A 71897-nucleotide genomic window follows, 5' to 3' on the forward strand; every position below is an offset into this window, starting at 1 on the left:
CAGCCAAACAAATAAATAAATAAAAATAAATATGAAGGAAAGAATGCTGTTGGGATTGTCTGTACAAAAGATAGTGGTGACTGGGACCAAGCATTCCTTAGGAGGGAGGGTGGATAGTCAGAGACAGAAAAAGAGATGTGATGGTGGAAGCAGCGGTCAGAGTGATGTGGGGCCAACAGCCTAGGAAAGCAAGCAGCCTCTAGAAACTGGAAAAGGCAAAGACATGGATTCTCCCTGAGAACCTTCAGAAGGAACCAGTGCTGGCAACCCATTCTAGACTTCTGACCTACAGAACTGCAAAATGAGAAATTTGTGTTGCTTTTCACCTCTAGGATTGTGGTCCCTAATTACAGCAGGGAGGTGCTGGCAGGAATAAGTAATCTGCCTTCCACCCTCCCTCACCCTCCAGAGCTCTTTGTCTTCCTTCCATTGGCTGGATCTAACCAGAAGCCACAGGTGAGAAACCCACAGATGCAGTTCACACAGGCCAGCCTTTTAGGTGACAAAGAGGATGGAGGGGAGAGGAGAGTGAAACTGGAGCAGCAGAGAGAAAATGTCCAGCGCAGCACAGGCTGCCAAGCTGAGCGGTTTGCTCTTCATCTGGAGCCTATAATAAAGCAGGACGTTTGGCGTGCTGCCTTGGCTTATCTCGGCCCTTTCTTTAGTGAGTTCTCTCTAGCACAGCCTTCGAAAACATCTTTGGTTTTGCCTCACACCTTTATAGTACAGATAAAGGATGTCAATGCACCTGTTTCTAATATCTAATTCACCCGTGAGAGGGATGCAGCAAGTTTCCAAAGCAAATGAGATGAATTAAAGTTAATCCGCCGTTTACTGTAAATATAAGAAGAAACAGCTGCTTGACATCGCAGTGTTGTGAGTGACTTTACCCCAGTCTTTTTCCTGTTTTCCCCTAAAATGGAAGTCTCAAAGCACCTATCCTCGGACCAACTTCATCAGCATTTCCAGGGTGTTTTAAGCTTTTACAGACTTGGGGATTCTCATTTAGTTGGTCAGAGTGAGGACTGAAAATCTGTTTTCTTTTAAAAATAAGCTCCCAGAAGGAGAAGGGATGCATGTATATGTATGGCTGAGTCCCTTTGCTATCCACCTGAAACTATCACAACATTGTTAATTGGCTATGCTTCAGTATAAAATAAAATGTTAAAAAAATAAAAATATGTCCCAAGAGATTATAAGGAACAAGTGCCTTAGAAATTTTTTTCTTTTTTGGACAAACTGACTATAGATTCACTAGCTCCATATGATGTGAAAGCAGACTTTTTGTTAGTCTTAAAACTGCCTCCTCCAGAAGTTTACCCACTTCCACTTCAGGTCAGCTGGATTGTGCTCAGAATTAAATTTACCAAACACAGTTGGGTATGAACAGAAAAATCTATTTCGTTAGTTAATTATACTGCATACATGTAATAAACTACTATGATTTGGCAGCCACTGAACTATGCATGGTGGATACAGAAATGAATGAATAATAATACAGATTTTCAAAGATTTAGCTTATTGGGAGGGACAGCTCTGCCAACAGATAATTACAATACAGTGAGATCAGGGCGGTGATGGGACCATGGACATAGTGCCTTAGGAATTGGGAGGAGATGCTCAAAGAAGTCTTTATAGAAGAGGTCATATTGGCGCTGGGTCTTGTAGGGAGAGTTGGAGTTTACGGAACAGGGAAGGGCATTCCAGACAGTGGGAAGAATTCACAACAGAGGCATGAAAGAGATGGCTAGTTTAGGGAGCTGCCTGTAATTTTGAGGACCTGGGGCAACCAGTCCATTCTGAAGGAGATCAGCCCTGGGATTTCTTTGGAAGGAATGATGCTGAAGCTGAAACTCCAGTACTTTGACCACCTGACGTGAAGAGTTGACTCATTGGAAAAGACTCTGATGCTGGGAGGGATTGGGAGCAGGAGGAGAAGGGGACAACAGAGAATGAGATGGCTGGATGGCATCACTGACTCGATGGACGTGAGTCTGAGTGAACTCCTGGAGTTGGTGATGGACAGGGAGGCCTGGCGTGCTGTGATTCATGGGGTCGCAAAGAGTCAGACACGACTGAGCGACTGAACTGAACTGAACTGGGGCAGAAGGTATGTATGTCTCTGAATGTGGCTTTTGGGGATGCATGGATTACACCATCACCAGCCCTGCTGCCATGACACTGAGCTTGAGTGTTAGATTAGTGTTAATGGGAAGCTTCAGAATAATTTGAAAAATTATTATAAAAATGACAAAAGTAACTCTTGCCATACTTTGGAACAAGCAAGAATAATTTTACAGTTAAAGAGTGAAAGTTCTCTTTCACTACTCTCTTCTGGGTCCATCCAATTCAGTCCCCACTCCCCCCCGCCCACCCTGAGGTAGCCATTGTAATAGCTTGTGGCATCCTCATTGATGTATTATACATTTTATTATGTATGCTTTCAAATATACTCCTATGGACTGAATTGTGTTCCCTCCTAAAATTCACATGTTGAAGCTGTAACTCCCAACGTGACTGTATTTGGAGATAGGGTCTTTAGAAGGAAATTAAGATTAAATGAGGTCAGCTGTCCATCATGTGAGGCAACAGCAAGAAAATGGATGTCTGCAGTTCTAAGAGAGTTCTTATCAGAAACTGGACCCTGCTCGACCTTGATCTGGGACCCTCCAGCCTCTGGAACTGTGAAAAAATAAATTTTTGTTGTTAAAGGCCCCAGTCTGTTTTATTTTTTTGTGGCAGCCTGAGACTAAGACACCTTCCCAAAATTAGAAAAAATAGCAAAAAGAATCTTCATTGACATATTATCCAGATTCAATGATTATCTATTGAATGATCATAAACAGGGAAGTGGTGGGAGTAAATAATGTGTTCTAGAAAGACCTCTCAGGCAGCAAAGTGGGTATGTTGGAGGGGTTCAGGCTAGAGATGGGGAGACAGGTTAAGCATCTCTTGTAAACTTCCAGGCAAGCGATGCTGAGGGCTCTAGTTGGGGGAAGGCACTAGAAGAGGAGAGGAGGGGCTGACCAGGGAGGAATTTAACAGTGGAATTGATGGGCTACATGTGTTTCAATCATGTCTGTGTTTCATTATATCTAAGATGCCATGGATTGTTAAGATGCAGCCTGAATTCAAAGACATAAAAAATGGAAAGAATGTTAATTTTAGGATTGATGAAAGGCCCTAGAATTGATAGCTGGGACCACCAAACCCCCCATGGGAACAGCAGACATGAGCCCATCATTTAGAGTGTAAAAGAGAAGCAAGGTTTTGGTATCTGGAATCCTGATGCATAGCATGGGTTAATGAACTTCTTTTAAAAAATTACTTCTTAAGTTGAACTCTTCTTTTTTACTGTTCTTGATTAAAGAACATGTTGGAGGGGTGGGTTTTGTGGCTGGGAACTTTATAGGAGCCTCTCCATTTTAATAAAATGCTATCCAGATGAGATGATGTCATTTACAACTTCATAATCATGCTCAGTTTGGGGGAGGCCAAATTCTGTCTATTTAATAAAAAAAGGATGTTTTGAATGGGGGTGCTAGGGGATTTGGCCTGTTGATTCCTTTTCATGGTGCTTTCTTGGGCTTTCAGACAAGTTTGGACTCCACAGGCAGATGGAGCTCTTATCCATGTTTTCTCTCCCCAGTGACAGGCCTACAAGCCTGTCATTACCCAGTACTGGCATCTCTTGTCTTGGAGCTGGGATGGTTACATAAACACTGGGAGCAACATAGCTCGTCCAGGCTACACTTCAAGGACCTGAATTCCCCTTTGGATGGAACGGCACTCAAGTCGAAGCAGGCCGAGGGGCAGGACGCCGCTTCGCCAAGCAGAGCCAGAGGTGGGATTGATGGCAGGGGCACCAGGAGGGACCCCGGCCACACCACCCAGTGAATTCATGTCTGCACATCCAGGACTCCACCATGATGTCTGCCTTTTCACATTTAAAATTGGATCGAAAAATGTGTGCGAGTGTTTTCAAAGAGTCCAGAGCCAGACTTCTTTTTTTGTTGCAAGTTATTTTAGGACTTATATTTTATCGGTTGCTGTTTTGGAAAAAAAGGGCTTTCGCCTCTGCGTTCCCGGAAGTGCCCAGCGAAGTGAGTGTGCGCTCTGGATTTAGACAACCCAGGTTTGAATGCCAGTTCCACTGTGTGTCCCTGGCCAAGCTGCTCATCCTCCTGTACTTCAGTTCTGTCTATAAAGGGGGGCTAATAAGTAGTGCCTATTCCATAGAATTGTTGAGATAATCAACCATTTCATATGCTTAGAACAGTGCCTTGCTAATTCAATATACAAGTAGCAAAAATAACCACGGCTAGAAATATTGAATACTAGCAAAAGTGTTCAGCTTACTCCGTGCCAGGTACTTTTCTACATAAAACAGCTCTCTTTATCCAACCAGCAATCCTATAAGTAGATGCTGTTATTATTCCTGTTTTATAGATGAGGAAACTGAAACATAGAAAAGTCTATTGGGTATAAATATTCTTGTGTCTCTGCTGAACCTCATATAAACCTGGTTGTAGAGTATTAAAATTATCGGTTTATATACCTGGCTCTCTTCCATAAATATGTGAGCTCCTCAAATATGATAACTCTAGCTGTCTTTATTTTCCCCCTCGGGCGAGGGTCTCATTAGTTATCCACTTTATACATAGTAAGTGTGTATATGTCAATCCCAATCTCCCAATTTATCATAGATCTAGTACCAGACACACAGTAATAATGTTAAATAAATTGGAAGGAGCTTAGTGGGAAGTGTCAGTTTGGGGCATCAAAATGAAAATACATATTGTTTCAGTATTGGCTCCCAACCGTTGTTATATGGGTCTTTCCGAAGCTCCATGGGAACAGCTTCCTTGATGACCTTCGGGCCAAATTATGCAGTTTTTCATTTCCCGCTGGTTATTGGCAGTTTCACTCCAGAACTGGGCTTCAGCCTGGTTTATTTTATAACGTCTCTCTCCGATTCCGGCTGTAGCTCTCCTCCCCTCCTGGCCAGTGCAGTGGTGACTGCAGTCCCTGCTGGTTTCCCTGTGGCTGTCTCTCCTCCCGGAGCTTAGGTGTGGGTGGGCTGTAGGAGGGTGGCATCAGGGTGACATTTGCCTTACTTGGCAGTCCAGCGTGAGGTTTCTGTCCTCTCTACACAGGCTTTTGCTGTCTCTCCAGCTGCTTGGTAGTCGGTTCTCTCTCGGGGCGGGGGGCGGGGGCGGGTGCTCAAGGCTGGGTCTTCCATGTTGTGTGAGGGCCGGTCCTTTGCAGGCCCTTTGGGAATCTCTCCCTCCCCAACACACTCCCCAGCTCGGAGACCTGCCTCCAGTTGCAACCTCTTCCCCTGACCCTACTTTAGTTCCTGCCTCTTCCATGGCTGCTGGGGTCACTGACCTGGGGGACACCCCTTTTAAAATGTGTTTTTTTTTTATTGTGGTAGAAGTCGCATAATATAAAACATACTATTTTGACCATGTTTAACTGTACAGTTCAGTGGCACTCAGGACATTCACATTGTGCGACTCTCACCATTATACATCTCTGGAGTTTTTCACCTTCCTAAACTGAAACTCTGTCCCCATTCAACTCTAAGTCCCCATTCCTCTTTCCCACCCTCCACCCCTCAGCCCCTGGCATCTACCAATGTGTTTTCTGACTGTGAATTTTTTTTTGGCAAAGAGGATGGGATCTGACTCTATGAATTTGACTATTCTTTGTCATTGTTGTTCCATCGCTAAGATGTGTCTGACTCTTTGGGACCCCATGGACTGCAGAATGCCAGGCCTCCCTGTCCCTCATTATTCTAGGTCCCTCATATAAATGGAATCAAACACTGTGTGTTTGTACCTACTATATACTGGAATGCTTTTTTAAGGTTAACTTAAAACCTAGACAGCATATTAAAAAGCAGAGACATTACTTTGCCAACAAAGGTCCGTCTAGTCAAGGCTATGGTTTTTCCAGTGGTCGTGTATGGATGTGAGAGTTGGACTGTGAAGAAAGCTGAGCGCCATAGAATTGATGCTTTTGAACTGTGGTATTGGAGAAGACTCCTAAGAGCCCCTTGGACTGCAAGGAGATCCAACCAGTCCATTCTACAGGAGATCAGTCCTGGGTGTTCTTTGGAAGGAATGATGCTAAAGCTGAAACTCCAGTACTTTGGCCTCATGCGAAGAGTTGACTCTTTGGAAAAGACTCTGATGCTGGGAGGCATTGGGGGCAGGAGGAGAAGGGGAAGACAGAGGATGAGATGGCTGGATGGCATCTTTGACTCGATGGATATGAGTTTGAGTGAACTCCGGGAGTTGGTGATGGACAGGGAGGCCTGGCGTGCTGCGATTCTTGGGGTTGCAAAGAGTTGGACACGACTGAGTGACTGAACTGAACTGAACTGAATATATAGGGGAATCCTCTTTTAATGAGGTGCAGAGAAGATGGCTCAAGCCCAGTCACCTTCTTAGTGTCCACTCCACCCTGGGGAAATGTGCACGCCTGTGTGTGCCTCTAGGGGCGTAGCCAGATGCCTTGCTACCCCTCTCTCTCCCAAGCCAGTGTCCTCTCCAAGTCTCTCCTCCCCTACCCCAGTTAACAGTTACAAGTAGGGAATGAAATGCTGGTCTTCTAGATCATTGGAACTCCTGGACTTTATGAATGAATTCTCCTGGAGTCCCGGTGGGGGAGTCGGGGAGGATATAGGCTCTTCCTGTGAACACTGTTCTCCAAGTCTCTTCACTCTTCCTGTTACACTGACTCAGAGGGTGGAGGGAATTCAGTTGATTCTGACCTCTCCATAAGCCCTTCGGGGTGGTGGCTGGCTCCAGCTGTTGAATTTACAAGGTCAGAATACTCAGTGCCATTTGTCCTTTGCACTGAGTTTTATCTCAAGTCCTGGGACGTCATTGCAGCTTTGTTGTTCACAATAGGCAAGACAGGGAAGCAAACTAAGTGTCCATTGGCAGATGAATGGATAAAGAATATGTGATATATAAATATTTGCATATATATGTTATATTATATATAATATATAAGCTGAAGCTCCAATACTTTGGCCACCTGATGCAAAGAGCTGACTCATGGGAAAATACCCTGATGGCGGGGAAGACTGAAGGCAGGAGGAGAAGGGGATGACAGAGGATGAGATGGTTGGATGGCATCACCAATTCAATGGACACAAGTTTGAGCAAGCTCTGGGAGATGGTGAAGGATAGGGAAGCCTGGCGTGCTGCAGTCCATGGGGTCACAAAGTTGGATACAACACAGAGACTCAAAAACAAAATAATATAGATAAATATATACATTATATAAAAATACATTTTAATATCCCATATTAAAAATATGTAATGGAATATTATTCAGCCATGAAAGCAAAAATAAAATCTTGCCATCGGTGACAACATGCATGGACCCTGAGCACATTAACATTATGCTAAGTAAAATAAGTAGACAGAGAAAGACAAATGCTACATAATCTCACTGATATTGGAATCTAAAACAGCCAAACTCACAGAAATAGACAGGAGCTGGGAGCTGGAAGAAATGGAGAACTCTTGGGTAAATGATACAGACCTTCAGTTGTAAGATGAATAAATTTTGGGGTATAGCCTGAATTAACAATGTATTAGATACTTGAAAGTTGCTCAGAGAGTAAATCTTAAATGTTTTTACCACAGACATCTAAAATGGTAATCACATCAGGTGATGAAGGTGTTCAGTTCAGTCACTCAGTTGTGTCCGACTCTTTGCGACCCCGTGGACCACAGCATGCCAGGCTTCCCTGTCCATCACCAGCTCCCAGAACTTACTCAAACTCATGCCCATTGAGAGACTGATGCCATCCAACCATCTCATCCTCTGTCATCCCCTTCTCCTCCTGCCTTCAATCTTTCCCAGCTCCAGGGTCTTTTCTAATGAGTCAGTTCTTCGCATCAGGTGGCCAAAGTATTGGAGCTTCAGTTTCAGCATCAGTCCTTTCAATATATATTCAGGACTGATTTCCTTTAGGACTGACTGGTTGGATCTCCTTGCAGTCTAAGGGACTCTCAAAAGTTTTCTCCAGTGCCACAGTTCAAAAGCATCAATTCTTCAGCACTCGGCTTTATTTATAGTCCAACTCTCACATCCATATGTGACTACTGGAAAAACCATAGCTTTGACTAGACAGAACTTTGTTGATGGAGTAATGTTTCTGCTTTTTGATATGCTGTCTAGGTCATAGCTTTTCTTCCAAAGAGCAAGCATCTTTTAATTTCATGGCTGCAGTCACCATCTGCAGTAATTTTGGAGCCCCCAAAATAAAGTCTGTCACTGTTTCCATTGTTTCCCCATCTATTTGCCATGAAATGATGGGACCGGATGCCATGATCTTAGTTTTCTGAATGTTGAGATTTAACTTTTTCATGATGATGTTTAAGCCAACTTTTTTTGATGAGGGTATTAACTAACCTAATTGTGGTATCATGTAACAATATATTGGGTTGGCCAAAAAATTTGTTAATATTTTTCCATAAGGTGTTACAAAAAATCATAACATCCCATGTACCAAATCATTATGTTGTATACTTTAACCTTATGTGACACTGTTTTGCTGTTTAGTCACTAAGTTGTGTCTGACTCTTTGTGACCTGTCAGCATAGATTGTAGCCTGTCAGCCTCCTTGGTCCATGGGATTTCCCAGGCAAGAATACTGGAGTTGGACACGACTAAACAACAACAAAAACCACACAAAGGAATGAAATATTGCCATTTGCAACAACATGAGTGGGCCTAGAGATGATCACGCTAAGTGATGTATGTCAGACAGAGAATGACAAATATCATATGATATCACTTACTAACAATACAACTGAATTTACTTGTAAAACAGAAACACAGACATAGAAAATAAGCTTATGGTTATCAAAGGGGAAGCAAGGGGGAAGGATAAATTAGGAGCATGTGATTAACAGATACACATCCCTATATATAAAATAGATAACAATAAAGATTTACTGTATAGCACAGGGAACTATATATTCAATATGTTTTAATTATCTATAATGGAAAAGAATCTGAAAAATAACACATAAATATTTATATATAACTGAATCCCTTTGCTGTACACCAGAAACTAGCGTAATATCGTAATCAGTTATAGTTTGAAAATCACTTTCATGTCAAAGCACTTCAGAGCTGTGAAATGCCTGACTAGAAAGAGGGGCAGATGCTGACCGGGAGAGGGGCGGAGGGAGCTGTGTTCACACATAGGAGGGGGACGGACACAGGGCTGTACTCTCTGTATAATCTTTTCTCGTCTACTGGGGCAAGGCTGTGAGCACAAGCCAAGAAGTTTTTCAGTTACTTGTTGGCAAGTCTCCCTCTGAAAGACCATTTGGATGTCAAAGCTAATGAAAGTTTAGCCGAGGGACCCTGGGCACCTGGTGCAGGAAATATTTCACAAAGACTCTTCACATGGTATAGTACTAGGCACTATGTGGCAAAAGGAGCTGCAGAGTCATAAAAGGACAGCAGGTTTAGGGTCAGATTTGAGCTTAGAACCTATCTCTGTGGTTTAGGAACTGTGTGACCAAAGTGTGTGATAGTAAATGTTTAAAAGAATCAGCTCTCCAAATAAGAAAAAAAAGTTCTGATTTGTAGTTCTTGCTGATTTCTGAGATGGAAATATTCCCACTATGGTTGATGGTAAGTTACTAACATGTACTGAATGTGGAGTTGAAAAAAGGTGGATGCATCCAGCTCAGCTCTCATGAGCCGTTTCCAGCCTATGTGATTTTGGACACATCATCTAGTTTCTATGAGCCTCCCCGGTTTCCACACTTGTGAAGTGAGGATAATATTCAATACTAGTATCTCCCTAACAGGGCTGCTATGACAGTTCAAAAGAATAATACATTTGAAAGCATTTGGCCAAGAGTAGGATTCAGTTTATTACTGATGCTGCATCTTGGCTTTCTCATTTCTTATTACCTAGGAGTTTATAAAATTTGAAAGGATTTTCATCCAAGAAAAATTCTAACTGGTGGAGGGTGTGTAAATGTCTGTTGTGGAAGCTGGAGAGGGGATGGAGAGACCATTGAAGAAGCAAGAAATAAAAAGACAAAATAAACTAGTTTCATCTGAACTAATAAATGATTTCCTAAAATCACAAAAGGTTATATGAAATAGAAGGGACCTAGAAACAGCTAAACCAACCCACCTTCCTTCCTATTACAGATGAGGAAACTGAGTCAGAGAGAGAAAGCCACTTCTCTGGTTTAGCTTTCTAGGTTTAGCCCAGCTGTGATGGAGCCCTGAATAGAAGCCGGCTCTGCTGACTGGCTATTCGGGACTCATTTGTGAGTCCACCTCTTCTCAGCTTGTGCTTGTTGGCATGAGCAAAGAGTGATGGAAATCTCAGGCTTCCTTTCATACTATTCAGGAAAAGTGATTTGACTCAATTATCAGAACAGTTCTTTAAACCAGTAGTCTCCAAAGTGAGATGCTGGAAGAAAAAAAGCCAACAACTACTATTGATTTTTCTATTAAAGAGACGTCAAGCAATTATCTTCTGCCAGGGAATAATCTTGTGTTGTTTCATCAAAGGAATTACTCAGACAGGTGTGGGCAGGATTAAGGGAACACAGAAGATGCTGAGGCCCCCAGAGATGAGCAACAATGACAATTACTTCTCCCAGGTTTGGAGAGAAGCCTAGGGATGGCTGGAACTGTGAGGAGGAGGGATACAGTTTCCGCCAGGGACCAGCCAGGAGAGAGCAGGCAGGAAGGACACTGAACTCTTTCTCTGCTCTGGTCTCTGCCAGCACCTCCTATTGGGCAAACCCAACCAGATGCCAACTGGCAAGAGAGTCTGGGGGATGTAGGGCCCTTTGTGGTCAGTCTCCTAGGGCACTGAGCTGGGCAGAGAAGCGGAGAATGTATCTTCAGGGTCAAGCAGAGAACAACTAGCACAGAAGCCTTAAAGATGTTTAATGCCTGGGTTGACAGTGGTCTTTCCATCCGTATCAGACAGCATTCAGCACCCAAGGCACTTTGGTCCCAATGAGGAGTGGAGGCCCCTGGAACCCAAAGTTGATCAGTGTACTGCCCGACTAAATGGATTTGTGGATTACAGTATCTACTTTGAAATAAGAAAAATCTCACAAAATGGACAAATGCTTTAAGAAGTTTCCTAGTTTCTTGCAAAGAAACATCAGAGTGAAGATACTGTTGCAGATGCCAAGGAACAAGAGAGTGTGAGCACTGACATTGCTCTTCACTGGCTACATTAGCTCAATGATAAGCTAATGAAATTGAATTGAATATTGGCCCAAAAGTTCATAATGGTCACAGCTATTTGAAATATGGATTTATGTCCATTATTACTAATAATGAATCTCCTTCTGTGTGTGCACTATGCTTTGAAATATTAATTAAAGATAATAGTGCCTGCCAATACTTCATAAATATATAAATACACGTATTTTGGTTTATGCTTAAAAAATATTTACTGATGGGATGGTTGGAGACCACTGGTTTTAAATAATAAACAAAGGCTAGAATTGAGGGGGTCATTGATTTAGTCATTGTGCTTCTCTTTAGAGACAGTGACGGCGACATGGTTTTCCTGCCTAGAAGACATAATGCAAAAAAACAAAATAAAAGGGAGAGTGGGCTTGTGAATAATAATAACAAATGTTTATAAGTAAGCCTCTGTGTTAAGCTCTGCTCTAACCACACAAAATCCATGTAAAATGCATCAACTCAATTACTCCTCACAGCAACTCCATGATGTGGGTACTGTCATCATTCCCATTTTACAGATAAGGGGACTAGGCAGGTCAAGGTTTTAGTACAGTGTTCGGTACAGCCAGGAAGAGGTAGCGTGGGGTTCGAACCCGGGAAGTTGACTTCACATTCTTTGCTCTTGATCTCTAGGACTTGCTGCCTCTTTGAAGGAAGTAGGGGCTCCATGGAGTAATTTTGAAATTAAGGAAAAAAATTGCAAAGTAAAATCAAAACAGTTGAATACAAGTTTTAAAAGTACAGAGACAGGAGAGTCACTCAAATGCTCTTTTGTGGGTTAAGAACGACTATTTCCTTGTGCTCTTTGGCATCTGCCAAATATGATTTTCAGGATGTGGTAGCTGGCTAACTGCCTCTGGTACCCACTAGATTCCGCTCTCCTCTGGGTTTTCCCTCTTGCCCTCTGAAGCCTTCCTCTAGACTTGCCTTGCCCTTGTTCTCTTTCTAGGAGCTTGTATTTTTTAGGGTTCTTGAGAGGAATAGAACCAATAGGAGGTATTGGTCTCTCTCTCTCCATCTCTCTCTATAGATAGTAACCCCTCTCCCAGATATATTAATAGATACGTAAAATATTTTGTTCTTTAAAATCTATCTATACAGATTTACTTATTCATTTAAAACTTATGTGACCATTGTTTTTTGGTTTTCTTCAAATCAGTCAATCCTAAAGGAAATCAGTCCTGAATAATCATTCAGTTCAGTTCAGTCGCTCAGTCGTATCTGACTCTTTGCAACCCCACGGACCACAGCACGCCAGGCCTCCCTGTCCATTGCCAACTTCCAGAGTTTACTCAAACTCGTGTCCATTGAGTCGGTGATGCCATCCAACCATCTCATCCCCTGTCATCCCCTTCTCCTCCTGCCTTCAATCTTTCCCAGCATTAGGGTCTTTTCAAATAAGTCAGTTCTTCACATCAGGTGGCCAAAGTATTAGAGTTTCAGCTTCAGCATCAGACCTTACAATGAATATTCAGGACTGGTTTGCTTTAGGATGGACTGGTTGGATCTCCTTGTAGTCCAAGGGACTCTCAAGAGTCTTCTCCAACACCACAGTTCAAAAGCATCAATTCTTTGGTGCTCAGCTTTCTTTACAGTCCAATTCTCACATCCATACATGACTACTGGAAAAACCGTAGCTTTGACTAGATGGACCTTTGTTGACAAAGTAATGTCTCTGCTTTTTAATATGCTGTCTAGGTTGGTCATAGCTTTTCTTCTAAGGAGCAAGTGTCTTTTTAATTTCATGGCTGCAGTCACCATCTGCAGTGATTTTGGAGCCCAAAAAATAAAGTCTGTCACTGTTTCCACTGTTTCCCCATCTATTTGCCATGAAGTGATGGAACCAGATACCATGATCTTAGTTTTCTGAATGTTGAGTTTTAAGCTAACTTTTTCACTCATTGGAAGGACTGATGCTGAAACTGAAGCTCATTGGAAAAGACCCTGATGCTGGGAAAGACTGAAGGCAGGAGGAGAAGGGAATGACAGAGGATGAGATGGTCGGATGGCATCTCTGACTCAATGGACATGAGGAGCAAGCTCTGGCAGTGGGCGATGGACAGGGAAGCCTGGTGTGCTGCAGTCCATGGGTCACCAAGAGTCAGACACGACTGAATGACTGAACTGAATATTTATTTAAAATTTTATTTATTTATTTGGCTGCACCAGGCCTCAGTTGTGATACATGGGCTCTTCAGTTGTGGTGTACAGACTCTTAGTTGTAGCATCTAGTTCCCTGACCACGGATGGAACCGTGGTCACCAGGGAAGTCCCTGAGCTCACAGTTCTGATGGGCTGCTCCAGTGCCCAGGACGCTGTTGCTTCATAAACATGGCTTATTGGAGAGAAGTTGAAATGCTGGGTCTCTGTGATGCTTCTTGGGCAGAAGCATGATTGGCGTCAGCCTCAATGAAGCCCATGTAGAGCGGGAAGGAAGCAGCTTCACACCTGCCCCCAACAGGTGGAGCCATCCGGTCCAGCTTTGCAGGTTCATGTATCAGGGCGGCCAGAGTGACTGGGTGCTGACTTAGGCTGTGCCTTTCATGGCAGACAGCTTCCCCACTCAGCGGGGGACAGGGGACATGGAGCAGAAGGATGAGTGGGAATTTATCTGAAGGGGCAGAGCTGGAGTGTCGGCTAGGTTCTCTGTCTTAGCTTCCTGTGTGGCTGTAACAAGTTACCACAAACTCAGTGGCTTAAGACAACACAAATTCATTAGAAGGCCAGAAGGCTGACACAGGTCTCTCTGGGCCAAGGTCAAGGTGTCAGCAGGGCGAGGTTCCCTTCTATAGGCTCCAGGAAGTGAAGTCGCTCAGTTGTGTCCAACTCTTTGCGAGTCCATGGACTGTAGCCCAGCAGGCTTCTCTGTCCATGGGATTTTCCAGGCAAGAGTACTGGACTGGGTTGCCATTTCCTTCTCCAGGAGATCTTCCCGACCCAAGGATTGAACTCAGGTCTCCCATATTGTAGGCAGACGCTTTACCAACTGAGCCACTAGGGAGGTCCGTAGGCTCCAGGGGTGGATGTTTAATCCTTGCCTTTTCCAGTAAACTTTAATCTCGTTCCTTGGCTCTGGGGGACCATTATTCCGCCCACCATAGTAGCCTTATGCTTTCCATTTTAAAATAAGCTATTAGTGTAAGATATGATTTTTAATGGAAAGGTATGATAATTTCACTAATTTTAAGAATGCTGAAGTTTTTCTTTGAGAGAATTCGAGATATATTTATGTTTAACTTACTAAATTTATAAGTTATTAATTAACTTGGGAATGTTTTGCTTATTAGGATTGAACCTTCTGTGAGCAGGTATTTGAAGTGCTTACTTTTTAAAAAAAGCAAATGCATTAGAGTTTTATTTACTCTAGTTTATTTACTAGAGCAAATGCAGTTTTAAAACATTTAAAAGAATTTTTATTGTCAAAGGGACTTGTTTAGTCTGTTCAATGTTTGAGTTTCTCAAAGAATAATAAAAGGCCCTCTTATTTCATATGAAAATTTACTGGACTTATATTTACTTGAATTTAAACTTTAATGAACACTAGGTCTCCACATTTGTTACTTTTTCAACTACCATTAATTTGTAACCAAGATGCTATAAATAGGTCTATGCACATAAACTCAGGCTGATACTTATTCTAGTCCAGGGTAAGTCTGCGGTCCTAAGTGAGACTTTCAGAAACATTTTGTGAATGTATGTGTGGATTTATTCATTCATTTGGCCCAGGCACTGTCCTAGGTACAAGTAAGATTACAGTATAACAGAAAATATAGTATTAGTCACTGAGTCCTGTCAGACTCTTTGTGACTCCATGGACTGTGGCCCTCCAGGCTCCTCTGTCCATGGACTTCTCCAGGCAAGAATACTGAAGTGGATTGCCATTCCCTTCTCCAGGGGATCTTTCTGACCCAGAGGTCAAACCCGTGTCTCCTGCACTGCAGGAAGATTCTTTACCATCTGAACCACCAGGAAAGCCAAAAAAGTGATACCAGAAGATGAGATTTACTCAGTTGGAGAAAGCTGCAGCTAGGAAATGGCCCTAAGGAGCAATGGATAATTATCAGACAGAGGGGCTGGGAAGAGCACTGTAGGAAGGTAGAATGGCCTGAAAGAAGACTGCATGGCATGCGTAGGGAATGGTGAGATTTTGTGATCCTGTTGGGAGTTTTTAAAAAATTCTAATTATTCTCAGGTGCCTTTTATGTCAATTTCTGATGGAGAGTCAGTGTCAAGATCAGGGCATGCTCTAGAGTAAATGTGTCGAGTAAATCAGTCACCCCCGAGTTAGTCGCCAGAGCAATCACACATAAGTAACGGGGAACACAGTGCAATTCCTAACCTGATTCTCTCGTTGCTCAGGAAATCATAACTGCTAACATTTATTGAGCTCATATTATGTGCTCAGCTCCAGGCACTTTATAAGTATTAGCTCACTTAACCCTCATAGCCATAAGAAATAGGTTTATTATCAACACAGTTGAGGAAATTGACACAGAGAAGGGTTACGTGACAAAAGCCACACTGCATGTGAGTGCCAGGTCCATGATATAAACCTTGCAGAGGCTGTTTCCCCTTTCTGGGATGCTCGTGCCACCATCTTCTGAAGCCAGCTCTCCTCATCTTTCAACATCACTTCCTCAGATGGCCCATTTCCGCCCCGCACCTTGTTATTCTGCACCTTAGTCCCTTCCTTTTTTCCCTTCATAGCACTTATTACAAATTAAATTTGTCCCCTACTTATTTTTTTGTCCCCTACTTGGACAGCAAGGAGATCAAACCAGTCAATCCTAAAGGAAATCAACCCTGAATATTCATTGGAAGGACTGATGCTGAAGCTGAAGCGCCAATACTTTGGCCACCTGATGTGAAGAACTGACTCACTAGAAAAGACCCTGACGCTGGGAAAGATTGAGGGCAGGAGGAGAAGGGGATGACAGAAGATGAGATGGTTGGATGGCATCACCAACTCAATGGACATGAGTTTGAGCAAACTCAAGGAGATGGTGAGGGACAGGGTAGCCTGGTGCACTATGGTCCATGGGGTTACATGGAGTTGGATGTGACTGAGTGACTGAACAACAACTTGTTTTTTTCTTTCCCACTAGAATCTAAATTCCATTAAGATATAGACTCCATCTGTCTTGTTCACCATCTTATGCCCAGTACCTTGCACAGAGTCTATCATGCTCAATAGATGTCTGTTGATGAGTAAATTAATACTGACTTTAAAGTTCATTATTCCCTAAGCATTCTATTTTATGAATAGTAAGTAGGAATATCCCATTTAAGCATAATACTGTATTTATGATTCAGGTTGGTACTCAGCAGCAAGCTTAGTTTTCTGTGTATTCCTAGAAAATTTTACAACAATGTTAAGTTTCTGAGAGAAGGAATATAAGCCTCACTTAGCAAAAGGTAAACATACTCAGTTTGATAAAAAACCAACTTGAATTGACATGCACCAAAAATGCACCAGTGTGTGTTGTTGGAAAAACATTTATTGCAATTCAGTGTCAAAAAAATTTTACAAAAATATGCCACCGTCTGGTACAAACAACTATAAAAAAATCAGTTCGTCATGCAAGAAGAGAGTGCAAATAATTTATACAGAAGGACTCAGTTCACACAATATTAAATAAACATCTCTGCATGTAATTGGTCTAACCTTATACTTTTAGTTAAAATGTTCAATCCCCTATAGCATTTTTCATTAAAAAAGTACTTGAAAGCTTCTAAGCTTAGGATATGGACTTTCACATACACCTCCTCTAGCCAGGATGATTGGCAGTATCGGCAGAATAAAGATGGTGCCAAGTGTTCTCAAGTGCAGAGCACAGCTTGGCGCCTTCTGTTTAACAGCCTTGTATATCATTAATTAAATAAACATTTCTATACTCAAAGACAGAAAAAGTCATGTTCAAACTCCGGAAGTAATGTTGCAGCAGATGGAGTTTCAAGCCGTTCAGAGTTTTGAAGCAGCCATCCATTTTTGGCCAAATGGAGCAGGGCCTGAATTTTGAGAGATCTCTCAGAAAACTTTGTTTGCTGAGTTCAAGGATACTTTGAAAAACGTCTAGCAACAAAGTCATGAATATCCTGGTCCCTTGCTCCTTGCCGCCTCATGGACTACTCCCCCTTTGCTTGTGAGGTTTAGCAGAAAGTGACCTTCCATCGGTAGAAACTCATTGGGTCTCACAGCAGGTACCAGAGGACCAGGAGATGGAAGGGATGGGGCAAATGTACCTCTTAGTCTAAGGAGAGAGGAAACACCTGCTTGGTTACCATCAGAATCTCAGTTTCTAGAAAGCAATCCAAGTGCTCAGCGGTCATCTGTCTCAGGCGCCACCTTTACAATTAAAACCTGAGTACCTAGAGAAAAATGAATTTGTCAACACAGGCTGCTAACTTTACGGCAAGCAGGTTGTACTCACTAGTATGCCGTACCCACAGCAGAGTCAGAGTTCTATAAAAACGTTAAGAGGTTCCTTAACTTCTCCAGGAAGAATCAGGGGCTTCAAATGTTTTTTTAAAAGTTAGCAGCCAGACGCCTAGCCCTGGACCACCAACGTGAAAGTCTTGAGCGGAATCAGCTCTGGTGTCACGTGTGTCCAGCCACAACAAAAGGTGCTGGGGTAGGGGGCACAAAGTCCAGGCTCACAAAGTCCCAAGTTTACACTCAGGACCACTGCTGAGTACCAGCGGGGTTGAGGCATGCCTCCCAAATATTCTGGACCCACTCCCTCATCTGGAAAGGCAGAAGGAATGCCAGACTCCATCATCACTAACCTTCCTCCCAGCACTCAAGTCTAGGAGAGGAGTTTCCTTCCTCTGGAAAACCACGAGACGACTCCTTAACAAAACAGAGAAGAAAGCGTCTACAGAAAACGTGGAGTTGAAAGGAATTACGATCTTGTTTGTTGAAGACATCAAGGGCCCAAGCTATATCAAAGAGCCCCATCTCTGCATTTGCCTAGAGGTTCGGGTGTTTCTGAGGTCTGTTTAAACACTAATAGGATTTTAGGCCAGCATCCAGTCAGAGGGATGGTTCACAGACTCTGAGAGTTGGAAACAGATTAAAACAAAAAAACACAAAAAACAACAGATGTCAACATGGAAAATGATGATAGAGTTTAGTTTAAAAAATTCACACATAAAATTACAGTTAAAAAAATTCACACATAAAATAGTGTTTGCATAGCAAGATGTAATTGCCCTACAGCCTGGCAGAAATATATAAACTCAGGTGCATATTTTATGATAAACATTGTATTGAACACTAAGCATGATATACTGTTGAAATGACTGAACTTCTTGCAAATCACACACTTGTTTAGACAAATCAGATTCCAAGCCCCTTCTCTTCTCCCACATAAAAACAATGGAAACAAGGAGCCTCTGTTAATTGCAAGCTCCCAAACAGTTTTTGAAGAGAGAACTGCAATAAGGTAATCACACTTGTCACATTCTTTCATCGTTGCCAAGTAAAGCCCGTTTTTGCATTGACAGTTCTGCAGTGTAAATCCAGCCCATCTAAAATATCTCCTCTGATCTACTTCAACATAAAATGGATCATGGCTAAACAGAGCTCATCTCACAACTGACCCTTTTCATCTCAAAAGTGGAGATGTTTTCACAGTAGTTTCTGCCGCCATCCTCCCACGTGACTGGTCCATCTGCTCAAAGTAACAGTGTTGAGTCATAATGTGATCTACTTTAAAATGTCTGGATCTTGCTATAAATTGAGTCCTACGTAAGCGTCACATATTCTCCTTTCCTCAAACGCTGTGCCTTCTCAAGAAACTCTAGGATTGTTGATCAGAAATGTTTGCATTGAAACAAATCATTACACTCGCATGCATCAACTTCTACTATCCTGGACAAAAACTCTTTCCTTATCTGGAGGTCCAGATTACTCTCATATGTGACATCAGTTTTGAATCCTCTTTTCCAGAGTTGCGGTGGGATAGGTAGGTACAGCAAAGACAGTAGAGCATTCTATCTTTTCTAGCACTTTCCACTGTCATGTCCCTTCTGGCTTTTTAGGCCAGCAGTTCTGAGACAGAGATTCTTTGTTTTTTGTTTTTTAGGTCAGGTTGTCCTGGGAGGGTTTGCCAAAAGAAATTCTATAGACAATCAGTGCCCAGGGAACAAGCATCTTCTTTTAAATGTTTTGGTTTTACTTATATGAGCGGCTCTGGCCACACTTCAGAGGTACTCTGTGTCACCAGCAGAGATGCTCATACCGCTGTGCTCTTTGTCCACCCACCGCCCCCACCCTTGCACAAACCACAGCATCAAAGACACCCCACTTCTGTTCCTTCCCCTCTCCCTCGCCACCTGCCATTTCCTTCCTTATAATCCTCTTCCAAAGAAAGGGAATCACAAGTATTGGTTTCTTTTTTCTTTTTCCTTAAAAATTTTCCTTGACTCTGTCCACACCACCTCCAGTGATGTCAAAGGAGATGGGGAGAGTTGGGAGTCATGATCTGGGTAAACATTTCAGAAAACTGTAAGCCTGTCCCTTGTGGTAGGGTCGTTTTGCATAGGTGTTCTTGCTGCCTGGGGCCTGCGGTGTGGTCTTGAGCACCTCGGACAGTCCAAGCGACACTGGTTCCCCAGTTTTGTGCTGACAGTCAAAGCAGGCGACATTTCTGGAACTGTCAACCTGAAGGTGCTGAGGAGTCTCGGTTTACTCCATCAGCACGAAGGCGCTGAGAACAAGTTGGGGGGAAGATGTGAAAGGCCATGAACGCCCCAAATTGCCAGAGTCAAAGGTTCCAGAGCCCTCACCGCAACAACAATCTCAGCTCCACTCACATCTTTAAGGAGGCTGAGACCTTGGAGAGAACCTGCCTGAATTAGGGCAGAATGAGCCTTTGACTCCATAGTCTGGACCTGCATTCTCCATGTGATCTTGACTGGGGTGGGCGGGATCCTGTGAGGTGTCACAATGGTTTGTGACCCTCCAAAGCTCAACCTTAAACTAACATGATCTTATTCTTTAATATTTACTTTCCCTCAAAATTAAAATACAATTTACCTTTTTCCTCTTGGGGGGGATGATGATGAAAAAAAGATATTGGGAAACCTATAGGCACAGACCTTGTACAGTGAGAAACATCAACTAGTGGTCAAGCTCTTCTCCAGATACTGGTACTTGGGTTGTGCTTTGAGAGAAGGGCACGAAGGGGCCCCTCATCAGTAGCTGGTCCCTTGGCTTGTTTCTGTACGTTCTTAACCATCTATCCCCATTTCAGGTCACCCCCAATTCAATCCCTAAAAATACACTGTTGCTCAACATACATGTGGACCAAGTTCCTATTTCTGCTTCACTCATTGGCCAAGATCATGGAGGGTGCCCACTTTACATACAAAAAAAAAAGGAAAGTAAATACAATTGCAAAAATATATACTGTTGTAGAAAAGCAAAGTTCTATAAAAGGTAAAAAACAAAAACATTCCCCACTACCCCCCAGGAATATTGACTCCTTAAGTCCTGAGATTTCCTTCTTCCACATATAACTACCTGTTGGTATTTGTCTAGCAGGTTCCCCTGGGGTTGAACTCAAAGTACCTCCATCCACTCCCTGTCTGGCTAGAACACCAGGCTTTATCAACCTCGTAAGAAGCCCTAGCTCAGGTTGACTAAATTTCGGTGCTGGATGTAAAGAAAACTCATCACCCATCAAGAAGAACAGCAGCTGATATGTAAAACCTGTTCTACAAGTCTTTATCAGGCCTCTGGCTCCAAACAGTCCCCAGAGACAGGCTTATCCATCAAGATACCCTAGGAAGCCCAGACAAGCCAAGAGGTTAAACAGGAATAAGAAAATCTTCATGGCTATTGGGTGACTCGTTCCATTTTTCCTGCAGCAGGATTTCCTCTGGGACTGCTTTTAATTGGCCTTATGTTGCACGAAATAAGCTACAACGTGAAAGGGAAAAAGGCATACGTGCTTTGGGGTTTGTTCTCAAAGAGAAGAAACCCCAAAGAGTGTCCCATTCGTCTAAAAGGGAAGCCTGAAGCATGAGGAAGGATGCCTCCAATCTCTCTTCCTGTTTCACTTTTGATGAAGACACAAAACAGACAGAGGCCGTCTACTGGACCATGCGGTTTGTCAGAGCGAGCGTTGCAGCTTTCCGAGGTAGACTATTGTGCGGTGTCTTCGGAAGATAAGGCCCTATCTACACCCATGTGGGTTTAAGATGAGTGGTGCTTCCATTGCCTTTGCCAAACAAACCCCAAATCAAAACCCAAAGCCCAGGGGTTTCTCACATGTAGTTTTTCTTCTTAATTTTTTTTCTCCCCAACAAATTTTCACATTGTAAACAAAGAGCGTTCTATTTTGTATTCGAGTTTTGCCCTCTCTTCCACAACTCTAGGGAACTATCAAGGAGTTGCAGTGAACTTCAAGAGAATTCCATTTTCACCGATGAAATAGAATTCCTGCCTTATAGTCTTGCTGGCAAATTGTTAGGAAAAAAAGTTTATTTACAGGATTTCTGTTTTCCATACCAATTCTAATGAGAAGTCCATATGCTTAAACTTCCAGCCAGCAGCTGTATGTCTCCCCTCCAGTGTCCCTTATCTCAGAAGTTTTGAGCCAATGTTTAACATGTACACTATTTACAAATGAAGTGTCCAAACTCTGGATTCCCAACCATCCAATCATCAGGGGAACCCTTCTGAAGTGCTGTCATGTGCTGGGATTCAGAACTTGAACAAGTTGATAAAGTCCTGGGGTGAAAGTGAAATGGAACAGCTCTCTGGGTTATTGGCTGTGCACGGGTGATCGGTGCCCTGGAAAGGAACATCATGGTTAGGTGGGCATTCTCCCCAGCATCCCATTGGCTTGTGGTACCCTGAGGAATTGCTGCTGCCACTGTTCAGTCACTCAGTCGTGTCTGACTCTTTCGCAACCCCATGGACTATAGCCCATCAGGCTCCTTTGTCCATGGGATCCTCCAGGCAAGAATACAGGAGTGGGTTGCCATTTCCTTCTCCAGGGGATCTTTCTGACCCAGGGATCGAACTCATGTCTCCTGCATTGGCAGGTGGGTTCTCTACCACTGAGCCCCCAGGGAAGTCCTATCCTAAGGCATTGCCCAACCCCAAAACAACATTCCTCTGTCAAGAACACCCTATGTTATGCAAAACTAAAGAGTGCTGTGTGTGTGTGTGTGTGTGTATGTGTGTGTACCTGTGCACAGAGAGATGGGGGAGTCTGGGGGTACTGCAGGGAAAGTTGGCACAATGGGGTAAAGGAAGTGAAAGTCTTTGCAAGTTTCTCTCCCCAGGGCCTGCGTCAGTCTCGCCTTCACCTTCACCTGGGGGCTACAATAGTGGAAGGGCAGGGAAGCATTTGGCAACATGGTGCGGGTGTCACTGGCTCTTAGGGGCTGGGCTTGGGGGTGTGGCCACCCTCTGAGACACATACCTTCCAGGAAAGAATGTGGCAGTGTCTGCAGAGCTGAAGGGTGTCTCCATACTGCTCTTTGCGTGGGTAGCATCGTGCAAGTTTAAAATACATCTTCTTCCAATCCAGCTGTCCTTTGTCGGACAAGATTAATCGCTTGCGGATCTAAGTATCAAACACATAAAAGTTGTTCTGAAAAGTTCTGCTCCTGCCCCCTTTCCCCACCTTTTTCATCTATACCCTGATGATAGCCAGGGAAAGAGTAGCAGAGAGATAAAAATGTCGCTTCTGATCTCTACCCAGTGAAAGAAACAATAGCTTTTAACCAGTCTTTAAAAGAAACAGGTGGCTGGTGACATCTTCTGGTGTTGAAAGTTTAGGTGATCTCCATAAACAACTTCAATCTTTTCTCTGCTACAGACTTGAGTGATTATTTCCAGGGAGATGCGGTGACTGTTTGGCACAGTGGCTCTATTTTATATCTAAATATTAGTGGCTTCGTGAACAGACCCTGTTGAACTCACACTTCTATATAAAGAAGTTGGGGGAAAAAAAAATCTGAGGCAGTGTGTGGAGGGGAAAAAGGCCTAGAACTGGTGTCCAAAGACCCAAATTCAAATCCAAGGCCATTTTCCTCACCTGGAGAGCACGCCACTAATTTGGATATGTCATTTAGCCACTTGTGGCTTCAGTCCCTCCGTCTGTTTAAAGTGGGCATAATATGCTCAGTCACTTAGTCGTATCCGACTCGCTGCAACCCCATGGACTTGCAGCCCGCCAGGCTCCTGTCTGTGGGATTTCCCAGAGAATACTGGAGTGGGGTTGCCATTTCCAACTCCAGGGCTGCCTTTCCCTGGCTTATCAGCATAACATGAAATAATCAGGAAAATCCTTTAGCTGTAAAATGTCATAAAAATGTAAGTTATTTTGTTATAGAAAAGAAGGGCTATTGCCAATTTATGAATTGTTTTCAGAGCAAGCTGTAAAATGGGAACGGGCTAAAAATATAAGTTTTTTTTTTCCTTCTTGAATTACATAAAAGAAATCTCACAAGTATTATTTAGAAACTCCTCGGACTGCTTTCTAGTCAAACTAGGGAGCACCCCAGGGTGGGTTTGAGAAAGATGCCAAGGAAGCTTGGCAGGGTGGCAGGCAGAGTGGGAGAGAAGGAAGGAACGACCGCTGGGCCATACCAACCTGCCGCTCGGAGAAGTGGTACTGGCAGAGCTTCTTCCATAAGAGCCGGTCCTCGCTGAGCACGTGCAGGTCGGGGGCCACCTGGCCCAGGCTGACCAGGTCTCGCCCGTCGCTCAGCCTTTGCATGATATTCAGTTGTAAGCACAAAGGCAGGTCTGTGAAGGTGAGGCCCTTGAAGGCAGGCTGCAAGGAGAAGGACGGTGTTAAGTTACAGGGCGGAGAGCAGCCAGGCACCAGACGACACCCTCCAAGGATGCAGCTGTCCCCTTGCCCTCCAGCCTCAAGCTGGTTTATTGATCAGAGCAGCCATTCTCCCTGCCCTGAGTACAAGACAGGACCCATGACCGAGATGCACAAAGAACAGCCTGGAGCAGCTCCGGCCAATGGTGCCAGAGAAATTTTCCTAAGTTGCACAAAACTTTATGCTTAAAAAAAAGTAGTTGACATACACTATCCTGTTAGTTTCAGGTGAACTACAGAGTGATTTGATATTTACATATGTTATGAAATGACCATCTAGTAAGTCTAGTAACTGTGTGTCCCCATATAAAGCTATTACAACATGATTGACCATATTCCTTATACTACAGCCCCAGTGGCTCATTTGTTTTATAACTGGAGGCTTGTACCTCTTAATTTCCTTCACTGATTTACACTTTTACTGTGAAGTGCTAAGTTGCTTCAGTTGCTTTGCAACTCTAAGGACTATAGCTCACCAGGCTCTTCTGTCCATGAGATTCTCAAGGCAAGAATACTGGAGTGGGTTGCCATACCCTTCTCCAGGGATGCAACCTGATCTCTAATATCTCCTGCATTGGCAGCTGGGTTCATTACCACTAGCACTGCCTGGAAAGATTCTCCTAATAGCAAGAGTTGGATTCCTGTGCTTTTCTCAATTACAATAGTCCTGAAGGACTCACTACCCTGGCAGGGCACCCCCCAGCCTCAGATCTCATGGCCTGCCTCCTTGTGACCACCGATCCTCCAAAACAGGCTTTCTCACTGGCCCCCAAACACTGCACACAAGGCTGTCGCTCTGTCCAGGCCTCTGCTCGTCTATAAGTGACTCTTCTCAGATCAAGTTCAAACTTGTGCATGCCAAGTCGCTTCAGTCGTGTCCAATTCTTTGCGACCCTATAGACTGTAGCCCACTAGGCTCCTCTGTCCATGGGGATTCTCTGGGCAAGAATACTGAAGTAGGTTGCCATGCTCTCCTCCTCCAGGGGACCTTCCCAACCCAGGGATCAAACCTGTGTCTCTTAAGTCTACCTGCATTGGCAGTTTTGTTTTTTTTTTTTAACCAGTAGCCCACCTGGGAAGCCCCTGTTCAAACTCACCTCCTCTGAAAACTGCTTTTGTGTCTCCCTCAAGTCTTAGGCACTGCATCTTCCTAGAATTCCTATGATCTCTTTCAGACACCACTGTCTTTTTTGGCTGCACCAAGGGGCATGCATGATCTTAGTTTCCTGACCAGGGATGGAACCCAAGCCCCCTACACTGGGAATGTGGAGTCTTAACCACTGGAACACCAAGGAAATCCCATCTTTCAGACCCCGTCTCCAAAAAAAAGCTTAATGGAAAATTCCTGCTAGGATATAAGCTCCACAGAGGCAGAAATTTTTGTGTTTTTTCATTGCTATGTCTAGAAGATTCTAGAAGTGTGTTAGCATATAGTAGGCACTCAATAAATATTTGTGGAATGATGAAAATAAAATAATTAAACAGGTAAAAACAACCACAACAGAAAGACTCTGTACTTGTGTGTGTGTGTGTGTGTGTGTGTGTATACATGTATGCACACTTTCAGAAGGGCTGGTCAAGAATCTTTCAGCCTAAAGATCCATCTGTTCAGGCATCTCTATTGAACCTTAGGCTCCATGGAACATTTTGAAAACTACTTATCTGTGGAGAACACACTGGCAATTAATTGTGAGCTTCTCCAGAAGCTTCTTCTATTATATCCTTGCATTTATATTTAAGTCCTTTATTGTTTAAATTTGGATGAGCTTGTGTTAGCCTATCCAGACCTAGATCCTTGAAGCCAACCAAGGTCTAAGCTTGTAACGCCTGCAGACTAGTCTAGCATAAAAACCCTCTTCTGGCGCTAGAGTTGCTGCAGGGTGAGAGACCCAGAAACATAAGCAAATCATTGGAGAACAAAGGTTAAATGCCACCAAGGAGACAAGCACCAAGTGCTATGGGAACTATCTGTACAGAAGATACTCAGTAGTACTTGTTGCTATTTCTTGAACAGCAACTAGCTTCTGCCATCTGGATAAGAAGTCAGCACAAATCGCTCGAGACCAAGACTGTGGTTCTGTGTCCTTCCCATGCTAGTCCTGGGTGAGCTCTTGAACTTGAAATAGTGACATTTTTAGCTCAGTGTTCTATCACCTCTGGAGGTCACAAGAGGGGAAAAACACACACACACACACAAACAGGATGAGGAAACCTTTCCTTAGCTCAGGGGAAAATATCCTGGGAATGGGTATTGAGTCCCTCCTTGAAATTTTAGCTAACTAAACTCTGTACGAGGCATGTCAAGGCTGGAACACATAGGATTCCAAGGGGACACACAGTGTCAGCGATCCCCGCCTCTTCACCCTGCCGTGTCTTTGCAAAGCAGGACAGGCGTGTAGAGGGAAGGTGGGCAGTCACAGGGTGCCTTGGGACAGTGGATGATGGAGAAGAACAGGAGGTGGCGTGGGAGGACCATGGGATGGAGAAGCAGCAGATCGAGATCCCGTGGGAAATCTGGGTCTCAATTTCTGTACGTCTGGTAAAGAAACTGCCTGCAATGCAGGAGACACAGGTTCAATCCCTGGGTGGGGAAGATCCCCTGGAGAAGGGAATAGCAACCCACTCCATGGCCTGGAGAATTCCATGGACGGAGGAGCCTGGCAGGCTATATAGTCCACGGGGTTGCAAAGGGTTGGACACGACTGAGCAACTAACACTTCCTTTCATACTTCCTTCGTGTCCAAAATGAGCAGGCTTAGAAGTCTCTGAGGATCCCCTCCAGCTCCAACCATCTCAGACTTGGAGTAGCATCAGCCTCCTAACCCATCAGAAGTGTCTCTGACTTGATAATTTATACTGTTCAGGCTGCTGGGCTGAACTTTCAACTGTTTGCAGAATTCAGGACTTTGCTGGATTGCAGAAGGTCCTAGACCCATTTGTCATTTATCATCTGTGGCTGATCATATGAGCCAATAAAACTGCCATGAGATTTTCTTTTTGTTTCCAGCACTTCAAAGCATCTACTTTTTTGGTTAAAACTCCCAGGCCAATTATTACATGAACTCCTATTAAAGTCCACTTGGCAAATTCACTCTCAAATTTTCAAACCTGAACTTTTCCAAAATCCTTGCCCAGACCCCATGCTGAGCCTTTACTCCTGATAAATGATTAACTGCTTGTGTACCTTCTTCTATTTGAATATAAACATATTAAAGAAAAAGAAGTCACTCTTGCTCCCCCTATCAAGTATTTGGCTAAAAATCCTTTTATATTCACCCTGCCTTCCCTGCCCCACTACGCTTCCAAACTCTGTCTTGCTCACAGCACACTGTGATTCTGTGATTCCCCCCTGCGACCCCCAGCCCCAAGCCAGTTCTCTTCATTTTTCTCCCTTTTATTATTTATTATATTAATTATTTTGCCAATAAAAATTGGCTCCATAGAATGAGATAGGAAATTCTGAAAGAAAACAAGATTATGTGCTGGGGAGATACTGATAGAACTTTGGCAAACAGAAAACAATGACTGTAAATGTCACCTTAACATTTTCATGTAATAACATACTTCTCTTTGGTCCAAACTGTTAAAAAGTTTTAAAATACAGTCCACATTGAAGTAATTAAGTCCCTTGGGCTTCCCTGGTGGCTCAGATGGTAAAGATTCTGCCTGCAACACAGGAGACCTGGGTTTGATCCCTGAGTCAGGAAAAGCCTCTGGAGAAGGGAATGGCAACCCACTCCAATATTCTTGCCTGGGAACTACATGAACAGAGGAGCCTGGTGGGTTACAGTCCTTGGGGCCACAGAGTCGGACACAACTGAGCAACTAAATTTTTTTCTGCCCACCCTCACTTTCTCTCTCTCTCTCTCTGTCCATTTTTCTTTCCTCTGAAGACGTGGGCATTTCTGTGAAAAGCACTTCAGAGCTCCATGGGTTCCCAGCACTGCTATCAAAATAATGTAGCTCAGAGCCATGGAGGGTTAGGAAGGAGGGCCTGAGGGAGCAGAGACTGATGGGTATCTTAAGCTTCTGCAGACAGGCCTGGGTTCAGCCCACATCTTATTGGTGGGGAGGCCCCGGCCAGATTATTCTTAACCGCTCAGTCTGATTTTTCTCATGAGACAATGTCTGGAAGTACTGAGCACAGCGGCCAGTTAATATTAATTTTATAATCACCCCTCCTTACAATTAGGCTTCCCTGGTGGCTCAGACGGTAAAGCGTCTGCCTGCAATGCAGGAGACCCGGGTTCGATTCCTGGGTTGGGAAGATCCCCTGGAGAAGGAAATGGCAATCTACTCCAGCACTCTTGCCTGGAAAATCCCATGGATGGAGGAGCCTGATAGGCTACAGTCCATGGGGTTGCAAAGAGTTGGACACGACTGAGCGACTTCACTTTCACTTTGCTTACAATTAGTCACTAGACGAGTTAATTAATACATTAGAGGACTTTGAAGAGTGCCACAGAGTGAGCCCCTCATAACAATAATAATAGCTGACGCATTTACAATACTACATGTCAGGCTCTGCTCTAAGTGCTTTCTATGTATTAACTTATTAAATCTCATACCAGGACTATGAGATAGGCATGATTGCTCCTATTTCCCAAATGAGAAAAGTGAGGCACAGAGATGTTGAATATCTTTCCTCAGATCTTGCAGTTGGTAAATTTTCATCCTCATCTGTATACAGGGCAGTATTTCATGACTGTATTCCTCTGAACACTGAGCAAGTTCTTTAGGTAGGTGTAGGGAGGACAGTTGCCTTCAGTCACTCATTCATTCAACTAATGTCTACTGACTGCCATCTGCTTTGGTCCAGGGACAGGAAACAGAGCAGGGAACTAGAGGTACTGTCCTTTCTTTGTGGAGTTTATAAGCCAGTGGATGAATATATGTATCAGATAATTTCAGTTCATCATAGCGGCTCTGAGGACAGTAAGATGACAGAGGCTTCAAAAGACTGGATGGTCAGAAGAAGCAGCTATCTTCAAAGTCCCAAGGTAGGACCAAGCTGAGAATAGCTTGGCCTGGCTGGGGTGCCATGAGCAGAGGGGAGACTGAGATGAATTTCAGGGTCTGATCCATCCTGTGTGAGATTTCATCGGATTTAAAAGGTTTGCAAAAAGCTGAATCACTGAATACATAGTTGGAAGAAAGCTGGATTGAAAAAATTTTGGAAACCACTGATGCTAAAAAGCTTTGCCATTTTAGGAATAAGAAGCTCAGGGTTCTGACCTCAGCTCTGGCCTGACTGCTGTGTTACTTGGGAAAATCACTGGGCTTCTCTGATCCCTCCTCGCCCCTCACTCCATGAAGGGTAAAGCAACTACAATGGGTACCTCCCATGAGAGTCTGTAGATAAACTAAGGAGGGCTTTAGGGAGAGCAGACACATGAAAGTTGGCAGATGTGGCCAAAGGAGGGGGCAGCTCCTGTGAGGGACAGAGAGAACAGAGGCAAGTTCTGGGCAAGCGGGACCGTCTAAACGGGTGTTCCAAGTTATTGGAGGGAAGATGCCCTTGAGATTAATGGGATTTGCTCATTTATATAATTGACTAGGTATCACTGGTATCTATGTAGTGTGTGTGTGTACGTGTGTAGTGTAGCCTATGTAATTCTAAGGAAGTCATAGAACTCTGAGGTTTCTAATTATTCCCTCTGTTTCTGAGTTAAAAAAAAACCCAAGACACAGAGAGGTTATTAACTATAAAGTCAAGGACACTGAATTTTGCAAGCTTCATACAGTGAAACACTTAAAAGAGGTCAAAGAAGTTTTTTTTTTTTTTTTATGTTTCATTCTCAAGAGACGAGGCAGAACCTAACTTATCAGGCTGGATCCCAGAACCACTTAAAACAGCCATGGTGAGTGATTAGATAAGTCAGCCAAGTGCTACGTGAGCGGCCTAAGTGTGTCTGTCCATTAGGGAGCCTTGAGAGATTACACCAACATCTTTCTCACATTTTTCGTGTGTCTTGGTCCTTCTGCTCACTCTCAAGAAGACAAGAGCAAGGGGGCCAGCTTATGTTTTACAAGACAGAAGAAACTACTGGTAGTAATTTAGCTGGAAATGTGGGGGGTTTGGTTGATTTGTGTGCCTTGAGTGAGACTTGCCCATCTCTTTCCCCACCTGTATGTTTACAGTCTTTACTCAAAGGCTTCCTTTCCTTCCAGTTAATAACTGGAACTAGAGTTTTAAAAGGCTGGTACCATCAGTTCTCCAAGCCACCGCCGTCATAGCTTCTTTGTATTCCAGGCAGCATCTTAAAGCTATAAACGAACTTGTACTTTAAGAGGAAACGGGCAGAAATCTCCAGATCCCACTGAAGATTTCAGTGGTATAGCCAACATCTGATCCAAAGGTCAAGTTTCCAGTTTTTCCCACCTTTCCATTGGTTGTCATCCTCCATGGGCTTTGATCCTGCTCTGCCAAGTTCTTCCCACCCTCCCTTTATCAGAAAGTCCCCAGCCCACCCTCAGCACCCAAGATACAGTACCCGAGCAGAGCCATCTAGGCTCTTCCATCACCAGAGCGGGTTTAAAGTCCTGGTGAGGCTGCCCAGCATCTCGACAGAGGAACTGACTGCAGAGGGGCCTTTCCTGCTGGGAGGAAGCTGGGGGGGTCCCTGCTTACCCTGGTGATTTGGATGTTATTCAGCTGCTGCTGCCAGTGCAGGATCGTCTCCATCCGATACACCCACATGTTGATGTTCCCCACCAGCACAGACTTGCCGACTCTTTGGACCAGGGTACATAAGGATGTGTAGAGGGTCTGCAGGAGCTCCCTTATTAGTCTAATGTTTTGCTGGTCTTCAAGGACTTGAGTGTGGGGAGAAAAACAGTAGGAAGAGTTTATGAGACTAGAACACTCCATAATTTTACAAGTGGTCCTTTCTTCTGCTCTATTGTGCTCGTGTTACCGGGTACACTCCCAGGGGATATGGTCTTCTTTCTCACTGGTGTTTATTCTACACTTGCCTAAGCTTCTGCACTCGAGGGTATGGGGTAGAGTTTCCATTATCTAGGTCCCTCTTTGTTCTCTTCTCTCCATTTTCCACAAAGACTGTTTCTCTTTTCACTGGTCCCGCCAGCACCATGGGCTCACCTGATCTGAAAGCAGTGTCTCTTGCCCAGCAGTGATGTGTCTTTCAGATGATCAGTGGTAGAAGCATGGGTCTAGGGGTCAGGAACTTGGATTCCCATCCAGTCTGGCTGCCTCTTTGTGTGATTGTGGATAAACCACTCTTTCTCTCATGTATACAATGAGTCAGTTGAGCCAGAGACGTCCAGTTTTTTCTAGCTCAGAGAGTCTGTGAATCTATCCTGCCTTGCACCCTGCTCACTTTTCTAGGAATGTGGAATCTAGAGGTTTGGTAGCCAAGGTTGGGACGTGTGCCTCCACTGAGAAGCCTGAGAGGCAGAGAGCAGGACAAATGGATGATTCCAATACGACAGGATGGTCATCGTCCCATCCTTTGTCATGCGCACGAATGGCCCTCCTTTCTCAACTGGAATCTGGCACCCATGAAATGCATCTGGAGTCATTCATTTCCATCCACTCACATTCCCTTAAATCCAGTGACATGTCCACTGCATTGGAAAATCCATCTGCCCAGCCCCAGGCCTATAAAAGGGGGTGAGAGAGTGGGAAAGAGCTCACCTTTCAGTACCACTTTTTCCAAAATGTTCATGAAGTTCTTCTGGGCAATGCCACTCAGGGATGTGAGCTGTGACTTCGCTATCAGTTCCAACAGCTGTGGATAAAAATAGAAGTTGCCAGGCTTAGACTACAGAGATATTTTTCTCCTCTAATCTTCACTTTTGAGTCACGTGACACATAGATATGGATTGACGGGGAGAGATAAATGGCAGACAGGGCCACAATGCAATAAAAAGCAGATGCTCTGAGTGAAAGACAAATGGGGGTAATCTAAAACCTCGGCATCAGGTTGAATATTTAATTGCTTTTTTTCTTTTAAATATAAAGAGCTTGGCATCAGTCAGGGCTAATTCATTCTACTTGTCCTACTTCAACAAGTGAAGCTGAGGTTTTCCAAGGGGAACAAAACCTCCCATGACCCGTGATGTTGGAGTTCTATATAATCACTCCCAGAGGGAGTTCTACCCGGACTTGAACTTCTCCCCACGGGCTGGGACTGCTCTCAAGGCACCAAAAAGCTCAAGTTCAGCAGTGATGTGCACTTTTCAAGGAAGTGACAATTCTTATCCAGATATCTCCTGCTTATGCAGTGCTCAATAAACATGTCCATTAATTAGAATCTTTCATCACGCTTAACTCTCTGTAGAAAGATGCCAATGCATGACTGAATCCCTTTGCTGTCCCCCTGAAACTATCACAATATTGTTAACTGGCTATGTGTGTGCATGTGTGCTAAGTTGCTTCAGTCGGGTCTGACTCTTTGGTGACTCTATGCACTGTAGCCCACCAGGCTCCTCTGTTGACGGGATGCTCCAGGCAGGAATACTGGAGTGGGTTGTCATGCCCTTTTCCAGGGGATCATCCTGACCTAGGGATTAAACACACATCTCCTGTGGCTCTTGCATTGCAAGCAGATTCTTTACCACTGAGCTACTGGAGAAGCCCCGTAATTGGCTATACTCCAATATAAAATGAAAAAAACAATATAAGATATAGTAAAATTCTAATAAAAACTTGTAGAGTGAAAAAAAGAAAGAAGCTAATAACAGGAAAAGAGACCTTCAGGAATATATAGTGTATACATATCTTTCTACCTAGAGGTTAGGATCCTTGTAGTTCTTAAAATTATGTGCAAGTCTTGTTTTGACTAATTATTAGCTCTGTGACTCTGGGAAACTTCCTGAATTTCTTAGTGCCCCAAGTTTCTTCATCTGTACTTGTAATACTAGAGTCTTCAAGATTGGTGAGTGTTAAATGAGGAAACACACATAAAGCCATTAGCAGAGCACTTGGCATAAATTAGGTAGAAAATAGAGGTTGGTTGGTTTATTGTGGGAGTATGGTCCATTCCCCCCACCCATGTTATCACTAAACAAAAAGAAATAAAGATAATAATTTAAGTTGGTGCACCCTTAGCATAATCATTCTTTTTCCCTCAAAAGTAAAATTCTTACAGATACAGCAAGATTTTTCTTTAATCAAAAATGTTGTCATTGAAAAAAATGAAAATTTAGACTGAAATGGGGTCTTAGTGATCATACAGTTCAACCCAGTTAACAAATGAGCAAAATGAGGCCCAAGAGACTAAACTTCACCAACTACACCACAAAGAGTGAAAGGGATCAGCAGGATCTTCTTAACACACTTCATGCTTTCACAGTTATTGAACAAAAGAGGTTGATATAAACAGAAAGTAATTAACTGCACCCGGAACCCCACCAGGCAAAGGAAAACTGACTAGTCTCACAGCCAGTCAATTAGATGTAGAGAACCAAGATTCCCCTTTATGTTAAAGCTTGAGTCTCTGCTCCTAGGAAACTTTTCAAAGAAGTTTCATCTCCTGGGCCAGGCCCCAGCCCAACTTCACTTCAGGTCAGTAATCACCAAATATGACACTGTACTGGGTACTGGAATCCAGGCTGAGGGAACTAGCAAAGTGACATTTAAAAAATTGGGCTGTAGAGAAGAATTGAAACTTTTGGATCAAAGCCCCAGGCAGTTCAAAGAACCTCTGTTTCCAAGGCATTTGTTTAAAAAGTTTTGTCCCCATGAAGCTCCTTAGGAGCCTGTTGAACCACGCACAGACTTTTAATTTCCTGAAAATAATTTTGCTCGAAGTTAAAAATATGCTCGGGCCACCTGATGCTAAGAGCCAACTCATTGGAAAAGACCCTGATCATGGGAAAGACTGAAGGTAAAAGGAGAGGAGGGTGGCAGAGGATGAGATGGTTGGATGGCATCACTGACTCAACGGACATGAACTTGGGTGAACTCCAGGAGGTGGTGAGGGAGGCCTGGTGTGCTGTAGTCCATGGGGTCATAAAGAGTCAGACACGACTTGGTGACTGAACAACAACAACAAGATCCCCAATCCTTCCCTGCCTGGCTTAGGTATCTCTCACACATGCTGGGAGAGATGCCGTCTTTGGGCTGGGGAGGATGGTGAAGAAAGGATGGTTTGCTAAGATCAGTACTGGGGATCCAAGGTTGGATGTCAGGAACTGACCAAATGCCCATGAGGAGAGGAAAGAAGTCAACACATCAGCAGAGGCCATGTCCCCGGGGGGGTGACCAGACTGGATGTCCTCTGCATGTCCAGCTCAGCTCTGTCACCAGCCAACACGTGACAGTCGAGAGAGGGGTGAAAAATGGCACAAAGGACTGGCCAAACTTTTCGTTTATCTCCCTGACCAACAACAAGATCCAGAAGGCCAAGACCACAGCCTATTAATACCCTGAGCCTCACATGACCAGCACAAAGCAAGATGAAAGAAAACAACAGTCTTGAGGTGGCTCTGGGAAGGGCAGTCGGCTGTGAGCCATGACTCATCACGGGGTAGGAGGTGGGGTAGGCAGAACTCTGCCTGAAATCCATCCAAAAGCCCCATTCCATGTGACTGCCATCTCACGAGGGCGTCAGCTTCAATCTTGTCTAAAATTGCACCAATCCCAAGAACACAAAAATTCTCAAGGCTATGACTGTGCATTTGAGGGGAAACAAGAAAAACCCTTTAGCCTGACTGAGATGATCTTTGACTAAGGAAGAGCAGCAAGACAGAGTAGCAAAAACCAGTCAATTGGCAGAAGAATAACATGTCAACCACCCTCTGTTTATTCCTGTGTCAAAAGAAAGTCCTTCCTTTCACCGCCAGGCAGCCTCGGGGTCACGAGAGAACCCTGGAACAGGAGGAGACCGGACGCTCTAGCTGGGTGACCTTTGCAGCTGTCAATCACTTAGCAAGTGTTTCTGTGTGTCAATTCTGTTCTAATGTTGTGGTAGGTGACATGGATTAAGACACATGATCCCTAGACTCAGGGAGGTTACCGTGTAGTCTGTGATGTAAGTCATTTTACTTTCCAGAACCTCAGTTTCTTCATTTCTGAAGTGGACATTAAAAAAAAAAAAGGCTACCTGGGACTTCCCTGGTGGCCCAGCGGTTAAGAATCTGCCTGCCAATGTAGCGGACACGGGTTCGATCCCTGGTTCAGGAAGATCCCACATGCCTCAGAGCAACTAAGCCCATGTGCCACAACTACTGAAGCCCGGGAGCCTAGAGCCTGTGCTCTGCAACAAGGGAAGCTACTGCAGTGAGAAGCCTGCAGACTGCAACTAGAGAGCAGCCCCACTTTCCGCAACTAGAGAAAGCGTGTATGCAGCAATGAAGACCCAGTGCAACCAAAAGTAAATAAACAACTTAAAAAAAAAGACTACCTACTTCACAGGCTGTAATGAGAGTTACGTGAGATCAGTATATAGAAACCAAATACAGGGTATCATTACAATAAGGTATTATTTCTTTCCCTTCCAAATCCCAATCTTTTAGTGAAGTTTTAAGTTGATATCAAGGGTTATCATTTCCATAAAGCTTTTTCTGTAAAGGGCTAGATAGTAAGTATTTTTGCCTTTGAGAGCCATAAAGTCTCTATTGCAACTACTTAACTCAGCAATGGTAGTACAAAAGCAGCCCAGGACAGTATGTATATGAACAGGTGTGGCTGTGTTCCAATAAAACTTTATTTATAAAAACAGACATGGGGGGCAGATTCAGCTCTTGGGCTACAGTCTGTCAATTTCTGATAGAGTATAGAATTTGATATATATATTTATCACAGAGTTCAAGAGTGAGGGCTCTAGAGCCAAACTGCCGGCCTCCATTTCCCTAGCTTTAAAATGTACACAGTAACAGTACCTGCTTTAGAATTGTTGTGAAGATTAAATGCATCCATAAAGCACTTAGAACAATGCCTGATACCAAAAATATACTCAATAAATTACTATCATTTGTTTCTTATCATAGCACAGAGAATATTACTAGGTAAAATTATTGCCAGGGAAGGCGTAGTGAATTAGTAGGGTAAAGTACAGCTGGTTTAAAGACTTTTAGAATTGTTGTATTTCAACTTTATATATTGTCAACCAAATGCTTAAATTCTTTCAAATTCTCATATTCCTTTCTGTCATTTTTATTATAGTTCTGATACATTTAATAGCTTCTTGTCTGATGATAAAAGTTAACGTTGATACATTCTATGACTCACCTAGGTGCATCTACCATGAAGTCTCATTTTGTAAACACTAACAGGTGGTTGCCAAATGCCAGTGACTGTGCTCACTACTTTACATGTGTGATCTTATTTCACCTTCAATGGCAACCCAACGAAGTGGGTTCTCCACTAGTCAAAAGAGGACTGTGGCCCGGAGAAACTATGCAACTCATCTAAAGACATACAGCTGTAGCAAGTGGAGGAGCCAGGACTTGGGTCCAGATATGTCTAACAGAGAACATATTTATTTATTTATTTATTTTAACTTTTTGGCTATGCCAGGTGGCATGTGGGAATCTTAGTTCCCCAACCAGGGACTGAACCTGTGCCTCTTGCAGTGGAAGCGCTGAGTCTTAACCACTGGACTGCCAGGGAAGTCCTGAGAACAGGTTTTTCTGATAGTTTAAGGGCTTCAGTTTCTCAAGGCTAATCAAATTTGCATCTAGGGCCAAACTTTAAAAATAGTAGTAATATCATGTATTGCTATGTTCTAGGAAACAGAGTCTGAAAACCTTATATCAATATTACCCTGTGATAGGTAATCAGCTTGTAACATTAAGGAAGAAATAATATCCAGAAAGGGTTAATAAAATGTTTGTGTGTGTGTGTGTGTGAGTTGCTCTGTCATGTTCGACTCTTTATGACCCCACGGACAGTAGCCCGCCAGGCTTCTCCATCCATGTGATTCTCCAGGCAAGAATACTGGAGTGGGTTGCCACGTCCTTCTTGAAACAACACATTTGTGTGTGTGTTAGTTGCTCAGTCGTGATGAGGCAATGTGTGTGTGTGAGAAAGTTGCTCAGTTGTGTCTGACTCTTTGTGACCCCATGGATTATACAGTCCATGGAATTCTCCAGGCAAGAATACTGGAGTGGGTAGCCTTTCCCTTCTCCAGGGGATCTTCCCAACCCAGGAATCAAACCGGATTCTCCTGCATTGCAGGTGGATTCTTTACCAACTGAGCTATCAGGGAAGCCAATAGCTTTAGGTAAATCACGTAGGTCTTTCCACATCAGTATAATTCTACAGATCCAGAACCAGTACTGTATGAAACTGGTAGCAAGGAGGACAGAATTGATTAATTTTACTTGTGTCAAGGGAGCTGTGTGCCTAGGGGTGTAGAGCTGTATCTAGCAATTTATTTACCAAGATGACTTAGCCAGTTGGATTCTTTGCCTCTGGCCACAAGAGAAAAAGAAGAGGAAAACGGACTATTTGCAAATGGCTGTTTGTTTTCTGCTGGGCAAATTTTAGTCCAGGTGCCAGTAATTTGTGGCTGTGTTTAAAGAGAGGCGGGGGCGTGGTGGGGGTGAGAAGAGGGTTCTAATTCCAGGCTATCATTACTGTGGGACTGCCTGGGGATCCAGTAGGATCCTTAGTGACTAGCTGTGCAGTAACAGGACCGGTTCTGGGCTCCCGGAGGAAGGGCTGGTGGTCACCGCGTGCCGAAACCACATCCTGCCCTTCGGCTTTGACTCATGCTACTCTTAGACACACTGAGAAGAAAAATCTAGTTGCAAGCAACATCCTACAGCCAATCTCGGAACGGATGCCAACCACAGCTTGAAGGGGTGTGTGGAAGATGAATGGGCAGAAAAGAGACTGCCCTCGTATCTCACTTTGCCTGCAGAAAAAGTAGGTTTCTATTGTCTCTTCCGTTTGGTTCATCACAGCATTCAGACTTTTTTTTTTAGCATTCAGACTTTTAAAAATAAATTTGCTTGAGTCACTTCTCTGCTCGAAACCCTCAAATGCCTTCCCTTGGCCCTTAGAAAAAAAACTAGCCTCCTGACCATGACTAGCTAGGTCCTCCCTGACCTGGTCTTCACTCCCTGTCCAGCCTCATTGCACCCAGTCCTTCCCCAGCTGACTCCGCTCTGGCTCCACAGCCCGCCTCTGGTTCCCCGAACCACCTTCTAGCTTATTCCCACCTCTCAGGCTTTGTCCCGGGCACATCTTCATGGGAAGCTCCATTCAGGTTTCGGTTTCAATGTTGCCTGCTGAGAGCTCAGAGAGCCCTTTCTGGACTCTCCTAGATCTTACTATGGTTTCATTGTTCTTCATCATTTCATTTGTACATGTCTGAAATGATCTTGTTTACTTGCTTGCTGACTGTCTAATTGGAATAGAAACCTCAAGACAGAAAGGGTTGTTTTGTTTACCACTCTACCCCACCCCAACCTGCTGGAGAAGACTCCTGAGCATCCCTTGGATGGCAAGGAGATCAAACCAGTCAATCCTAAAGAAAATCAACCCTGAATATTCATTGGAAGGACTGATACTGAAGTTCCAAAACTTTGCCACCTGATATGAAGAGTTGACTCATTGGAAAAGACCTTAATGCTAGGAAGGATTGAGGGCAAAAGGAGAAGAGGGCAACAGAGGATGAGACGGTTGGATGGCATCACTGACTCAATGGACATGAGTTTGAGCAAATGCATGGAGATAGTGAAGGACAGGGAAGCCTGGGGTGCTATAGTTCATCGGGTCACAGGAAGTTGGACACGACTTAGTGACTGAACAACAACAACTAACCCCACCTGGCACATGGCAGGCACTCAACTGTATATATATTTAACACATCTGTCTTTAGACTCAAGGAGTAGTATAGCTCGAGGGGCCCTGGATAACAGTTTATGCATATTCCCTCCTGCTTTAGAAAAGGGGGCTCAGGGGGGGTCAAATGACATGATCAACAGTAGATGGTATGGACTGTCAGGCTGGTATTCATATGGGGTCTTTTCCCAGACTGATACATCACTTTTAATGCAAACACATCATTAACACTTACCAGGAAGGCAAGCAGCTGAGATTTAAAGGAATACCAGGCAACTGGGGCTTCAGAAGCACAAACAGAAAGAGCAGCTACTTGCCTTGTTGGTTCGAGGTTAGCTATGCAGCATGCATACCCAAACATACTCTGTCTTGCATAGAATATTGTTAAAAATGTAATTCATCCCTAAATTTCTCTTTTCCCTATGACAGTAGGCTCTGAGGTTTAAAGGACATTCATGTCCAGTTAGAAAACATGCCAAAGGATTCTCAAAGGTAGGAAAAAACTTTAAGAAGCTTGGAGAAGCCCCTGCCCTTTCTCCCATGCTCAGTACCCAAGCTGGGTGCCCATAGGAAAATTATGTCTTCTGCAATAAACCTTTGGTTATATCAGGCAATACCTCTGTGTACTTGCAAGACCCTTATTTATTCAATGGACAACCTAGATTAGAACCTGGAAAGTTTTGTCCTGACTTTGAGCCTGAACACTGACAGGTTGGAAGAGGGAGCATTTTGGCTACATTAATAATCTCCAGGCATGTCAAGATTGGGTAAATATTATTTGCAAGTGAAACATCTCTCTAACTGAGGGCCAAGTTTATACAAATCAATTGTATTCTCAGCCGAGAGCAACTTGCCTCTCTGTCTTCTATCCATCCCAGAAAATTCTGAACTTAGAGTGATGCCCTGTTTCCTGTATTGACCTGAGCACCTCTGTTTGCCACAATGAGTCTGCTGAAATCAGGCTCCCTGTCTACGCAGCCTCTTTACCCCAACCCTAGCATTGAACCAGGCTCATTGTCACACTGCCCTTGACTCTCCTTTTCTCTTTTTCCCATCTCCAGTTTGGGGCTCGTGCCATTTGTCTCTGCAAAGCCTTCTACTGTCTCTCCACCTGGCCAAATCCTGGCCTTCCTTCAAGGAAGGAGACTCTCAGGTTCAACCTCTTCCAAGAATCCACCTCCAGTGTTTCTCCATCTCCAAAGTGGGATGCAAAAGAAAATCAGGTAGGAAAATCATAAAAAAGTCAATCTCTATATTTTATTTCATCTTTAATTTCTATTTTCATATATTTTCTAATGCCTAATTACCACCCTAAAGATGACAATAGTTATAGCAGCAATGGATGTACTGGGCACTGTTCAAAGGCATTTCAAGGGATTAAATTCAGTTTAATTTTGTAGCAATAGGATAGTAGGTACCATTATTAGCACCTTTTAGAGGTATATGGGGCTTCCCATGTGGCTCAGCGGATAAAGAATCCACCTGCAATGCAGGAGATGCAGGAGACGTGGGTTCACTCCCTGGGTTGGGAAAATCCCCAGGAGGAAGGCATGGCAATCCACTCCAGTATTCTTGCCAGGAGAATCCCATGAACAGAGGAGCTTGGTGGGCTATAGTCCACAGGGGAGCAGAGAATTGGACATGACTGAAGCAACTGAGCACGCATGTATGCGTCTGTGTATGATTTACAAGTGAATTTATGAATATATATAAATTGAGAATACGTGCACTGTCAGTTGTCCGTGGTCAAAAACACCACTATTCTGGTCTTCCAGCCTTCCTCCATTTTTGGGGGCGCCCCCACTTCGGTGGGTACCCCCTACTTCTGCAAGTATTCTGTTACTTTTGTCATTGTGTGGGCACCCCCACTTCTTCAGGTAGCCCCCTACTTCTGCATGTACTCATCCAATTCCGTGGTCATACCCTCAAGGCCTGTGAGTGTCCCCCACTTCTTAGGGCACCTAGAAATTGCACGATCTCCTTGCCTAAATGCTTAGGATGACTGAGAAAGCTAGGAATCCTGAGATGCAGCACTGCTTGGTAAAATCGCCAGCACCCTAATCAGCAGTCACCTTAAGCTTAGCTCGGGACCCTCAGTGCTAATACCCTACGGGTGGATTCTCCCAGTTCCCAACCACTTCTGCCCTCATTTTCAAATGGGCTTAGGGCTCTGCTCCTTTGATTTTATTGCCATTGGGAGGGCTGGCCTCCTTCCCTCCATCTCGGTTTCTCAGTCTCGAAGGAAGAAGACACCACCAGTTTTAAGACCCAGGGGGCAGGACTCGAACTTTAAGCAAAGGAAGGCTGTGCACCACCAGATTAATCCAAGGTCACTTGGGCAGAGGGACCCGGTGCAGGGCCCAGCTGCCCGCACACATCATGACCCATCAGGGGCTTGGCAACAGCACGCCCTTTAATTGAAGGCATTGGGTTTAAATTTGAGTCATTATCGTGCCATATTTCAGCCTTTCGTTTGCCAAACCGCCGGTCAACTTAAACTAAAACATGTTTTTGGAAAAAGATTTTTAGGGGGTGGTAAGAAGTCAGTAACTTGCTGGAAACATTCAAATGGACTTAGGGCTGTAATGCAGAAAAAAATAAAAATGTGCATCGGTTTAGGTTGTGGATGTTCTCTATGGCAGAGGAGCGGAGAGAGTGCGGTTGCAAACTTTTTGTTTGTCCTTCCCCAACTGTTGCACACAAGGGGCAATTCATTAAGGTCATGTGTGCGTGCATGCTAAGTTGCTTCAGTTGTGTCCGACTCTGTGCGTCTCTATGGACTGTAGCCCGCCAGGCTCCTCTGTCCATGGGATCCTCCAGGCAAGAATACTGGAGTGGGTTGCCATGCCCTCCTCCAGGGGATCTTTCCGAGCCAGGGACTGAACCTGCATTTCTTATGTCTCCTGCATTGTCAGCTGGGTTCTTACCACTAGCACCACTGCCACCTGGGAATCCCCTTTATTAAGGTCAGGAAATTGCTATTCAAGGTTCTTCCTGGTCTAAAGGCAGCATCTAGAGTTACCAAGTACTTGGCCACATTCTCATGCCAATAGAGAGAGCTGGGAGGACCAAAGATCATTCTGGCATTAAAGTGTTAAAGCCCTCTCTTGCACTCATGCCTCAGTGTGTCTTGTTTAAAAACTTATTATGCAAAATATAAGTTGGGTTCCCAAGCGGTTTCTGGGCTGGTTGGCAAACTTGAAAACACGCTAGCATCAACTGGTGGATAAACTTAAGTAGCAATGCCAGGGTACCAGCTTCAGCTGATGAACTCGAATGCACTAGAGGTGGGCTTCCTAGGGAAAAATGTTTCACAGGTGCTTCTAACGTGCAACTGTGTGTCCTCTGGAGACCTACTTTGCTGGCCTCTCTGTGCCCTGCATGGGTTAGTCAGCACTTGTGTTTTCCTGGTTACAGTTCTAACCCCACCACTGGCCCATCTCCTGGAATCTTCATCGGCTCCCTAGGGGAATTTCCAAAATGTGTTGGTCTTGAGGCATGGTGTAAACCCATTTTTGAAAAAGTGACCTTTCATAAGTGGGTAAGTTTCTGCTTTTAGAGATTTTAAATCATCTTTAAAAACCACAGTTAAAACTGTGTTTAAGCCATTGGTGGTATGGAGAGAAGTGGGTAGAGGCAGTGAGTGTAGCCTAAAGCCAATTAAGCAAAGGTACAAACGTTATATAAAAACCTCTCCAATTTATCATCAAATTTCTGATTCTAAAAGTTCCACAAAATTTTCATGCTATCTGATAAAAATCATAACACTGAGATAGGATTGGTGGCCATCTTTTTCATTCCCTCTGCCTGTCTCTTTTATGGAGATTGATAGCCAGTATGAATACGATTCATTTTTAAAAATGTACTTTGTCTTTAAAGAGGTTAAACAAATTTGAAGGCGTCAAAGTTGATTCTTCTGGTACTGAGGAATCATTGTAGTATTAAGAAACCATTAGGCCAAAGCAGTAGGATGAGGATAAAACACTGGCAAGCTACTTTGCAAAGTTGCTTTAAGGATAAGAAGACTATTTGAGAACAACTTAAGTGTCTTAAGTTCCTTAGAAGAAAACCCTCAAAATGTGGTGCCTATCATTAAAATGTTTAAGCTCTTTATAAAAATAACATTTCTCAAATTACAGAGGACTCTAACAGTGAAGAGGAAAAAAAGATTATTCTTTCCAAAATAGATATTTTCCCCCTCTTTCTGAACCTAATAACAGAAAGCATTCAACAGTTTCTTTAACTTCAAGATTAGGAGATTGTGCTCATACTGTTAGACACAAGTTCTTCATGCTGAGTTTTAATCGAGAGCAAAGGGCATGATTCTCCAGGTATTTTTTTTTTAAGTAGAAAATCATTTTTTTTTTTTTATCAACCAAATTGAAAAGGTCTTTCAGGGAGAATAAACAATAATGTTTTAAACACACAAGAAGATTTAATAGTCAACTAGTCTAAAAATTAAGTCTGGAAAAGCTTACCAATTATAAAATCTTGTCATAAAAGTCAAAAATATTAATTGAATTCCCAGAAATAAAATTGCCTTGTGTGATCAATTAGAGTTGACTCTTATAAACAGTAATTTTGACAGGTAGGTAATAACAAATATTAGTAGCTGACTTTGACTAACATATTCCGGTCTGCAGAAAATTTCCATGTATGTTACTGAGTTTCACAGCTACTCTGTGAAGTTAGGTTATTCTAAGTCCTTCTGACACTTGGGAGCGTGAGGGTGAAACAACGGAAAGACGTGGAGCTGAGATCTGACCGCAGGCCACTTTACTTTCAGTCCTTTGCTTGTATGGAGCTCCTCCTTGTCGCAGCTAAAGAGTCTGGACTTTAACTGCCGGTTTCAGATTTGGGTATCTTCGCTTATGTAGCTTTGTCACCTTGGACAGGTCATTTTACTTCTCTGTACCTCTCTCTTTATGTAAACAGAGAATAAAAGTACCTACACTTTACATGGTTAATGGAAGGCTAAGAGGTATCAGTGCACACAATTGTTTGAACTAGATCTCCACAATTCAACTCCTTTGTTCCTTTGCTTTATCTTATTTCTTGGGGAAAGGAGAACAGGTAGAAAGGAGAACCATCTAAAAATTAACCATATGCTGATCAGTTTGGGATCAAGACATCAGATCTGGGAGACTGGAAACTATTCACTTTGTTAGTGACAAGTTCCAGGTCTTCCTGGGCCTGACTCCAACCAGCCTGCACTGAGTTGTGGGCCAAAATGACCTCCCAGAGTCAGCAGAGTCACACTGAGTGACATGAACATTTCATCAGAAAGGTCTCTGATTGTTATCCCTTTTGGTCTGGAATAAGGGTTCATCTGAAGAGCAGACAGATCTGATCATGGGCCCAGCTCAGAGCTTCTAACCTACAAGAGGCCTGGGTTTGTGTGTGTGTGTGTGTGTTTTAAAATCAGGTCAGTTGGGACAGCCAGGCCTATATCTGCCCAGATGACAGGTGAACAATCCAGGCCTCAAGGGGGCTTGAATGTCATCGCTCTGGCTGAGCCTTTGCAATCATCTGACTCACTGACACGGCACCGAGAAGCACAACAACCCAGGAAAAAGAAAATAAAAACCCGACCGACCAACACCCATAGGGGTAAACTGCCTCCTAATTCTGATCCTAAAACCCAAACAGCTGCTACCTCCCGGATGGAACCGCTGACAACACCACACAAGGGAGCTTAGGGGGAAAAACAGCCACCAAGCAATTAAAAAGAATCAGTAACTTGAAGGTCATGGTTAGGCTTAGCTTGTTTTACTACCTTCATCATTACTATTTTGCTAAAGCTCATTAATTTTTTTTTTCACCCCAACGCAGGGTTTAAAATAGGAAGCAACTGACCCAAGTGGGTAGTTTCAGGCTTGCAGTGAACCTGGGACTGAATATTGTCATCACGTGGCGGTGGAGGGGTGGTGGAAGGGAGTCAGGGAAACAAGGTTCCAACGTGCCTGAACACCCAGCTTTGAGGCTTACACCAGAAATGTCTTAAAAGTTCACACAGAGTCAGCTACAATTGGGCAAGGAGGAAGGCCAGTGAGAATGACCAGAGGGGTATAAAATTTTTAAAACAAGCCAAGGTGCTTTACAACTTGTTTTCTGCTAAATTCTCTCTGGCTAATGTTGCTGCCAGAGCCCATGCTGCCCGCCCTGTGGCTCACATGAGGGATTATGGCGGTCCCTGTCTGGGGCTGCCAATCACAGGCACGTCTTAACAGGATCCATATGGAACGGAAGTCCATCCGGGGAAGGGGAAGTTGAGGAGTCCATTTTCTGCTTTCCTCAAGATGCCCAGGGTCCTAAAAAGTTACTTTTATTCTTATCATGCAGGGGTGGGGGTGGGGGCTACTTCAAGACAAGCTAAAGAGACACTTCAACTTGAGAGTCTGGGTAATCTACAGAGACTTACCCGTACAACATAGTTAAATCTTCTGGAATCCAGAATGGCAGTTGAGAAGTCCAGCCTGTTGAAAGCTTCCCCCAGAGTGCAGTATCCATGGCGCTGAATATGAAAACAGGGGGTGCAGAGGTCAAGTTCTAGAATGATCTGCCGGGACTCTGCCGACCAGCTGGGTGGCTGTCTCAGGTAACCTGCTCCTTTCCTGCACCATGATCAGCTCTTGCTGGGAACCTCCACCCCTACCCCTCACCCCCGTGAGCCACAAAGATGGGTGGTTCAGCAGACAGTTGCTTAGTCAGTGACTGAAGTCATGATGTGTACCCCGTGGGCCCTTGTCCTCCGCATGCACTTGCTTGTTGAGGAATGGTTGGGAGATGGATATGTGATATATGTTGATCACGGGAACATACTTCTGGGGGGAGAATTAACCCTGCCTGTGTTAGCTCTGTCTGCCACCCTGCCTCACGTCTCTAGGGCTTTTCTCACTGTGATCATCAGAAGCGTTTTTAAGGCTTCACGAAGGAGCCAGGAAGTTTTGGTCTTTCCCCTGTGAATGCACAAGGCACTGAGGGTGGAAAACCCTGACTCACAGCCCCAGCTCTACTCCTAGTACCTGGGTGGTCTCGGGTATATCACTGTCTCCCTCTCAGGGCCTCAAATCACAGAGGGAACTAGTTCTCCAAGGGCCCTGACAGTGACAGAAATTCTATCAATCTACCATGCAAATTTAGATCTTACCACATCGTGTTCTCTTCTGCATCTTGTTTGCGCAGTGTCGCACCAGGCAGGCACAAACACTTCTGCTGTGTTTAGTAAGTAAACCTCCAGGGCTAAAATGAACTGAGTTGAAGTCTAAAACTGATGTTAGAACAAAAGGGAGGCACTGTCCTGAGGGAAAGGCTGGAACTTTATAACAGTACATTTGAGATGGGAATATTCATCTCCATAAAGCACTTTTACAGTCATCATCTCACTGAACAACTGGGGAGTCCACCTAGTGACTTTTGCCTCTATCTCTGTAGCCCCAAACTCTGATGGTTGGCTAGGCAGTGGGCTGCAAGCTACCACCACCCACACCCAAGGAGACAGTCCTATATTCTCCCAGGGCAGGTATAAAACTAAGCATTCTCCTTAACAGATGAGTGCTCACCTCTTTAGTACTTCCTTTGTGAACATAGATCCATTTTTCTTGGTGGAAATCTAAAAAGACAAACAAAAAAACCCAATAGCTTTAAAATTTACAACATGCCCAAGATTTTGCATTTATTTTTCATTTATTCCAAAGTGTTAACAAGTTTTGACAGAAAATACAAAGACTCTACTGACAGTCTAAGGGGATGCAAATGCCTAATTTCTGCAGTGTATAAATACCAGAGTTATAATTTACTTTGTTGAAGGCATTTCAAGTCTTTGATACTCAGATCGAGTATACCAAAGCTCCAAATTAAAGAAAAAAAATCTAATACCCAAGTACAAGTTGGTGTTAAATGCCAAGCCTACAAGTTAAACAACGCCTTAAAGAGTAGAAATAAAACAGATAACATGAGAAAGCCATGCAGTACAGATGGAATCAACTAAAGATCTGTAATTCCTGCTTATTAACAGAAATTTAGACTCTCTGTTCATACATCCAGCATCTAGAACTGTTACTAGTATTTATACAAGGAAAGAGGGGGGGAAAATGTACATTCAAAGCCTCAAAACCCAGTTCCAAATGAAAGCACACACTGCTGGGCTGACCGTATTACTGAATAATAACTAAACTGTCAATATAAGTGACAAGCTGGGAAAAAACACCCCAACTAGCAACTGACTTATAAACACAACTATAAAGAATACATTAATCTCACTCCTAAAACGCACAACCACGTTTTTGAGTGCAGAGATCCCTGTAACCTCTGTCAATGACACAGTCAATGTGAAAGCCAATGCCAAACACGTGAGGTGTGATTCCCGCCCCCGACCGCCCCCGCTCCCGCCCCAAGAACCAATCAAAACGATCTACAGACAGCTTTCTTTCTTAAGTTCAAAACAAACAGCTTACACTGAGTTTTGGTTTTGCTATTCAGCATGTCCTTCTTTCTCTTCTTGGCTGCAACGTCATAGTTCAGGCTGTTGAAAAGATTCTCCTTATTGTATACTTCCTTGCTGCAGTAACTAGGAATAACAAGACCAGAGGGGATGAGCTGTAACAGTTATACTTTAACATGAGCTGTTTCTATAAATAACTCACTGCAGTTATAAAACTCAATCATATGTGCTCCTCAAACAAAGCAATAAAATAATCACTCAAAAGAAGTCTGCACAGGCCCAAACTTGCCTCTTTTAGGAAGAAAATAGTGTCACATCTCTATGGAAGACAGGGATGGGGACTTCTACTCGTTTTGAATGCCCAACGGTGTTTGCCATTGTATTAGCTACATAGTTCTGCACTCTTTAAGAGCCACCCAGGGTACAGCAACATTATTTTAAGCAAAAATTATGAATGGGTGGGGAGGGAGGAAGAGGAAGGGCTACTGTTATCACTATAATATACAATATTTTCATTTTGCAAAAATCATCCACCTCAAGCTGCTTTTAAAAAAATAGCTTTATGGAGATATGATTCACATACCATATGTTTGACCTATTTATTTATTTTTAATTAACTTATTTTTTAATTGAAGGATAATTGCTTTACAGAATTTTGTTATTTTCTGTCAAAAATCAACATGAATCAGCCATAGGTATACATGTGTCCCCTCCCTCTTGAACCTTCCTCCCATCTCCCTCCCCATCCCAAGCTGCTTTTAACTAGCATGCTCCCCTCCTGTCTTTAAAACATTTACAGAAGTCTGACTTATAGACTGTATTTCTAGGAGGTGTTCAGCATATAGGATTAGTTGTTTAGGTTTCATATCATTCCTTGACTAACACTAGACATCATGTTGTGAGGTGAAGACCTTGAGTCCTAAATGAAACAAGCTGAATTTACAATTCACACATCTGTTAGGGCTGAAAAGACAGAACTGGTCAATTCACAGGTCACTAAACAATGTATAGTTTCACCTTGGGTTGGGGCATATTTCCTTCAGTAAGCTTAGCTGTCTCTGGGGGGCTGATGGAGTTCTATTATGTAATGGGACTTGAGAGGTAAATCTCCAAAGAGTTTCCGCAGAAGAAATGCAGGAGAAATATTGAGAAGATACAATGAAAAGATCCCCTTACCCCTACCTCCCAACTCCCATGGGGTATGCGTATGCCAGGCAGGATTTTTATTTTTTTCAAGCAAGATTTATAATGTCAACCAGTAAAACATCAACTGTTTTTTTTTTTTTTTTATTTTTACTTACATCAACCATATATTAGAGCCCTTTAACTTTCTGAATTAAATTGTGATTTGATTTATATCGTTTGGACCAATATCTGTTGGATAAGATGAGGCACACCTGCACTTCTACATGTTATGAGTATTATGTAAAAGAGAAAAGAGGGGTTGAAAAACAATCTCCGGTATCCTATTACTATCAATACAATGATCTCTCCAGTACTTCAATAAGTACAATAAGTATCTTGCTAACATGCTTACACGTGACAGCACCAACAATATACTCAGTGTTTCTGGACCCAGAGGGATAGGCTAGATGGATAATCAGTCATTTGTTAATCTTCCCTCAGAAGGCCAAGCTTAATACCATTTATTGAACTTCCTAATATCATTAGCCCTCTCCTTCTCATCCTGGGATACAGGATACTTTGAGGTTTCAGCGGGTTTACTGTAGAAATGCCCTATCTTAGGGAACACTAAGTCTTACTGAGCCCAGGGTGAATGTTTTGGGCCTGGCTTTGTGTCACACGTGAGTGTGTATTTGCTTGCACAGCTCTAGGGGCACAAAACCACTGAGCAGCCAGCTGCCCTGCGCCAAGTTCAGCAGGGTAAGAGGGGCAGAAGAAACAGAGAGCGGAATTCGGAGTCCTTAGAGCTAATTTAAGAAATTTCTGTCAACGCTGAGGAGAAGGGAGGAAAATGGAGTCACTTGACTGGTCCATGATGTACCAAAGCTGAGAACAGCTTTAGAAAACAAAGTGGAGGCCATTTTGTGTAAAAATATCACACGAAGACTTATTTTTAAAGGAAACACACACTGGCACCATGAGCAGACACCTACAGCCTGGATTCCACACAGAGAGCACCACAAAATGAAGCTGTCTTATTCTCAATCACACATTTAAGGGTTAGTGGAGCATTTTCGGAGCCTGGGCCATAGATGGTGACCATTCCTTAGCAATGTTAAATATTTATCTTTCATCTTATTCTTTTCTAATTGAAAACATTCCTCAAAGGAATTTGAGCACTTGCTTTCCTCAGAAATAACAATAACCTGCTTTAAGCCCGAGTGACTCATTTCCAAAGCTAGTTTAAGAAGAATTGGACATAACTGATGACGCTCTCCCACTGGAGAATGTAGAAAAGCTTTAACCAAAGAGAAACCCTGCACTTTTCACTTAGGTTTTGGACCTCAGAGGTAGGGCCTTGAAGGAAGAACTACGGGGTTTATTTGTGTTGCCTGCTTATATGTTTTCTTTTAAGCAATAATATATTCAGTTAGAGGCTATTTTGAGAGTTCAATTATGTCCATTTCAAGAAAATGCAAAGCCAATGGAAAATTACAACTGAAATTTTGAACAAGAAAAGCCATCATCATTTAGGAACCATGACTTTTCTTTTTTTTTAATAAGCAAAACCATTTAAAGAGACTGTCTTCTTCATTAAATGCAACAGTAACCAGTAACTTGCTATTTTATAGTCAGTTCTAACTAATCTTGATTTTTATAGGCACAGGCCTAGACTAAGAAAAAAAAGACCTCTTCCAGCCCTGTACTGTCATCACACACATACCAAGATACTTAAAGACAACTTTAGAAAAAATGAAAGATTTCAAAATAAGTGCATTTGGCAGCAGAGACAAAGGGAGGGAAGAAGAAGAAAAAAAAGAAGTCCTATTTCTCATTTGTAATTGACCATTTGGAGAAAGCTGTGGCCTACTCCTAAGGCTTAGTTGTAGATGAAGGCCAATGAGAGTTCTAGGCTAATTTGCTCCAATACATACCCAAACTGTCAGACTCACAGGGCGAGAACCCCATTGTTGAGGCAAAACAAACAGCCTAGTGTATGAAGCCCTGAGAACACTGCCTTGTACACGGTAAACGCTCATAAAAATATTAACTATTATTTTATTTGCTTATTCACTATTTTATTTGCTTGTTTTTATTTGTGCACCCAGGGCACAAGGGTAAACTTCCTGCTTCCTGGTTCAGCCTTAGCTGTACTTTTGGAGTTTTCAGAGGCACCACTGCAGGCTTGCAGAAGAGTGGCCCAGGCTCAGGGAGCTGAGATTACTCATCTGGGGGGTGGGGCGGGGCAGGGCTGGGGGTTATTGGTGAGCAGGACTGCTTCCGAGGTGGCTCAATCACCAGTTCCTTGAAGCCTTGGATCGCCCTAATTCCTGCTGAACTCTTTCCTTGAATTTTCTTCATCTGCCCAAATGTAACACTTGCCATTCCTCTTAGGTAGTTTCAACTTTTTCACAAGGCGCCCTCCTTGAAGTTTATCTGAAATCCTCCCTTGATCTCAGTTCAGGGCACTTAGCTGTGATGGGGTTTTGGAACATTCTGCTGCTGGAAGAAGACAGCCGGGGACACAGACAGAATGGCCAGCAGGGTCCAGAGAAGGTGCTCTGGGCAGAGAAGCTGTGGTCCACACACAAAAATCCCCATGGTCCCCAGGTTGCAACACACCAAAGGCACCCTCACCCCAGCTGCCTCCCCGCGCCCCCCCCACTACTCTTGTCCAGGCAGCTCACAGAATGGGAGGTGGAATCAGACTAAGTGCCTGAGGCCTCTTTTGCAGGCCTCCGTTGCACATCCACCCCCCTCCCTCTTTTTCAAAAGGGCCTGCCTTTTGTTTTCTCCTAACAGGAGAGGCATTCAGCTTCACCTGAGTAGGTAGGCTGGCAGCCCAAACCTGACATCACAGGGCAACATCACCAGGACTGAAAACAGGAGGGATATTTGAGCCTGCAAACCCGGGTCTCAGAAGGCCAACAGCTTTGAAGAAATTGGCAGACTTCTCATGTGAAGTAGGGAAGGGATTGTTTACAATTGCTGGGAGAAAAAAAATACTCTGCAAACAAATAGGCAGCTGCTTTGCTAGGAGCTACCAAATGAGTCCTCAAATCTGACTCATCCAAAAGCCCCAAGTGGTCACTAAATGGATCACCATTTGTCATGATGGTGGTAAGGTGGCAGTTCTAGCTCAGATGGCCTGAAAAGCGAGGAAAGAAAGGAGTTTCAAGAAGGGGAGAGAGGGGTGGGAAGCTAAGGGCAAACTTCCGTGGTAAGGTAAACCTGTCTCCAGGTCTCCCCTACAGAGAGAGAGGCACCACTATTCTAAATAGGAGTGACACCAGCTTATCTCCCAGAGCAGATTCAGTGTGAATGTTTATGCCAAGCAGAGCCTCTGATTTGGAAACTCTCCTGCTGAACCCACTGGTCTGTCTCCCACTGAGGAACAGCCTACGCTTGTATCTGGGTGAGCCGCTGGGACACAGCTAAGCAGACCATGGCTGCACCTCCCTAGAAGAATCCAAACTATCACCTCAATAAAGTCCAAAATATTAGATCCTCACTTCTTAGGAATGAGGAGGAAGGAAGGAAGGAAAGAAGCTTCCATTCCTACTATACTAAAAAAGAAGGTTTTAGTCCAGGGAGAAAAATTTAGGCCAAATAGGCAACTAGAGTCCCTAAAAGAGTCTAGAGACAGCAGTTGGTCTTTTTATTTTTCTGTAAATTTTCTGAGTTTCTATAAGTAAGATTTCTTTAGAGTGCTCCCCAACCTCCCCAGGGACGACCTCAAAGTGTCTTTAAAGTAAAGGTCAATGTGCTCTCGTCTTCCCTGGCAGACCCCCAAGATTAATTACTTTTATTTTTTTCCACTGGAAAACAAAAAGTGATGCTTCACAAATCACAAACAGGTGCGGGGCCCTGGAGGTCAGGACGCTGAAATAACCATATTTCCTTGATAGTTTTTGTAAAATTGAGTGCCAGGGGCTCAGCCAAACAACCACTGGTAAACCTGAGTGGAAGCTGGCCCTCCTACAGGATTCTCCACCGAGGTCAGTGTAAGGGCTGGGGGTGGGGAGCAGTGGTTTTCACCAAAGGCCACGGGTTAAGTCACCCAAGGGTGAGCAGGTTGCACTGATCCCCTCTGGGCCAAATGGCAGCGATGCGGATGCCAACTGTGGTGATGAGGGCTGACAGATTCCAGGCCGTCTAACTCCTTAGTCGCTGCTTCTGTGTTATTAAACGGGGTGGAGGTGGGGCATCAGGCTCCTCGGAAACTCAGATTTTCCACCACACTGACAGTTCAGGTGGAACTTGACTCCAGAGGCTCACCCAAGCCAGGTGGACTTTCTGCAGGGGATGGGCATCACTTGAAATGGGGGCGCACGCACTACTCAAAGAAAACGACGGAAAGGGCCACTGAGGAAACAGGTGCAAAGACGCGGTCCTCCCACAGGCCGAGGGCTTGTGGGGTTCTCAGCCCGCCTCCCTCCCCTCCTCCGCAGCTCTGCCTCCTCGGGTCTTTACCGTCGCTCTGCCAGCACGGATGCCCCAGGGACCATCTGGTCGCCCCTTCCTGGTTACTCATCCTCCCTGCCCACTCTGTGGTCGTCTGTGCGTGGGAAGAGCCTGGAGGCGCGGCGGGCGGGACCCGTGTCCAATCCTGTCTCAGACTTGTGCTCAGAGCCCCCCCACCCCAGGGTCCACCCCAGGGTGAAGGTCATGCGGCCCACTAGCCGGCGTTCACCCCCCACCCCCACCCCCCACGCAAATCGCACGACGCTGGTGTCCTTTAAGGCAGTGGACCCTTGAAGTTGGGTCTAAGTTTTAGCGTTTGGGGATAAGATCAGTTTCTCAGAGGGACCAGGATTCTGTAAGAAGTGCCCACTTGGAGACGCTGACCTTGAACAATAAGAGAAACCAAACACTCGTGCTCTGGCGACATCTCTGCAGAAACCCGGGATAAGTCACTTCCATCCTTCTGGTCCGGGGCTCCCTCCTCACCCTGTTCCGGCCTGCCTGCGTCCCATTCACCCGCCCCCGACTCCGAGAGGCCAGCCCGAGTCTGTCCACCGCAGCTGAAGTTGGTGGCGACCCCCTCACCTGCCGAGGTCGCTCACGAAGCTGCCGCTCTTCTCGTCCAGGAAGCGTTTCCAGCCATCCGCCGTCTTCACCCAGCTCTGCCCCGGCGACCGCCAGTCCTGCCCGAGGAATGGCATGACACTGCCGAGGGATGCGACGGATGGGCGCGACGGACTGATGGACGGGGACCTGCCTGGCGGCCTCGGGGGCGCGCCTGCCCTGGGCGGCTGCTCGGGGGTACTTGGGGGCCGGTGAGGGAGCGGCTGCGGGATCCGGGGGTGCGGAGCGAGGTGCCGGCGCTCGCGGAACGCACGGTAGAGGGTCGCGGGGCGCGCGAAGCTCGCTGCAGTGCAGCGCTGCGGTCCGGGCCGCCGTATTTATCTTGGGCCGCCGGCCGCGGCTCTTTGTTGCCGGAAGAGCCGCCTGCTCTTAGCCCGGCCCCTCCAGCCCGGAGGCCACGTGGCTTTGTTTATAGGCTCGACTTGTTTTCCGAGGCGCCCGCGGCTCCAGCTCTTCTGGCTGTTGCACAACCGCTCGCCGATGGAAACTTGAAGCCGCGCTGCGGGGCCGAGGCTCCCACTGCCCCCTCCGCCCCTGGCCCCTCTGCGCCCCCTTCCCGCACGCAAAGAGCGCAGCTGCTGCGGCTCGAGCGCGAGGCAGGGCGCTCGGGGAAACTGCACCCAGTCCTCCTGCAGCTCCCGGCCTGGCGAGGTGCGGGGAGGACTAGGCCCGGGCGGCGTCTGGATCGCTGCGGATTCGGGGTGGGGGGAAAGGAGGCTCCCCGCCTCCCAGCCCCGAGCTGTCACAGTCGAGCCCCGCGGTTCCGAACGGCCTCGCGGGAGCTGACCCGGCACTGCGCAGCCCGGAGCCGGGTAGCGGGGTGCAGCCTCCTGGCCTCTCTCACTGCCTAGACCTCGATCTCCTCGGCGGAGGAAGGGATCCGCCGTGAGGCGGGGATGGGGAGGAGGAACTCCTCCCTCTGCCTTCGAACTGTTGAAGAGTCTGCTGTCAGACCTGTCCCCCGGGTGGCAAAGGAAGGAGGAGGAGGCCGGGCGGCGGCTGGTCCCCGGGCGGTGGGAGTGGAGAGCAGGGACCGTCCCCTACCCACTCTGCGCGCCCTGGCTGCTGTGGCGCCCGGCCCCGCACAGCGCAGTCGGGGAGCAGGTTAGACATGTCCTAGCTCCGCTCACTGCCGGAGCCTCCCTCTAGGGCGTCGGGGCCTGGGCTTTTGTTCTGAAGAACCGCTAAGCCCCTTCCCCTTCCTTGCTGTTTGGTATCCTCTGGGCTATTAGGCCCTTCTCCGGGAAGAATCAGGCCAGGAGTTTTGTTTTTGTTTTGGTAAGAGTTTCCAGAAAGCCCCTCCGCCCGACTGAAGGGGACTGAAGGAAGTTCGGTCAAAGCCCACAGTGAGGAGGCAATGCCTCCGGAGTCCTAGACCCTCACAGACCTCAGTTTATTCACCTAATCCTCCTAACCGCGAGCAGGGGGTCCAGTCTGGCAGCGATCCAGCCCCTGAGAAAGTTTAAGCCTATGACTTAGCCAGGGTCACAAGGCTTGTTTCTTCACAACCCACTGTACAGTCTGAAATCACCCTGTTTGCTTTTTGGTAATAAGTTTTACCACTCTCTGCAGAATGTAAACTCCGGGGGAGCTCCAGCGTCTTGTTTGGGGAGCATCCCAGCTCCAGCACTTTGCCAGGCTTGGAGACGGCCTTCCATAACTATTTGTCGTATGAGTAGGTGAATGCATATGGGAGGCTGCTGACCTCAGGCTATCATCTTGCTCTTCATGACTTCTAGTTATGGTGCTTTATGATCTGTTCCGTTTGGTGACTGGATTGCAAAGAGTGGTCACAGCAAAGTAAAATCTCCATGCTCAAGAGTTAGCTTCTGCTTGATTCCCTGATACCTCCACAATCCCTCCTCTGCAGCCACCAACTCTTGCTATCTTTAAGGCTCAGAGTAGACAAATTGCGTGTGTCTTGGGAGGGGTACATGTTGGAGGGGAAAGGAGATGTTTTTAATAAAGTCTGTTTTCAAGTAGCCAGAGTTTTCTGATTCAGGTTTTCCACCATAAATAATTTATTAGTGTAGTAATAGTAAAAATAGCTTGTAAAAACACTAAAGAAGGTCCCAAACAAATGATAGTCACTATGATCTGGCTCATAGATGAGATAGTGTTGGGTCTGGCCTTTGTTGGGGAGAGCTGATACCTGCAAGGGAGCATAATTAAGGGATGTGATTATTAAAAATGCGTGCTAGTTTCACATGAGCTATAGCTCTGTAGAAACTACAGAAGGCAGAAGATTTGAATTCTAATTCTGCTAGAGCAACGTATTGTCTGTCTGACCTGGATGAATGACAAATTCTGGAGGCTCAGTTTTCTCAGCTGTCAGGAAAGAATAGAGCCTATAAATGTCTACCTTTCAGGATTGTTTAGAAAGTATTTTAAATGGGATTATTGTTACCAGTTCTTTTCCCTTTGATTGTGTAATGCCCTCACGTGGCACATGGCCTCTTAATAATATGTAATTCCCTGATTCTTTTTTAAAAGTTGAAATATAGTTGACTTACAATATTATGTTAGTTTCAGGTGTAGAGCATAATGATTCAGTATTTTTATAGATTATACTCCATTTAAAGTTATTACAAAATAATGGCTATAGTTCCCTGTGCTGTACAATATATCCTTGTTGAATATCTATTTTGTACATAGTAGTTTCTATCTCTTAATCCTCGACTCCTATCTAGCCCCTCTCCCCACTATTATCCATTACTTTGTTCCCTCTGTTTTGTCTCTTTCTGTTTTGCTATATTCATTTTTATTTTTAGATTCCACATATAAATGATAAAATATTTGTGTTTCTCTGCCTGACTAATTTCACTAAGCATACTATCTTCTAGGTCCATCCGCATAGCTGCACATGGCAGATTTTTGTTCCTTTTTTATGACTGAGTAGTATTGCATTGTGTATATACACCACACCTTCTTTATCCACTTGTCTGCTGATGGATACTTCTGTTGCTTCCATATCTTGACTATTGTAAATAGGGCTGCTATGAACATTGGGGTGCATGTATGTTTTCAAATTAGTGTTTTCATTTATTTTGGATATATTGCCAGGAGTGGGATTGCTGGATCATAGGGTAACTCTTATTTTTAGTGTTTTGAGGAACTTCCGTATTGTTTTCTAGTACTAGTACTAGTTTACATCCCCACTAACAGTGTACATCCATATCGTCATCAACATTTGTTATTTTAGACTTTTTGATAATAGCCATTCTGATAGGTGTGAGTGATATCTTATTTTTGTTTTTATTTGCATTTCTGTAATAATTAGTGATGTTGAGTATCTTTTCATGTGCCTGTTAACTATCTGTATGTCTTCTTTGGAAAAATGTCTACTCAGATCTTCTGCCTGTTTTGTTTTTTTTTTAATCACATTGTTTGTTTTTCTGATATTTGAGTTGTATAAACTGTTTACATAATTTGGGTATTAACTCCTTGTCAATAGTATCATTTGCAAATATTTTCCCTTGTTCAGTAGGTTGTCTTTTCATTTTGTTGATGATTTTCTTTGCTGGGAAAAAGTTTTTAAGTTTAATTAGGTCTCATTTGTTTATTTTTGCTTTTATTTCTTTTGCCTTAGGAGATAGATACAAACAATCTTGCTACCATTTATGTCAAAGAGTGTTCTGTCCATGCTCCCTTCTAGGAGTTTTATGGTTTCAGAGTTTACATTCATGTCTCTAATTTTGAACTCATTTTTGTGTATGGTATGAGAAAATGTTCTAATCTCTTCCTTTTACATGTGGCTATCCAGTTTTCCCAGCACCACCTATTATTGAAGAGACTCTTTTTTCCAGTGTATATTATTGCTCCCTTCGTTTGTAGATTAATTGACCGTAGATTTATTTCTGGGCTCTCTATACTGTTCCATTGATCTAGGTGTCTGTTACTGCGCTAGTATCATGCCGTTTTGATTATTGTAGCTTTGTAATATGAACTCAGTACTTCCCTTATTCTTAACACTGATTCTGGCCATGTAGCTTGCTTTGGCCAGTGGGATGCCAGTGGATGTGATGCGAGCAGAGGATATCATGTGTGTGTTTGTCTGATTGGGCTTGTCTTCTTGTACTTCTACCAAAACCATGACAAGAGAATACTCAGAGTAGCCACTGCTTCTCAAGCCTTGGTCCTAGAATGCAACACGTGGAACAGACAACCCCACTTGTCCCACAGATATGGTAGCAAGAAATAAATATTTATTTTTGAATGCCACTGTGATTATTGTGGTCTCTTATTACACAGAATTCTTGTGTCAGTTGCTGACTAGGGTTGAGTAGATAAAACTCTATGGAAGTTTTAACTTAAAAAATTTAAGCATAAGTAGGAAATCACAATTTTGGGGTCCTTGACTTTTTGGCTAAGAACTAATCTCAGGAAGCTTCAGTGTTTGTCTCTAGTCCTTTGGCTTTCTCCTTCTGTGACTATCATATCTTAGCTCTGCCATTACTAATGTCTGAGTGACTGCTTTAGATTTCCCACACCATTTAAAATCCAGCTTGACACTTTTTCCAACACATGGTTTCCAACCAGGAAGCCTTGTAATGCTGTGAGCCCTTCAAGATAAAGAATGTACTCTGCCACGTCTAAACCAATTACCTTGACTCTGCAAAGGCTGTGGAGTTGGAATCCTTGTCATGACTGAGCAGTTGAGAACCACAAAGACAAAATGTCAGTGTGATGCCTGTGGACTCAAGATACAGAAGCAGAAGGATACTCTGAGAATTTCCCAAGGCCCAGTCTGGGCAGGAGCATGGCCTAGGAGCATGACCTAGGGGCTTGAGCAGTTCACACAATGCAGGTACCCTGGCTGGGTTCCACTGCACAGATACTGAGCCTCTGCCTCTGCTGAACAGCTTTGTGCAACAGACTGATCAGATCACACGCTGGGTATTCGGTTATTTATCTGTGTTTCTCCCCTATGAGGCTGAGAGCTCCTTGTTGGCAGGGCTGTGTCATCACAGTGCCTAGCATAGTGCTTGGTACATAACAGATAAACCATAAATAACACAGTGAATGTTGAGCTAACCCTGGGATGCTGGTAGTGCCACGTCTTTACCTGCTGACACCTTATTATTTCTAAGGACATGACAGAACAAGGAGGTGGGAGGGTAACATTCCCTAGTCCTGCCCTGCATATCTGAATTCTCCAACAGTGATGCCTTACCAGTTGGTGAGGCAAATAGAGAAGGTGGTGGCTTCCCTCGAAATGATGTTTTCATGTGCTTGTTACCTTGATGGCAGATACTAGCCATACTGAAGATAGTGTGCCAAGAACTTCGCAAATGTAATCCTGTTTAACAATCCTCACAAAAGCCTGTGAGCTAGGTACCATTATTCCCATTTTATAGATGAGGAAACTGAGGCTCAGAAGAGTTAAATAGCCTGCCTGGGATAACCCAGCTAGTATGTGGTGGAACCCAGGCTAGTACCCAGTTCAGTTCAGTGGCTCAGTTGTGTCCGACTCTTTGTGACCCCATGAACCGCAGCACGCCAGGCCTCCCTGTCCATCACCAACTCCTGGAGTTCACTCAGACTCACGTCCATCGAGTCAGTGATGCCATCCAGCCATCTCATCCTCTGTCGTCCCCTTCTCCTCCTGCCCACAATCCCTCCCAGCATCAGAGTCTTTTCCAATGAGTCAACTCTTTGCGTGAGGTGGCCAAAGTACTGGAGTTTCAGCTTTAGCATCATTCCTTCCAAAGAAATCCCAGGGCTGATCTCCTTCAGAATGGACTGGTTGGATCTCCTTGCAGTCCAAGGGACTCTCAAGAGTCTTCTCCAACACCACAGTTCAAAAGCATCAATTCTTTGGCGCTCAGCCTTCTTCACAGTCCAACTCTCATATCCATACATGACCACAGGAAAAACCATAGCCTTAACTAGAAGGACCTTTGTTGACAAAGTAATGTCTCTGCTTTTGAATCTAACTTCAATTCCAACTGGAGCCAGATTGACTGGATTCAAATCATAGTTCCCTCCTGAAATGGCTGTGTGACCTTGGGCAAGTTACTTAACCTCTCTGTGCTACTCTTTCCTCATTTGTGAAATGGGAATGATGACAGTACCTACCTCAGAGGGTATTGTGAGGATTTATTGAAGTAATGTGTAAAGTACATATAATAGTGCTACCATCAGTAGTAGTTATTATTATTTTCATGCAAAATTTGCTTAAGTGCATTTATGCCATTTCCCTACCAAATTTTAAGTGTTGAGGACACGGAGCACAGCTCACTTAGCTATTTTCCAGATATGAGACAATGTGTCTATTGGAGCAAACTGTACAATGAAATGATAGTTTACATATTGTTAGTAATTATTTATTGCACTTGAACTCTGGAACTGGGCCTTATTCTTGTTCCAAAGACTGCGTTTTCAAAGTTAAACCTGGCACAGTTGTAGGGTGATTACTACCATGTAAGGCTGTTTAGAGAAACTGTTTGTAGAGAGAACTGTGAAAAACTTGGTAAGTATAATAAATATGATAAATATGTTTCTAATTCAAAATGACATCTTTTTATAGCTTTGACCGAGGGACTGACTTCTTCTCCCTGAAATGTAATGATATTTTGATTTTTCATAGTTTCTCTTTCTAAAAGGGTGTTTTTTGTGTGTGTGTGAAAAATACTTATCAGCAGTAATTGTGAGTTAAAAATAGCTTGTTGGGTTGGGCGGGGGCTGGAATCAACAAGTTTGTTGGCTCAGCCTGTTCAAGTTAGAGTAAATTTTATAAAGGAGGAGTTAGTGTATTTTCAACCTGCTAGTGTTGTCACGAGGATTGTATGTTTAATGCTACGGAAATTTGCATATGACCTTGTGCCTTGGCTGTCTAGGGTAGGGCATCCTTGAAACAGTGTGAAATATGTCTGCTAGGTGTGTTTGAGCAGGAACTGCCAGCTGTGTGTTATTTCTGGGTCCCTGGCTTCCAGGAGTCCTGCCAACAAAATTAAAGTTGGTCGGACACATGTCACTGCAAATATTCTCATTACTTTAATGAGAATCATTTGCTATTCTTCAAATAGGGGCTTGGTTCTGTTTCTGAGAGAGGGTCAAGGACATTTTGCTATAATCCTTCTTTTATAGGTCAACTTTAATGAAAATTCTTTTTTTTCTCTTGATAAGTAGCAGAAAGGATTTGGAGACAAAACTACTAACTTTTGTATAATATAGGGAAATAAATAAAACTGCAACATTTACACCAACAGCCCAGACTTCTAGTGTCTTTTTAAAAAATTCATAGATTTAAAATATGTGAATGTTCAATTTTGTTATATTAAAGTTTTATGTTACATTTGTAATGGATATAAAGCTTTAAATACAGTATGAGTGCTTGAAATTGGCTAAAACTGTCTATAATTCTTCAAATAGTATCTTGAATGGTTGAATAGCAAATCTGAGTTCTGAGATTTCTCCTATGCAAAAGTAGCTCAAACTAAAATTTGCCTAGGCTTTGCGTCTTGTGGTTTACTTACTTATCAGCACTCATGTTCACATAACTTTGTGAGGTATGTGATTTATTCCGTGAATCCAGATGAAGGTGAAGAAACTAATGACCCAGATGAAGAGACTAATGCTCGGGTATGTTAACCACTTACTTGAAAGTCTGCTGATAAAAATGAGAACCAACTTTTAGAGGTTACCGAGTCCACTTCCAAAGAAAAGAAAGTCACTCAGGAACACAGAACTAGTTAGTAGCGGTCCTGGGAACCGAGAAACATGATGCCAAGCCAATAGGGTCAGAATATTCCATTAACCTTTCGTACTGACCACTGTCCCCGAGAAAAGTAACATTTGAAGAAAATTCAAACCTTTGCTTTGCACATTCCAATGATTGGATTTTATCAAGAGTTTCATCAGTGAGTTTGGTCCAAAGAATAGAAGGAAAACGGTCACAGGTATTTGAACCCTTAAAGAGACTCCTCTTCAAAGTTAGGCTTCTGGAGAAACAGCAGATTTGAAAAATCAAGTGCCTTGTAAGTCCTTACTTGACCATCAGACTGAATGCAAATGTACAGCTTGTTATATTTTGACAAATTGTAATCAATGCATGTTTGGATTTGTCAACCCTAGTGATTGGAGAAGGGGTTTATGAATTATGGTGAATGTGTTTCCTCATATGAGTCAGCTACTGATTTGTCAAGTCCTGGAGAAGTCACTTAACCTGTTTGGTGTTCAGTTTTTCACATTTGTGAACACATACGTGGAATAGACATGGTTATACAGTTCTATGACATCATTGGTTGAAGGGTGATCGATAACAATCATTACAAATTTTCACTGGGAAATAGGAAAACAATTCTCTGCTGTGCTTTTTCTTGAGTCAGTTGTCTATTTCTGCCTGTCTTAGCCATGGTTTTCCCCAAAGTCTGTAAGTGAATTTTCTTCTCTGATGTATGCCCGATGCCTGGTGCATAGGAGGTCTCTGTGTATGTACAATTGAATTGCTAAGTCATAGCCTAGAACTGTGGTCTCTGAACTGAAAACCGTTTTACTGTTTGCCTCAGGTGATTCGATAAAAATAAAATGAACCCATGATTTCTTTTAAACAACAGTACATTCATTTCAGGAAGAAGAAGGTAATTTTAAAGGAAGTACAAAATGTTCATCTTTCCCATTTTGACTACTGCCTGAGAAATTCAGTCCCTTAAGAGACATACTATTTTCAACCAGGATTTACTGTTGATAGTAATTAAAGAAATAATTTAGTCTTTTAAACATCTGCTTTGCTAAAAATGGTATTCCATAAAAGCTTTTGCTAAATGTCTTCAAATGGTGTGTTTATTAAAGAGATGGTACGTAAATTAGATTGTTTCTTCTATCAACTAAGTAAAAGGAGTGGTTATCTTTATTCTGTTTTTTGATCATCTTACAGGCTGTAGAATTTATTATAGAATGTCATTAATTCATTGTCTCAGCAAGGACACATCATATCTTTTCTATCTAAAGCAGCTTAGAGAACACAGAGATGACCATTTACTCTCAGAGGGAGTATAGGCCATAGGGAAAGAGAGACACATAAAAATATACTCCTAAAACTGTGTGATATGTGCAGTGATTGAGGTTTGCATGGAAGTCATTGGGACATCCACAGGGAGGGATAAAGCACCAAAGCCAACCTGGGATGGTCAGGCGAGGCTTCCTGGAGTTGCTCCTGGGCTGAGTCTTAAAATGGGAATTCCCTAGTGGCTCAGTGGTAAAGAATCCACCTGCCAGCGCAGGAGATGCAAGTCTGATCCCTGGGTTGGGAAGATCCCCTGCAGAAGGGAATGGCAACCCACTCCAGTATTCTTGCCTGGGAAATCCCATGGACAGGAGCCTGCTGGGCTACAGTCCTTGGGGCCGCCAAAGAGTTGGACATGACTTAGCGACTAAACAACAACAAAGAGCTGATGAAGCAAAAGGAGATAAAGATGGGAGTGGGGTGGCTACGTAGGTGGGGGAGACAGGCCAATGACAAGAGGAGGGGAATGGCACTGGGTGCAGCAAAGTTCAGACCTTGAAGCAGGGAGTGAGGAGAGCTGGGGATGGAGGGCTTGGGGTTGGGGGACATGGCAGAGAGCTCAGTGAGGACTGTTGGAAAGCCTGGGCTTGCTCTAAGCGGTGGGAGCCAGGGAAGAGCTGTCAGCAGGGGAATCTCATGGTTGATGGTGCTGTAGGTACGTATCTCTTGGGTGTCAGAGGGATTAACGGAGAAGCACATGGGACAGGCGACAGGGAACAAGGTAGGAGGATGTCTCCAGGCAGCAGCTGATGAGCGTCAGAGCCAGGAGAGAGGCAGCTGGGGCGATGAGGAGGGGATGGACTTGAGATGCGTGTAGGAGGTAGACACTGCAGGATTTGGCAATCGATTAGATGCAAAGGATGAAGACGGAAGTGCCAAGGAGGGCTTTCAAGATTCTAGCCTAGGTGAAAGGAAAAGTGAATGCTTGGATGGGAGGCTGAAGACTAGAGTCTCATTGTTTGAATGAGGCCTCACTTTCACTGGTTTAAAGTCGAGAACAGAACAAACTCTGTGTTTTCTCTGTCTGGGGGTGGGTAGGGGAGATTGCCTGTGTTGCTGAAAGGACCTTTTCCTACTTGCCCAGAACTGCCCAGAAGGAGGCGGGAACTCTCTTTGGAACAACATCCAGAGGGGCTCTTCTCTTTTGCCCTCCCCTATCTGGTCCATATGAGATGGCTCTTCTCTGCCAGTGGTTGCAGCACACAGCCTTGAACCATGAAATGAAAAGCTCCCTCTTCACAGGCTGTGAAAAATGTTACAAATATATATAGAGCTATTTCTCACTATAAATAAGTTCTAACAAACTTTCTTTTAAACAAATAAGCCAAGAATTATAAAATGCCTAAAACCAAGTGAATGCATTTGTGTTGAAAATTTGTTGTGTGTATGTGTTTACCATCTGGTTAGTAGCACCCTCCTGCTAGCATCCTGATTTAGGGGGGGATACCCCATTGTGTCTTGGTGGGAGGTAGTGCTTATTTCCAAATATAGGACCTGAGGGGACCAGATTTTCTTGCTCCCTGCTGTGGTCGGGTCAGGGACAGACATGTGACTTAGACTTGACTGATTACAAACACTCCCAGGAGAACGATGGAAGGAAGTTGGTGGTTTCTTGTTGGAAGACATTCCTGGCCAGCATCACTGGAGGGGTGCTGCCATAGTCCTTGGGCTCCCTCAGTTCCCACCTATTTTCCACACCTGTTTTTTCAGTCTCTTGCTGATGCTATCGACTCTGATAGTCTTCCAATAAAATCTTTGTGTTCAAGAGAAATCAACAGGGTTGATTTCTGTTGCTTGCAAACAACAATCTTGACAGTATGGAACTCCCATGTAGGAAAGGTATTCAAACACTGGGTCTCACACACACACACACACACACACACACACACCCTCCCCTCCACCCTGCACTCCTTTAAGCCCTGTAGTCTCATGTGCTTACGTGTAAACTGGGGCCAAGGGTTGAGTTAGACCAGAGGATGATTTGTAAGTATTAGGGCTTACCAAAAGAAATCATCTGCTGAGAAAACTGGACTCAAGCCCAGACAGGGGATTTTGGTTTGCACAAAACTGGCAGATTTAGAAACATTGAGACAGAGAAGAATGCTGAGCTGGCCATGTGTGAAAGAAAAAGATGAAGAATTGAAAAGCCGAAAGCTGTAGGTTTTTCTTGTAAATCCATGCCATGTGCATCATCAGGGCAGCAAGACTGAGGCAGAGAAAATTCAGTGGGTGATATTTTATAAGTTTCCTTAAAGTATACATTTTGTTATAAACAACTTCTAAAATTGATGTTTCAGGTGTGGGATTTAGCTTGAAGACAGAAGAGAGGGAGGAACGTCTATTGAATGTGTATTGTGTGCCTGACTTTTAATCTACATTAGTTTATTTAATTCACCCTGAAAATTGCAAAGTAAGTGTAATATCCTGATTTTATTCACAAAGAAATTGTATAGTTAGACTTGCACAGCTTATAAGAGGCCGAATTGGGATCTGAATCTGGGTCTTTTGACCCCAAAACTTATGCTCTTCCTATGACACCATTCTGCCTTCTGAAGTTTATGTGAAACCAACAGGAAGAATAAAACAGAGAGTAGGATACTGGACCTTAGGAAGAAAATTCTTCCATGTAAAGGAGAGTTGAGACCATGACTGGTTTGTAACACAGCTGCCACTTGGACTCGGGGAGGGGGCCTCAATTGTCTTGGTGTCCCATACCATCTCACCCCTAAATAACCAAGGAACTCAGTTTACAGCAGAGGAAATATAGCACTGGCCTCTTGTTGACAAAATTAGCTGATATGACTGTGTGGCCCATCACTCAGAGGCTTGATAGAATCATAGAATGACCTAAAGACCGCTGGGAAATAATGTCCTAAAGGTTTGAGTCTCCTGTCCTAAGAAATAGAGTAAATATATATAGTGTTCTGCCAGATTCAGAATACAAGGTCTTGGAACCCAGGGGGAGGTGGGAGTACCTTCATCTTGTTTTTAGATTATTATACCTAACAACGCGCTTAGAGTGTTTTGGGGCTTTTCATCCCTGAGATCTTGGGTTGGTGGGTTTGGAGGTCCTGGTTTTACCAGGGACCACAGACACAGTTGCATTACAGCTGAAGCTGAAAATGTCCCTGGCCATTTGAGGCGCCTCACTGGCTTACTAGGTGGTGCTAAGTGGTAAAGAATTTGGCTGCCAAAGCAGGAGAGGTGGGTTTGATTCCTGGGTCGGGAAGATCCCCTGGAGGAGGGCATTCCAACCCTCTCCAGTATTCTTGCCTAGAGAGTTCCATGGACAGAGGAGCCCAGCAGGCTATAGCACATGCCGTTGCAAGAGTCAGACATGACTTAACGACTAAACCATCACCACCATTCCACTGGACCAACAGGCAGTCGGAAGATTACTGTGTTGGCTGGAGAGATTGATTGATCCTCGTTATCAAGGAAAAGTAGGTTACTGCCACCCAACAAAGTCAAGAAAAAACCACATTCAGAGTCCAGAAGACTCACTGGGTCACTTGGTGCTCTCACATACAGTAGCAATGGTTAGTGAAAAACCATGACAACCCAGTAAATATTGGGTCACTAAGGGCTCCAATCCTATGGAAATAAAAGGTTGACTCATCTATCAAGTAAACAAAACTCCAGTCCTCTACAGTGCTGAGAGTGGGGAGAAGGTGGATTGGGTAATGGAAAAAGGAAGTTTGGTTGTTGATTTCGGTTCCTTGATCAGCAACTGAGGAGTGGATGGTAGTTGCTGTAGGTGTCTTATCTAATCAAGTACAGTTTCCTTTTTCTGCTTGTCTTTCTGCTACCTCTGGTAAAGGGTGAGTTACAAGTTAGGTTCCAGGTGAGAATGTGACTGTTCTGAGATCTCTTTTCCATGATATGGCAGTTTGTGAGACTTGGTGTCTCAATAATGTTGGGGATGAGAGTTTCTTCATCTGAGTGAAGGACAAGATGGATGTTGAGTGGATGCAACAGGGTGGCCCAGGCAGGTGGCTCTCAGCCTCTCTCCCTTTCTCTTCCCCACAATCATTTTCTGTCCTTCTCTAGACCTAGGGTCTTCCCAGCTGGTGCTAGTGGTAAAGAACCCACATGCAAATGCAGGAGACTTAAGAGACCTGGGTTCGATCCCTGGGTTAGGAAGATCCCCTAGAAGAGGACATGGCAACCCACTCCAGTATTTTTGCCTGGAGAATCCCATGGACAGAGGAGCCTGGTGGGCTACAGTCCATAGGGTTGTAAAGAGTTGGACATGACTTGGGTGACTCATCACACATGCACACACTCTAGACTTAGGGTTGAGCCCTGTAGACCACCTCATCTGGGCTCTCTTGCCCTCTGGTTTCCATTTGGGTTTGGTCAATGGGAGTTATGGGCAAAAAAATTAGAGGGTGGGAGGAGAGAGGTCAGAATATATCTTCCTCTTTGCTTCAGCACTTTGGCCCAAGCCTTCTATGACTCTGGTTCCTGCCAGGCAGCTCCTCTGCCCTAATTTCAATTCTCATTGGATTCTGCAGAATTGCTTTTCTCTCCTTGCCCTTGAAGACCCAGAGGTAACAACAGCTTCCTGCTGTCCTTGTCTCTTGAAAGCTCCCTTAACTCTATCTACACCTCTGTAACTTATGCCTTCATTAAAACCGCTTATGTTAAACCATTGGAGCAGAGTTTTGTAACCTGCTGGGCCCATGTGTGGTACAAATTGGGAGCTGATTTCATTTCATTGAAGCAGAATGTTTTCATCTTATTGAAGCAGTCTTCACTTTCCCAGTAGTATTTCTTGAAAAAGAGTTTCTACAATATTTAAATCAATTTGATCTACAAATGTTTGATTTACATGCAGCCATGCCAGGAATCATATAAAATAAGAGGAGATGGAGGGCTATTTTAAAAGTCTCTTTTACCTAAGAAAGTTAGGCAGACATATTTTCTTTAAGTTTTATTTTTTAAATTGAAGTACAATTGATTTACAGTGTTGTGCCAATCTCCACTATTCAGCAGTGATTCAGTTATACACACATAGATGCTCATTTTAAAAATATTCTTTTCCATTATGGTTTATTGGAGGATACTGAATATAGATCCTTGTGCTAGGCAGTATTCCTTGTTGCTTATTCATTCTATCGTAGATATAATAGTTTACATCGACAAATCCCAAACTGCCATCCTTCCCTCCTCTCCTCCCTTCCCCTTGGCAACCACGAGTCTGTTTGCTACATAGATGTATGTATTTTCTTCCTAGTATTTCTTATGGTGAGTTACATCATTTCTATGTCATAAACGAGAAAGTTGATTTCTATAGACTTGTGGTAGAATTTAGCTGTTACTCTACTTTTTTTGATTTGTTGTCATCAAGTTATAATCTTATGGGGTATGCAGTAACCAAACATTCATTTATTCCTTCTCCAAGATTTTATGTGGTACTTACTGAATGCCCCTTAAACTCCTGACACTGGTGAAACAAAAATGAATGAGGGATTGTCCTCAATCACCAGCACAGTTGGGCACAGTGAGAGAGCCATGCACAAGTTCAACCAAGTCTTTACTTTTGAGTGTCCTTATTGGTGAAAGTGATATTAACATTTATTCGTTTAAAAATTATTTGTTGCTATGCCAATGCTAGGCACTGGAAGAATAAGACTGAAAAAATGCACAGAAAAGAAACAAATGCTCCAAAGCATACAAAACAAAGCAAAAGCAAGGTGAAATTAAAAAACCCCTAAGCCAAACAAAAAAACCCCAAACATATACTCAGATGATCTCTGCAGTAATAACACTTGTAGTCTAGGGACCCATGTGGAGTTCCTGTGAAAGTTAAACGAGACATCTGTCGTGCACCAAGCACATAGTCGATGCTTAATAAATGTTTGAGATTATGATCATCATTTAGGGAGACAGATCCATTGTAATAAAATGTCATATATGGTACATGTGTGCAAAATAGTCAAGGGGCGCAGTTGGAGGAAGGAACGTATTCTTTTATGGGGAAATCATGGATGGTTCCATAAAAGAGGTAACATTCGAAGGACAAACCTCACTTCACTGGACAAAGTAAAGTGAAAGTCACTCAGTCGTGTCCTGATTCTTTGCAACCCCATGGACTGTGGCCCACCAGGCTCCTCTGTCCATGGAATTCTCCAGGCAAGAATACTGGAGTGGGTTGCCATTTCCTCCTCCCGGGGATCTTCCCAACTCAGGGATCGAACTTGCGGCTCCTGCGTGGCAGGCAGATTCTTTACCACTGAGCCACCAGGGAGGTGAAGCCCTTTATTCCTTGAGCAAGCCTTACTGTATTGTGGAAACATTATAATCTAGTTCACTGACCCCCCCATTGGCAGCTGGTTTCCAATCCCTTGCTCTGACCATGTCATGGTAATTAACCTGAATACCCACCTTTTCCCCACTTACCAAAATATTCGTTGGTTAGGTTCCTGGGATGATAATTTCCAAATCAAAGAGTGTAGGAATTTTAAATTTGACAGGGATTGCCCAATTGCCATCCAGAGAGGCTTAATCAATGTGCACCCCATCAGTAATGTGCCAGGGTGTGGGGCCATTATTAAGTAAAGTAAGTGTCCGTGGAACACAAGCATGCAATACCATGACAGTCGATCTGATGATACCCAGACAGCTACTAGGGAACTAAGGGATGGGATACGCTGGATAAAGAAATGATTCACCTCCCAGGCGGAATGGAGCAGGATGATGCAAAATTTCATAGTTGGCCTTTTTACCTGCAGTTCTACCCGCCCAGTTCAAACCTGTGTTGTTCAAGAGTCAACTGTATTATGACCTGTGATTTGTTACCTCCACCTGTAACATTCTTCCTTAGGTATGGATTTTATCTCACTAGTTGCTACTCATTCTTTAGGTCTTAACTGTGTCTAGGGAGGTTAATCTGGCATCAAAAAACAGACTTGGTTTCTGTAGTGATCATGGTGAAGCGGGACAGATGATCAAGCATACCATCCCATCCCCACCTCTTTTGGTAACAGTTACTCCTTTCCTTTGGGGGAAGACGTCCCCCTTTATGTGGGTTCTGGTGGGGCTGACTAACAGAGCCCACCTCCCACTGCAGGAGTTTCCAGGTAACCAGGCTGAGCCAGTCATAGTCCTTACTGATACCTCCCCCCACCCCCAGTGATGAGCCTATCCATGGTCATGTGAACTAAGCAGAGCCCATCAAGGTCTTTCAAGAACTGATTTCAAGTGACCTGGAGAGAGCGAGGGCATTTGTTTCTGATGGGGCTGCTAAGCTAGAAGCCTGTGCATCTAGGAATACCAGAGGCTTATCTTTCTCAACAGTGTTGAGAAAAACTATCTGCATTTGCAGAGAAAGAGGATAGGGGACAAAGGGAAGACAGAGATGAGGAGTAGAATAAGAGGGAGAGCCCTCTTTAGAGATGAGTTCACCTACTCTAAAATTCACCCTTTTGAACTATACAATTCAGTAGTTCTTAGTAGAGTCACAGATTTGTGCAACCCTCGCCACTGATAACCTATATAATTCTGGAACATTTTTATCACCGTATGAAAACTGTCACCTTTCACAATCACCCTCGATCTCCCCTCCTGGATCCCCAGCCCCTGGAGACCAACAATCTACTTTCTGCCTATTCTGGATGTTTCATATAAATGAAATCATACAATATGTAGTCTTTTGTAGCTTGCCTTCTTTCACTCAGGATGTTTTCAAAGTTTATCCACATTTTGGTGTATGTCAATACTTCAGTTCTTTCATGGCCGAATAATATTCCATTGTATGGATATGCCACATTTTGTTTCTCCATTCACAAGTTGACATACATTTGGCTTGTTTGGGGGCTTTTATAAATTATGCTTCCAAGAATTTTTCATAGAATCTTCCACAACAGCAATAAATTATTTCTGTTAATTCATTAGATTAACAAGAAAACTTGTGAATCTCTGTCTTTCCCATCAGACTCTTAAGTCTATAAGTGTAGGAGGGCTAGACAGTGCCTGGACCCTAGCAGGTTTCCAGTAATTACATATTTGCTGAGTGAATAAATGAAAGACATAGGAGTATGATCCCCACTTTACAGATAGGAAAGCTAAGGGTCTGAGAGATTAAGTAACTTGTCCAAGTCACATAACTAGTACATCCATCAGAGTTCCTAATTATAAACAACAGAAATCAACTCTGGCTGATTTAAGAAGAAAAACAATTTATTGGCAGACTATTGGGGAACTCATAGAATTATAGGACGACCCAGGCTTAGAAAATGAGATGGAACAAAGGTAGGCAGCCAGGACTAAGGCCAAAATCATGCCTGAGAAGCAGCCTAGTAAGAACACTGCTGAGACCTCCCCTGAGCAGAGCATATTCCCCATGCACTGCAGTCACCACCACTGTCCCTGGATATCAGACACTGCTACTCTGCTGCTGGCCTCACCAGAATGCCTTTCTCTTAACCTTACTTCTTTGCACCACCAGTTTCTGATTGAAAGCTCATGGACCCAGCTGACTGAATGTGACAGCTGCATGGGAAGATGGGAAAGTGAGTATCTTTTAGGCTTCGGTAGTGAAGATGGGCTCTGTCTTACCCTGGAACTCTCAGTGGGGAATTCTCTAGGATAGGAAGATTTAGAATTGGATAGAAAAAACATATTAAAAAAAAAATTCCAATAGTAGGTGGAAAGCTAAGTCCCTCCAAATTGAATACATTGTAGTTGTTTGATAGCTTCTGACAAAATGCCCAGTTCTCCGAACCTTTTGAGTCAGTGAAAAGCTTACTGTGTTATTTCTCATCTACTCCCCACTCTCCAAATGTCAGGTGTCAAAACTTTGACAGGTCATCATGTACTCAAGAGGTCTGTTAATTTCTTATCTATTCCCTACCTTTTATTTTAAAAGTAAATCCTGCCAGAACACAGTGCCCTTTTAAATGTAAACTGAAGTGAGTGGAGTGCCTTAAGAAAAGAAAAAAACAAAACAAAAATACCCAGAAAAACACTCGGGCTTCAGCTTCTGATCATGCCATGTGATGGGGGAGTTCCCCTGCTGCACTGACCTTGAGAGGCGTGGCCTGGTGGCCGTGTATCCCATATGGCTCTTCCCTGGGGTGATGTCCCCAGGACTTTTCATGGATGAACTCCCTATCTCATCTCCTCAACATCACATCAGGGGAAGCCAGCCCCAGACCATCCATCAGGTGTTCATTAGACAGAATTGTGACAAGAGCCTAGAGGCTTCAGGCTGAATGAAGCAGGATTTGATTTGTTGTTGTTTTTCAGTTGCTCAGTCATGTCCAGCTCTTTGTGACCCCATGGACTGCAGTATGTTAGGCTTCCCTGTCCTTCACCATCTCCTGGAGTTTGTTCAGTCATGTC

At 43.9% G+C, this 71897-nt stretch overlaps 1 protein-coding gene, 1 long non-coding RNA gene and 1 other non-coding gene across 3 annotated transcripts; 1 reads left to right on the top strand and 2 right to left on the bottom strand.

The window, feature by feature from the left end:
- Positions 1-16754: 16754 nt before the first annotated feature.
- FBXO32 (F-box protein 32) lies at positions 16755-54451 on the bottom strand. The gene is made up of 9 exons (XM_005891966.3): positions 53504-54451; positions 47343-47455; positions 46449-46498; positions 45308-45400; positions 31786-31879; positions 30760-30944; positions 23889-24071; positions 22713-22856; positions 16755-22075 (listed from the first exon to the last, which is right to left on the bottom strand). The coding sequence occupies exons 1-9, from the start codon at positions 53617-53619 to the stop codon at positions 21986-21988; spliced, it is 1068 nt and encodes a 355-aa protein (XP_005892028.1). The 5' UTR covers positions 53620-54451; the 3' UTR covers positions 16755-21985.
- On the top strand, positions 28324-28395 carry TRNAC-GCA (transfer RNA cysteine (anticodon GCA)). Its single transcript has one exon. It is a non-coding gene; the product is annotated as a tRNA-Cys (tRNA).
- Positions 48603-53497, bottom strand: LOC138990710 (uncharacterized). The gene is made up of 2 exons (XR_011466793.1): positions 53303-53497; positions 48603-52790 (listed from the first exon to the last, which is right to left on the bottom strand). It is a non-coding gene; the product is annotated as an uncharacterized lncRNA (long non-coding RNA).
- Positions 54452-71897: the final 17446 nt, after the last annotated feature.

This window comes from Bos mutus, chromosome 14 (assembly GCF_027580195.1).
Source record: "Bos mutus isolate GX-2022 chromosome 14, NWIPB_WYAK_1.1, whole genome shotgun sequence".
Lineage (NCBI taxonomy): Eukaryota > Metazoa > Chordata > Mammalia > Artiodactyla > Bovidae > Bos > Bos mutus.

What these genes read in the sequence shown, in the direction of transcription:
- FBXO32 (XM_005891966.3), bottom strand. Translation starts at nt 53,619, where the DNA reads ATGCCATTCCTCGGGCAGGACTGGCGGTCGCCGGGGCAGAGCTGGGTG. An exon ending in ACAAAGGAAGTACTAAAGAG is followed by an intron (nt 45,401 to 46,448) that starts GTGAGCACTCAT and finishes TTTCATATTCAG; the next exon opens with CGCCATGGATACTGCACTCT. An exon ending in GCCACATTCTTTCCTGGAAG is followed by an intron (nt 22,076 to 22,712) that starts GTATGTGTCTCA and finishes GTTCCTTTCCAG; the next exon opens with GGCACCGATCACCCGTGCAC.